Here is a 53,015-nt window from a genome sequence, read left to right as displayed (position 1 = left end):
ATTGGAGGCCACCCAGAAATATCACGAAGATTCGCAGTTTTCTGGGTTTAGCTGGATACTACCGTCGATTTGTGAAGGGATTCTCCATATTGGCATCTCCATTGACCAAGCTGCTTAGAAAAGATGTGAAATTTTAGTGGACAGATAAATACCAACAGAGTTTTGATGAATTGAATAAATGTTTGACTAAAGCTCTAGTCCTTACTTTACCTACTCCAGGTAAAGAATACACAGTTTATAGTGATACTTCTCACAATGGGTTAGGCTGTGTATTGATGCAAGATCGAAATGTCATTGCCTATGCGTCACGCCAGCTAAAACCGCATGAGAGGAATTATCTGACACATGATTTGGAGCTTGCAGCTATTGTGTTTGCTCTTAAGATCTGGAGGCACTATTTGTATGGGGAGAAATGCTACTTCTACATAGATCATAAGAGTTTGGAGTATTTGGGCACCCAGAAAGAGTTGAATTTGAGATAGAGGAGATGGTTAGAGTTGATAAAAGACTATGATTGTCTGATAGACTATCAGCCAGGGAAAGCTAATGTGGTGGCTGACGCCTTAAGTCGCAAGACTATGGCAAGTCTACGGGTTACTCCTTTGTCTATGGTACATGAGTTGAGATCATTACATGCCAGCTTAGAGATTAATAATGAGAGACAGACAATAGTTGCATGGCATGTACAGCCAGTATTGAGTGATCAGATCAAAATGGCTGCTCAGAATGATCAGAAGTATCAGAAGCTGTTGGAAGAAGTCAAGCAGAGCAAGAAATCAGAATTCTCAATCAGAAATGATGGTCTACTGCTACACTAGGGCATAATATATATTCCTAATGATGTTGATTTAAGGCGGATCATTTTGAAGGAAGCACATGAGTCTCCTTTTGCCATGCACCTTGGTGGCACAAAAATGTATAGAAGGCTAAAGGAGCATTACTGGTGGATGGGTATGAAAAGAGATGTGGCAGAGTTTGTTTCTGAATGCCTAACTTGTCAGCAAGTGAAGGCAGAGCATCAAGTATCCGCTGGGTTGTTACATCCACTACCAGTACTAGAATGGAAATGAGAGAGAATAACGATGGATTTTGTGATGGGACTTCCGAGGACACAGAAGAGTCATGATGCAGTATGGGTCATTGTTGACAGACTAACCAAGCTTGCTCATTTTCTGCTAGTCCGGATGGACTACAGTTTAGAAAGATTGTCCAAGTTTTACATTGATGAGATTGTGAGACTACATGGAGTGCCAGTATCCATCGTATCAGACAGAGATCTTAGGTTCACTTCTAGATTCTGGGGTAGTCTTCAGAGAGCCCTAGGGACTAGATTGAACTTCAGTACGGCATTCCACCCACAGGCAGATGGCCAGTCGGAGAGGGTAATTCAGATCTTGGAGGACATGCTACGGGCTTGTGTGATTGAGTTTGAGGGCAGTTGGGACACACACTTGCCTTTGATTGAGTTTGCTTACAACAACAGCTATCAATCAAGCATTGGGATGCCTCCATATGAAGCTTTGTATGGCAGAAAATGTAGAACCCCGTTGTGTTGGGATGACGTGGGTGAAAAAAAGATGATTGGACCCGAAATTGTTCAGCAAACTGAGGAGAAGATCAGGGTGATCAGAGATCGACTTAAGACTGCATCAGACCGTCAGAAGTCCTACCTTGATCTGAAGAGAAGGGTAATTGAGTATGCAGTGGGTGAGAAAGTATTCCTCAAGGTTTCCCCTTGGAAGAGAATTATGAGATTCGGCAGAAAGGGGAAACTACGTCCTCGTTTCATTGGGCCATATGAGGTTCTGGAAAGAGTGGGTCCTTTGGCATATCGTTTGGCGCTACCTCCAGAGTTGGAGAAGATACATAATATCTTCCATGTGTCTATGTTAAGGAGGTATCGATCAGACCCATCTCATGTACTACTAGTAGAAGAAATTGAAGTTAATCCAGACCTCACATATGAAAAAGAACCCATAGAGATTCTGGCTTATGAGGTGAAGCAGCTACGGAACAAGCAAATACCGTTAGTGAAAGTGCTGTGGAACCATCATTCGGCCCAGGAGGCTACTTGGGAACGAAAGGAGGACATGAGGAGACAGCACCCACAGCTGTTCAGAGATTAATACCAGATAAAATTTCGAGATGAAATTTATTTTAAGGGGGGGAGAATTGTAACACCCCTACTTGTATAGTCTGGTATATTTCACTGCTCCGGTGACCGGAGTCGATCCGGACAATTAAGGGGATTAGAACCACACTTGAGACAACTTGATAAGCCATAAACACAAATAATTAGTAATTGTCAATTAGTTAAGTATAAATAAGAAAAACGGAACATAAGAAGTTAAACGAGCCGAGAGTCACAGTGATGGGTGACCTTCTCAGGAACGACTGCGAAGTCGATTTAAACTCAAATTTTGAACAGTAAAATATGACCCCGTGGTCCTTAGGACCATTACAAACACAGCGGAAAAGAGAAAATCACAAAAAAGAATTGTTAAGCCAGTCAAATAATTAGGTCAGGGATCCGGAAGAAATATTGAATTATTTGCAAACCGGGTCGAACCGGCGAGGGACAATTTGGTCAATTGACCTCGAGATCGGACTCCTGACTTAACTGTCAAATAAAATAGGAGAAAAGAAAATTTTGGAGTCAGAAATTAAATTAAAGAATTAATGAAAAAATAAAAAAATAAGAAAAGAAAAAGAAAAGTTGAGTTGAAATGGGTAACATCATGCATGACATCATGCATGATGTCATAAACACTAATTAAAAAAAATTGATAATTTTGGTCTTCCAAGTGGATAAAACTTGATAAAAAGAAAAAGAAAAGAAAAGAAAAAAAAAAAAAAAGAGAAGAGTGGTCTTCAACCTTGCCGCCTCACTCCCTCTCTCACCCTCTCCCTCACTTAAACCACCATTAAAGCTCATTTTGAGCTTGAGGAAATCCTAAATCCCACCCTAGAAAACTTACTTACCAACCTTAAATCTTGTTGATTTCACTTGAAAAGAAGTTTGAGCAAGAAAAGGAAAGGAAAAAAAAAAAGAAGAGAATTGAGGAAGAGGAATTTCAAGTGAGGTAAGCAATCTAAATTGACAATTTTAGTTTATTGGTTATGTTTGTGGTTTGAGTAACCTAGAAATTTATTTACAATCAAAAGAAAACATTTGTGGAAAACCAAAGGGAATTTTGGCCAGCCTATGAAGGGGGATGAATTGCATGAGTTTGATTGCATTAAACTTGTTAGAATACTTGAATGAGATGTAAGAGTATGTTAAGATGTGTTGAATCAATCAAATGTAACAATTAGTGTGAATTAGGGTTTTGCACCTAGGGTTTAGGAGACAAAATTTGGAGAAATGGTGAAATGATGTGTTTGACCTAGTTTGAAGTGAGAAATGGTCATTTGTGACCAAATGAAGTGTGTTGGAAGTATTTGAATTGAGGTTAAATTCGGATTCAATGTGGTCATGCTGCATGCAGCAAGACCAAGGTTCTTTTGAGGGACCAAAACTAAAAATTTACAAGTCCAATTGGTATGAGACCAATTAGGAATGAAAATAAACACAAAATGACACAATTTTCATTTAGGAATCATGCCCAAAAAGTGATCAAAACCTAGTGAACAAATTGACCAAATCTAGAAATTCTTAGTCTGACCTGTACAAACGGACCAAATGAACATGTTTGTTCATTTGGCCATAACTTGAGCTAGGCAGGTCTAAATGACCTGAAATTTTACCAGTGGACAGATGAGATATAGAACTAAAACTTTCATGAAGAACACAAATCCAAATTATGTCATTAACCAAGTTATTTGGCCACCTAAATTTGGTGACCTAAAACTGCCAGAACTAGAATTTGCCCAGAAATCTAGGTTAAATCTAATCCGGTAGCCATGGTTCAAATGGATATAACTTGAGCTACAAAACTCCAATTAGAGTGATTCAAAAAGGAGAATAAACTTAAGACAATAGGGAACATTTTCTGTGAAGAAAGTTTTGCCAAATTCTAACAGTAAAATGACCAATGGAACAGTGCAACTTAAGACACTAAAACTGAAAATTTACAAATTTGCCTAAAAGACTTAGAATTTGAGTAAACAACCAAAACCAACAAATTTAGTGACCAAAATGTGGCATGTGGGTAAAGTTGTTGGAATTTCCATACCTATTAAGCCTTAGAAAGTCAATAAATTGACTTGAATAGTGTAGTGTATAGTAACTCCGAAACACAAAATTTAAAGAACGTCGAGTTTAGCACATTAGAGCTAGGTAAAAGTGAATTTAAATTTATTTTTGGAATTATGCTAAGTTATGATACTAAAACACTGTGAAACTGTGTGTTTCAGTGGAAAAGAACACCGAGAAAGAACCCGAGAAATCGAGTCAATGCCAAAAGGCGACTCGCTTAAAGTTTGTGCACAACGTATAATTTTTTTGTAAATTATCTTCTGCATATTGTTTTGAATAATTTGAAATATTGAATTGTGACATTACTATGATGAAGTATTTATGATGTTTTTTATTTAAATTGTTGAAAGTTATTTGTGTATATTTGAAATGGCAATATTTAGTAAATTGTTAAGATAAGTTTTAAAACCAGTGTCATGACCATATATTTGAACACCTCACTAGCATGATTAGTGGGAGTAATCAGTTTTGAATTTTAATTCCTTCTCTGGCTGAAGTGTTGAGGTGTGTGCCAGTAGAAGAAGAAATTGAATGGATGTCCATATATTTGAGCTAGCTAGCCTTGTGATGTGACTTTTCCTTAGCCTCTAGCTATTGAGATTATATTTATTTCAAATGGCATGATATAACTGTGGGTTTTATGAAATTAGTTTTTACACTTCAAAATGAAATTGTTTAGATTAAAATCGCATAATTCATGCTTCGTGTTTAACTCTCATGCTCAATCCAATTTTTGAATAAATGTGATTTAAATTCTACATAAAGATTATTTTAGTATTTTGTGCACCACTGAGTCCTAGTACTCAGCAATGGTTGTTATTGCTGTCGCAGATTTAGAGACTAGAGGAGCAGCAGAGTGAGCTGCTGAGGATTGTGGAGCGACTTACCTTGAAGTTATATCGGGTATAAGTTATACCCTCATTGTAAATATTTATTTTGATGTATATAATTCACGTAATTGTATGGATATGTAAAATTGATCTTGAGCAGCTTGTACAAAGTTTGTAATAAATTTTAGTTTGAATTTTCCTAATGTAAATTTTTAGTATGATATATATATAAATTATTTATCTTTAATGAAATATGAATGAATGAAATTGATTGACAATATCTTGATAATTACTAAATTTTTGGAAATTGAGAAATGAGGATTGTTGAATTTTGAAACTTGAGAAATTGGTTGAGATTGATTGTGAATTTGAAGAAGTGGTTGAAATAAATAATTGGAAGTGCTTTTTACAAGAATTTGAAGAACTGTTTTCTCAAAATACAGACGGCAATCTGCCAAAATTTTTATAAAATTTGCGAAAAAATAAAATGGGCCAAAAATTTTAACTAGTTTCTAACTTTAATTAAATATTTTAATATCTATTTAGAAATGCTCACCACTTATAAAAAGTAAGAAAATTGTTTTAAAATCCCTTGTAGGATACTTAATGAGTTATCGATAGGTGAAGTGCGGTAGTTTATTATGTATTCTACGAGATCATGTTATGCCTTACAGAGGGGTAAGGTGTGACATAAGTTGCAATTTATTCTATATTTTTTATTATTTTATCACTTTAATTAATAGAAAATTAGTTAACTTTTAATGATAGGACTTCATTGAAAAAATAAAAATTGAAGGATCGTTTATTTTAAATTAAAAATAGAGAAATTTATTTATTTTTATAAATATTTATATTTAATTGTAATTTATCTAATATCAAAACAAGAGAGAGTAATAATAATAATAATAATAATAGTAATAATAATAATAATAATAATAATAATAATAATAAGTTATTATTAGTGTACAATTTTTCAAGTCTACATTTGATTGTAGGTTATGATAAAATTATTGGATATTTTTATGATAAAAGTGAAAATTAAGTAATTTTTAAAGAAAATAATTTTTTAATTTTTAAATGGAAGTTTTTTTTTAATTTAACTAATTTTGTTATAATATATAAAAAATAATAAATTCATGACATCAACATATGTTTATTAGTTTATTTGTCCACTCATGGTATTGATTATCGACTACTATCGCTTGTCATCAAAGATCAGTGATGACTAACACAAATTATCATTTTTATATATTTTCTCATATTAAATAATAAAAAAATTAATTTTTTATAATTCAAATATTTTGTTAGTATTATAAATTAAAAAAAAAATTAACATCTTTCAATGCATTTTAAATAAAAAAATTATTTTAGTTTTCAATATTACAACCAAATAAAAAAAATTCTTAAAAAAATTTTGATAAATAAATCATTTTCTATAAAACAAATAATAAAATAAAAATAATTTTTCTCATACACATTTATACTTTAATTTTATCTCGTATTTTATTATTATTTATTAACTTTAATTTATTATTAAAAAAAATTTAAATTTTAATTTTATTATATAAAAAATTTGTTTAATATATAATAACAAGCTTTTAGATTAGAAGATTCTTTGAAATAGGTAAAAAGAAAGAATTTTTATGAAATAAAATTAAAATTAAAATTAAAATTTTTTTAATAATAAATTAATAATAAAAACGAATTATAATACAAAGACAGATTATAAAAATTATAAAAAAAAAAAGTCGGATAGTCCAAATTTCTTTAAATAAAAAATAAATAAAATAAAACCCAAAGCCGTTTTGACTGAGCCGTGTCGTCGGGGTTGGCGGTTTCTCGTCGCCCGCATATAAATGGAATGAACTCAAAAGTTTCAAATCTGCGTGCTGCTTATGCCATTCTTGGGAGAGAAATTCTTTGAGATTCAGATCTAAAAAATGGCGACAGTGTCTCCACTGGCTAAATACAAGCTGGTGTTCTTGGGTGATCAATCTGTAGGCAAAACGAGCATCATCACTCGCTTCATGTACGATAAATTCGACACCACTTACCAGGTCATTTCTTCTTTTATTTGTCAATTGTTTCTCAATTCTCTCTATGTTTTTCCTTTCCTTTTTTTTTTTGTTTGAATTCTTCTTGTTTGTTATTTGAGAACTTTGTTCTGATTTAATTTTGATTTGAGCAAATTGAGGAATGGAACTGATTTAGATGGATCTTGAATGAATAATAGTTTTTTTATTGGGGAGTTTTGCCTGTTTACTGGATCTTTAGATACGTGACACAGATCATCGAGCCCACTAAAATAGTATGGTTTAGATCTATTTTAGGGAGCTGTTTATTTGTTTTCTTTCTTTCTTTAATTTATTGAGAATTGCAGGCTACCATTGGGATTGATTTTTTGTCCAAAACAATGTACCTTGAAGATCGAACCGTTCGTTTGCAGCTTTGGTATGACCTTTTCTCATACCTTTTTAATTATATTTTGGAGAATCTCTTGTAGACTTTTATTTGTATCTTTATCAGGGCAATTCTCTTGATTTTATTGTGATTGCTAGTCTTATTAGTTGCCTGCCAACGCCCAGGATTGTGCATTCAGCACAAAAAAAAAAATGGGGAGAAAATGTCAAAGTGGTTAAAATCGTGTTTTGTATGGAAGAGGCCGAGGGTGATAGTAGTTATGCTCATGCAAATGTAGTTCACTTTAGTCTCTGTTTATTTTGTGGGAAATAACTTTTATATGAATAATATTTCCCAATTGACTTAAGTTTTTTTGATTTGGTTGCAATACTCAAAATAACAAGTGACCGGTGGCTGTCACCAAACATAATCAGTAAATTAATGGCTATAGGTCAGAAAATGACTGCTATTTTTGAAATCAGATTCTATTTTCATTTTGGCCAGAAAAACATTTTTTATTGACCAATGTTCTTAGACGTCCCAATAACAAAAAAATGTGTAAAATGTTTTTTTTTGAAAAATATTTTCTGCCAAACAAATGGAGTTGTTTTTTTTTTTCTTGCATTTTTCCTTTTTTACATTTTTTATCAAGAATATGCCGTTGCTTCTCTTTGCCTTGACAGCCTACGTCAAAATACTAATGTATACTTAGATCAACCAATTATTACAATCTAACAAGCCTGACATTGATCACAGAGCTGTACTGTTGTCTGTAGGGTATTTCATTTTTATTATAATACTTTTCCAAGATGAAACACCCTTGCGCCAAGGTAAATTGTTTTTCTGAAGTCAAGATCAATCATGTTTGTTGGCAATGAACATCTATTAAAGCTTTCTCATGCAGTTTCATAAATGAATGTTATGTTACCTTGGTTCTTATGATGTATGTCTTTCCATTTTGTTCCCGCAGTTCTGGTTTTTGAAATTTCTATCCTGTTTTCATAGGGATACTGCTGGGCAAGAGAGATTTAGGAGTCTCATACCAAGCTATATCAGAGATTCTTCTGTTGCTGTAATTGTCTTTGATGTGGCCAGTGAGTTGTCTTAGCTCAACACACGTTTCCTTCTTAGTTTCTTTTAATCATTTTGATCTTGTAATATAAGGGATAACAGAATGGTTTTACATACATGTGTTTTAACATCTATCAGAACAACAAAGCTATTGATTTGTCTTTAGCACTAAAACAGAAAGGAAACATTGTCTCTCAAAGGTGTTTTAACATAAAATTATAACTGATGCTTTAAAAAATAATTAAGAAAAATTATTGACAATCATGTGCATGGAGATTCCTCTCATGTATCCGTTTATGTCTATGGAGGTGTTTGTATAAATGTGTATTTTTATTTTGATTTATTATACTTTTGGGATGGTAGTAGTAACAACTTGTCAGAAAGGCTGAAATTTAGCATGTTCCATGCATTTAAACTTGTTAAATTTGTCACCGAACTGTAACCCTTGCAGATAGGCAATCATTTTTGAACACTTCTAAGTGGATTGAGGAGGTACGAACAGAACGAGGCAGTGATGTTATTATTGTCCTTGTTGGGAACAAAACTGATCTTGTTGATAAAAGGTAAGAATTAAACTGATGAAAATAAGATGCTGAATCATGATTTTAAAGAATGGCATTTGTGTGTGACAACGAAACCCAAGTGCCTGTGATAGCAATTCTACTTTCCTCTGCTTCATGAGTTTCCTTCTGTTTTATATATATAAACTCTTATTTAGGAGTGAGAGATGAATGGCTAGATATCCTCAAAATATCACTAGGACACTAACATGCTTTCTGATATTGTTGTTTTTCTTTTTCCAATCTCTGTTTTCTTTTTCTTTTTTTTTAATTGTTCAATGTTTCATTCTATTAGTACATTCTGGATTTACTTTGAAACAATCTGTTGTATTGTTTTTTATCATGTTATTTTATTGATTTAACAGGCAAGTATCTATAGAGGAAGGAGATAACAAGGCAAAAGAGTTTGGAGTGATGTTTATAGAAACTAGTGCAAAAGCAGGGTTCAATATTAAGGTAAAAATCTATTTTCCAAATTAATAATATGATTAAGTTGCTCTGATCTTTTAGGGGAAATAACATTGCAATAATAGTGATGGTCTTATGCAGTTTGCTTGGCCCCTCACTAGATGATGTAGCTATGGCATTTTCTTTTCCCTTTGTTTTGGTTCACATTTTATAGATTCTGGCTTGATTTGAGAATATGAATCGCAGCCTTTATTCCGGAAAATTGCGTCTGCCTTGCCGGGAATGGAAACACTTTCTTCAACCAAACAAGAAGACATGGTTGATGTGAACCTTAAGCCCACTGTGAATTCATCCCAGAGTGAGCAGCAAGGAGGAGGTTGCGCATGTTAAGAGATACTGTATAAGAAAAGATAGAAATTGAAGCACTTTCAATACTCAGTTATACCCCCAATTGGAATTAAAATACATGAGGAATGGTGATTTTGACAAGAACTGCTCTGAGATCAAGAACATATTTGCAACAGACTGATGCTATTTGTTCAATATGCCATCAGGTTTCCAGTTTCTGAGGGCAGAAATCCACAAGATGGTAAATCGACACTTGATGTGTTTCATTCGTTTTGTTTTTCATTTTATTTTATTTTATTTTCGCTGAAACTTCTTTCTTCTTTGTGATTTATTCTTGAACAATATTCTTTTTCTTTTTTTTAATTGCCATAGAAGGACAATTTTCAGTTATCCATTATGCAATTGGAAAATTTTTATTACTCTGTAATTGAAGAGCCTAAACCCCCTCTTTTAGGATCAGCCATGCGCTGATTCTCGGCCAGTTCCGTAGGGGAACGTGAACTTGAACCGTAGGACCTGGTTCCAAGATGGTTTCAGTCCCAGTGGGTTGTAATAAAAAAAAAAAAAAGAATTTAGAAAATGAAATAGAAAAAATATATAATGACTAAATTAAAAAAATGGCTTATTTTATTAAATGAATATTTTTCCCTTATGTGCCAAAAGTAGGATAAATTTTAGCAATCGGTCATGAATTTATATAGTTGGAACATTATAGTCTTTCAATATAAAATTTTAACAACTTTCAAATTTTATGTAGTAAAATTTCTCTAACCTCCAATTATCTGTTTTCGAATTAGAAGCTGGCCTGGACAGTTTCAGCTTAGTGTTTAGTTAGTGTTTCTTTTTTCTCTATCAAGTAATGTGTAAATTGAATATTTTTTCTCCCCGTAGAGAGAATAATTTTTAATTTGTAAAAAGAATAATTTTACACTTTGCATAAAAGAAGAGATATAAATGCTAATTAAGCGTTATGCTGGAGCTGCCACATCAACATTTAATTAAAAAATTAGTAATTAGAAATTATAGGAATTTTATTATGTAAAAGTTGAAATATTTTATATTATATTTTAAAGTTGAAGGATTGTAATGATATATCCATACAAGTTTAGAGATTTTTATTGAAATTTATTCGCCAAAAGTATGTTTGATTATAACCGTTGACACACTACTTTTTTTTTAATTGTAAAAATTTAGAGCTTTCCAAGTATGACGGTTAATCATTAGACAACACGTAATCGCCTTCTATTGCATTTTTAAATAGAAATAATATTTAATCATTATGCTAATGTGTGATGTCCAGTCGGGATAGGATAAAATCATCTTAACAAATTAACTACCAAACTACTACGCTCGGTAGTTAGTTGATGGTACGTTTTATAATTTTCTTTTATTTCATTAGCTTTTTGATTTTTATAATTTTAGAAATAATTTTTCTAATAATTTTTTATAGAATAAAAAAAATACAATTCATAAATTTTCACCGATTTAAAGATTGAAAAAAGAAGTGGAAGCTATCACCAAATTTAAAAAAGCAATTATTATATAAAGATCAAATTCAATCATATTACTTGATCCCCTTAGTTTTTTTTTTTTTTTTTTTTTAAAGTAGCATTTATTGCCCTATCCAAGTTTATAGAGTTAAGTGATCTTTCAATTGAGAAGACCATTGAGGAGCATGTTGTGGAAAAGTTGTACAATGGCATTGATAAACTCAAGGTAGGAAAACTGTAATACCTGAAATTTTCTTTTTATTGTATTTTCGGATATTTGGATTTAATATATTATTTTATGATTTTATTTTGGCATTTAAGAATTTTATGCAATTCAATTTTTAGTGTTCTCAAGTTCGGTCGGCCATTTTTAAATTATTTCGTTTGTTCGTCTAGCTTGTAATTTTTAGGGGGCTTTATTTAATTTTAAATAATAATTTTGGGGTATTTTTAGCTTCTCCCCAATGAGGAAGACTACAATCGACCCTTTTAGGCGATTTCAATCTGAATTGAACCAAGAACTATTAACAATTTTGATCCCAAATTTGACTGGTTGATTTCGATCTAATTTCAGATCCAATTCAGCCATGGCCGACCCTACTCTCTTCTACCCTTGCCCTTCTTTCTTGAGCACTCCTTGAAAAAATGCCACCATCAAATTCACAATTCGTGATATAAATGCTGAATCATAAGCATAACAATTTGAATTGATTCAAATCTAGAAAGGATTTGCTTTGACTTGTAGTTTACTCATTGAATGCTCATAAATCTTGAAAATGAGCACTTAATAATTTTTCACTTTTTTTATAAAAAAAATAATATATACTATATAATTTGACTTGATTCAATAATTTAAAAGTGATTCAGTAATTTAAAAATATATCATTCATTAAAAGTATATCATTCATCAGACAAACTTAAATTTAAAGTATATCACTCACCAAGTAAATTCAAATTTGAATCTCTATTATCTTATTCACCAGCTAAAAAAATATAAGATTATCTAATATACCCTATAAAAATTAAAAAAAAAAAAAAGGTTAAAAACAAAATAAAAGAGTCATGCTAGGACTTAGGACCATCTAACAGCATACTACAAAAGTAACGACAGCAGAAAAGAAATTAGTAGGAGAAAACACACAAGCACTAAGAAAGGACCGCATAATCTGAATTTTAGTGAAGCCAAGTGTACTTCAAAATAATAATAATAATAATGATAATAAAAAAAAAAGACGATTGCTAACCGAGACGGGTTAATTCCACCCATAGTTTAGGCGGTTATATTAACACCAAACTTCAACTTTAATTTCCATTATAAAAATTTTTAAATTTTAATTTAAATTTTTTATAATTTGTTAGTATAAATTTTTAAATTAATTTATGGTTAAGTTTTAATTGTTGTCCCTCAAATTAAATTTTTCTAATTTTATAATCAATTTAAAATTTAAAATTTTTATTTATTTAAAATAAAATTTTTACATATAAACAAATAAATTAAATCAAAATAAAAATTTTTACATATAAATAAAAATTAATTAGACATAAATATTTAAAATTTTATAGTCTAACATTTTTACAAATATTTATATCTAATTAATTATTTAATTTATCATATAAAATATTACTTTTACATATTATTTTTTTAATTCAATTTTAGGTTAATATCGAATAATATAAGTCTAATTTATCTTAATTCCTTTAATTTTCTTTTAATGTAAGAAAAAAAAAATTAATAACATATTATTATTTTAACAAAATAATATATCTTATCTTAATTATTATTTAGTATATTTTGTATTGAAATTATTTATATATTAGATTAAAGTTTAAATTTTTTTATAAAATAAATTAAAGTTGAAAAAAATCTATAATATATTTATCAAAATTGAGGAATAATAAATAAAATTTAGCCATTACTTAACTTAGAACCAATAATAGTATATCACAAAAATTTTATTAATACTCAAATTAAAATTCAGAAATTTTTATGATATAAATTATAGTTAATGGATATTGATACAATTACTTGAGGTGCTACGTGTGAAATTAACTCTAATGAGGACCCTTTCACATTTCTTAGAAAGGCAAATGCCCTGCATCCCATGTGGTCTATTACTTCTGCCATTGTTAGAATTTGTTGCGTCCCCAGAACACCTAAGCATCTTAAGGAAAAACCAAATTCAACAATTTGGAAGCCACAGAAACAATTAAAAAATAAAATAAAATTCATTTTAATTGTTACAAGCCCTAAAGCATCAGCTAGAATTGGGATCTACGACTTATATACAGAACGGGGGAAATTAATGTAACAAAGTGAAGGGCACCAAAGGGAACTTCTACAGCAGTTCTCAGGAACAACTTCAGATGAGTGAGTTCAAGCAAATCAAAAAGGCAGAGAAGGCAACAATTGTTAGACATTAACAAAACCATCAGCAGTCTGCCTAACTCTAAGAGTCAGATATATTAATATCAGTGTCCCCAAACTTGACCTGCATCAAAAAAGTAAAGACGGTAAGTTGATTTATGAAAGTGAAAAAATTCAGCGCCTTTTTGTGTCACAATTGCTTATTATTACTGCTCCCAGGCTTTATAGCCCGGTAGTTTCTATCCTACTTTGACATCTTAGCAGACACACCTTTGCTTCAACCATAGCAATCCTTGCTTCAGCCATAGAATGTGCAATAACCTATGATGGACTTAGTTTGGGATATAGCATATGCAAGTGTTAGGGTACCCTAACAGAAGTTTAGACGAATTAGAAAGAAGAGATTAGAGAGAGACAGAAATAGAGAAGATAGAGATAGAGATAGAGAAGAGAAAGATTATTTTCTTTCTAATGATTTCAGAATGACTTCTGAGCTTATACAATAGCTCAGTAACTACCTCAGCTACTGCAGGTAGTTATCCCTAACCTCCCAACAACTTTTATAACCACCTAATCCGTTTCCTGCCAATTACAACAACTCTACTAATTCTCTTAACAACCAAAACTACTACTGCCTTATCCTATACTTTGTCCTCTGATATGCAACAGCAAGTTGTAGAAGTGCTAGTGATGCCAGATGATATACATAACGTATAAACTCAGGATCATGCATAGTTAAAGCTTCATAACTGTTATTTTAGAAAATGAAGCAAGGTGCTCTAATCACGTGAAGCATGATTTGATTAAAACATAATGAAAATGAATCGATTCAACCGAGCCTCATATGAACTTTCATTAGCTGGCAAGTGAAATTGCAATTGATCTTCACAATCTTTTCTTTCCTTAATGATTCGTTAAATTACCGTTCCTTTTCCTCTAGTATTTTATAGGATTAAACAATACACATACAGACATTTGAAAAGTGATGTAGTCCTAATCCCTCATACAAACATCTCTCTAAATCGCTAATTAAATATTTCAACCATATGTTAAAATCCCGCCTTTCATAAACATATCTTCAACTGAAATCCATCTTAATCAATTGAGATTAAAGACAACTTGATATCAATTGCAGCACATGCACATTCAGCCAATTATAAAAAACGTTATAATTGCTAACCCTACAGTTTATCACTAGTAAATGCATGCTTTCATTTAAAGATAGTAGGCATAGAAAAGCCTAGTCAAATTAATGAAATATTGAACTGGAGCAAAACAGTAACAACAATAAGACATTTAGGCAGAACCAAAAATAAGGCAATTCAACTCTCTAATTTGCTTGTGATGCAAGTACTTACAAGATTGAGAAGAGAAGAACAACTTTTCTTGAATCAAATGATGCCGCACGCTTATACTTTCTCCATCTGTTATTTGGTGTATCATAAACTCTCTCATTGAATGACTTATCTGTTAAACAAAAACCATGAAAAAGCCTTTATTTAGTAGTTGTAAATACAATCTATCTATATAATAGCAATCAAAATTGTGGGAAACAGTAAATACTTCCAACATGATTTTTGATAAGAAGGCTTCCAATATGATGTCTTTGATACAGATAACAAGTTAATGCCAGGAGTAATGAGAAATTGTGAGGAATGCAAAAAAAAAAAAAGGCATCTCTTTGAAAACAGGGATTCAGCATAAGTGACATATTCCTTGGATTTGTTAAAAGAAGTTTCTCTGCCAAATTATTCCAACATATCCAGATTAGACACACAGCAGTATGCTAATAGAATATGCTTAATTGCTTATACACCTTTAGAAATCAACTTCAGTAAAGTTGAGCCATGATTTGTAAATAGTTGCATGAGTCTTCCACATGTTTTTAAGCTTGCTTGTCTCTGCAGTACCCCCTACAAATGATGCAATCCATTAAAAAATACTAGCACAAATACAGATAAAAACTGAAAACTGCAAGGAAAAATCACTGAGCACTATTATCAAACAAACCATTTCCAGACAATGTTTTGGTCTTCTGTTGCTTAAATTTGATGTATATCACATATGAAGAACTATTCAAGGCTGTAAATTACACAATAAGGAAGATGGACTTACAGTTAGCAAACCTTCGCTTTTTATACTTCCAACAGCTTCATTATTGGATTTTTTTTTTTCAAAATTTTTCATCTCAATATCTATATCCACAATGCATGGCGAATAAGCATCTGCATTTTCCATTTGTGAACCAATGAAGTTATCACAATTCAGTTGAGGATCCAAGCACATCTGCTTTTTTGGTGAAACAGGAAGTTCTACAAAGCTTAAAAGAGCTAGCTGGGATGTACATTTTGGATTGGTTTTGTCTTCCTCAGACAACATTGAAATACTATAGATATCTTGGCCCTGCAAAATAGAGAGGAAAACAAAAGGCATAAACATAAAAGTTTTGATTAACTCCTAAATGCCCATTCAATCTTTGTCTAGAGCAAATATGAAATAACAGAATGATAGAGGTAAGTTGAAAAGTGAGGATCAATGTCAAAGAAATCTTGTCTGTACGGTATTTAAACTAGGAATGACCAAGCCAAGTAACCATAAGTAAAAGGTTGGACAAATAATCAAAGTGTAATCCCATATCGGTTTTGATGTGGCCTTATATAGCATAGACATCTCCATCAACTAATTAAAATTTTAGAATTGATAACATTGTATCAGACCTGGTTGTGAACTTTATTTTTTTTATTCGCCGTTTCTGTTTGCCAATTTGTAGTGGCCACGGCCACTTGTTGCTATTATATGGTTGCAAGTGTATACTGTGTAAAGTGTGGTTCTATTAAGCATATAAGCAGGAGTGGCATTGAGTAATACCATATTGTTCAAAAATAAAGCTCATTACTTCCTTACACGCTAGTATGCACATCTCCGCCTACTAGCTTATAATTTTTTGTTAGATCACTCATCAATCAAAAAAACAAACCAATAAGATAGAACATTGGCAAAAGGAAACACATTGTTCATGTTTACCATACACTGCATTGCAAAGTGTAAGCAGAAGTGGCAAAATAAGTTCAATAGGGAGATAATGCATTGTCATGACCCAAAAAGATGCTTTGCTCAAGCTAACAACCATTTAAAGCAATTCTAGACGCAGGAGTGGCATTGATTAATACCATATTGTTCAAAAATAAAGCTCATTACTTCCTTACACACTAGTATGCACATCTCCACCTACTAGCTTATAATTTTTGGTTAGATCACTCATCAATCAAAAAAACAAACCGATAAGATAGAACATTGGCAAAAGGAAACACATTTTTCATGTTTACCATATACTGTGCATTGCAAAGTGTATGCAAAAGTGGCAAAATAAGTTAAATAGGGAGATAATGCATTGTCATGGCCCCAAAAGATGCTTTGCTCAAGCTAATAACCATTTAAAGCAATTCTAGAAGTGGAAAAGGAAAAAAAAAAAAAAAGGTTAGCTGTGGTCTTTTCTGGTGCACTTTTGTGTGTGCTTATGTTTTAGAGAGAGAGAGAGAGAGAGAGAGAGAGAGAGAGCAACTTAAAAAAAAGAAAAAAAAAAGATTTACCTGAACTATAAAATATGAAACTCACCCACAACCCCTAATGCAACCAGCATTTAAACAATGGCTTTCTTAAAACAAGAATATTAAGGCAGTTAATTTATGACAGTAGCAACAAAATCAAAACAGAAAAACCAGTCAAGTAAGAGAACTACAGACCATAAATAAGGTAAGGAAATGTCAAATCTACGTGTATTATTTTGCATATGTGAGTTGAAAACCTAATAATGCATTACAAATTTATACAGGATAAACCCTATCAGGGATTTTACACCCAAAGCCAAGGAGCAAAATGTTATAAATTACACAAGATTCCAAGAGCACAAACAGTGATTTATCCCAAAAATTAAAAACAAATGCACAAACATGAAGAAAATGATTCCAGTGACCCTTGTACCAGCTACTTGCCTTTGGAAACAGGGCTTTTCAAGGACATGAATGGATTGATTATCTCGCCATCTATAACAGTGAATGACCATTATGAAAGGATGTACAGGTTGGAGCATGTTCATGCAATGTTGTACCACTTGGTCTTATCATGGGACCACCAATTTGGTATCTTGCAAAAAACCTAAGAAACAGTTTGTAGGTGGATTTCATCCACCCATATATGATTGCTGAATATATGTAATAATGACTCAATAAATGATAACAAAACTGTATGGAGGGTTTCTGAAAGATTCATTTGTGTCTTTATGGCTCTATGACAATAGAAGGCTAAGTCAGTAGCCCAAAAATGACGGAAGATGAGGGGCATACTATTATTATTATTTGCAAAGACAGGAATTGGTTTTTATTTACTTCTTTTGGATGAATTAACAGCCAATAATGATTCACAAGAAGCATAGTAATATAATTAATGATGCTCCACAGGAAAATTACCAGCTTTTAAAGTGCAGTTTTAAAGATGAATGGAAAGAAATGAACAAATACAATGCTTTTGCATGATTGTGGTATTTCCTTCGGAAAATTAGTGTTGTGGGACCATTGGGGTTTAATTCATAAAATTTCTGTTCAGCTGCACAAAATAAATTTGAAATTATCAAGTTTTTTCTTGGGTGGGAGGGTACATCCACAAGAATAAAACAAAGATAAGAACAATGCCTAATGCCTTGACAAATTAACTCCTGAAGCGTCAGCAAGAAAAATAGATGAGACAGCAGAGGTGAAGGAACTCCAAAGCTTTAGCCTGCCTTCTTGCTTAGCTTCCGCAAGAATCCATTATCAAGTCTAACGAAACACCAAATTCCATTCAAACCAAGAAAATACAGTAACTTCTTTCCTTCCTAAAAAAAGTAATTAATAAATCAAATACCCGTAACAATGGAACTTACATGTGCAGTCTGGAAGGCACATTTTTCTTCCACTGGAAACGAAGCCTTCTCAAAAAGCAGAGGCAAAACATCTGAATTCCAAAACAGGAACTTTCATGAACCATAGATACTTGGTTCTAGGGAATTGAATCACTGTGAATGATCCGACTGAGTATCATTACCTAGAGAGCACGGCTGGTTGACCTCATCGAAACATGGCTTTACTAACTGAAAGCATGAACCATCAACAGATAGATCGCAATTTCCATCAACAATAGCTGGGATTTCCTGGATTCAAAATCAAATTCCCCTACATTACTACCAAATAGTACCAAAATAAGTAGATTAACAATCTTTGTGCGTATATTCATGGAAAATCCACCAGAAAAAAACAATGCATAGAATCTGCTTGCTTCCAGAGAAAAAAGTTACTAGAAAAAGAACTCAAAAGTTGAAATTATAGCATAATTGCACGAAATAGTTGAATTTTCAGAAGACATTAGCATAATTAGAAAGCAGAACTTGAAAAAAGAGGATTATCATAACTAATTTAAAGAGATTAAAAAGAGAGAATCAAAGAAAGAGATCTAACCTGGTCAAAGGAAATAGCACTAGCAGCCATTGCAGAGACAAAAGGCAGACTGGTAGTAGAAAGAGATGGACTCTCACATCACATACTAGAGATAATGCATGTGTGATTGCGAGTGTGAGTATTATACATACACACACACAAAGAGAGATATACAGTGGACACGAGAGAGAGAGAGAGAGAGAGAGATGGTGATGCGAAGGAGGCTTCAAGTCGGAGAGAATCGTTGATCTGGCACACTTCGTCAGAAAAGCTCCTGATGACAACATTGCCGATAACAACAATCTTTTTCCTTTTCGTGACAAAACTACCCTTCTGCCCTTTTTTCTTATTTTCTTTTTTTATATTATAAAATATTTAATTTAGCCTCTTATTTCTTGTAAAATTTTAATTTTATTTATTTTTAAATTTTTATTATTTAATTTGATTTTAAAGTTTAAATTTAAATTTAATTTAATTTAAAAATTAAAATTTATGAATTAAATTTTTTATTTTTTTATTTAAATAAAAAAATCAATAAATTTAATTTTTTTTATTTGTAGAGTAAATTTTTTTATTTAAATTCAAAAGTTAAAAAGCTTAAATTTTAAATTTTTTTGATTTTTGAGTTAAATTAAACTTAAATTCAAACTTTTGGGTTAAATTATGTCTTAATTATTATATAAAAAAATATTTAAAAATATTTTATTTATTGATTAAATATAAAAACATTCTTTATATCATAATTTATCATTTATTTAGTTTGATATTTGAGTTTACTGGTTAAAAAATATTTAAGTTTTATTATTTTGGAACTAAGTGAATAAAAAAATTGTAAATATAATTTTTCATGATTAAAGTTAAATTATAATCAAATCTGAATAATTGATGATAATATTTTATTAGGATAAATAAAATTTCATAACAATTTTAATTCTAATATGTAATTAGTTTAACTAACTCAATCATTTTTATGTAGCTAAATATAGATCAAAATTAGTATTTTAATTTATTAGTTTAAAATTTAAATTCAAATATTTTTCATTGAATCACAAAACTAAAGTTGGGTTATAATATTTAAATTAATTCCCAATTAAATGCAATTTAAAAATTAAAATCATTTTTAATTTTTTATTATTATAATTATGTCATATCAATGTTTTTTAATGATATTAATATATTTTTTAATTATTAGTGGGATAAAACATAAAGTAATCACTTGTCACAAAAAAAAATTACACTCTTATAAAAATTAAAAAAATATTAAGATTTCATTTATTTTATTAAAAATAATTTTTTAAAAAAATATATTTTTTTATATTTTTTAACGCTTGAAATATTCAGAAAAATGAATAAATGAAAACTATTTTTCAAATAAAAAATTAATTTGCTTTTAAGATAAATGACTTCTTATTTTCATGTATTATATAAACATATAATATTAATTTAACATGATAATTAAATGATGAAAAATATTTTCATTCTATTCTTTCATTCTTATAAAATATTTCATATATAAGTTATTTTTATGAAATAAATAAAATTTTTGCATTTTCTAACATTTATGACACTTAGCAAAATAGGTTAACAAAAAATATTTTTCTAATCACAAAAAAAATTAAATCATTTTCTACTTTTAAACTTTGATAATTTTATTATAATGTAAATATACTTATAAATATATGACATAAACACATATCATTAATCTAATATTGTAACTAAATAACGAATGAAAAATATAGGAAGCAATTTTCTAAGAAAAAAAATATTTTTTATAAAATAAACGAAAACTAAATCACAAAATATTCTTTTTTTTTAATTCAAAATAAAATCAAGGACTTCTTAATTTTCAAACTTTTTTGCCATTAAACCAATGCATAAAGCAATTTATATTTATAGAAGATAACAGAATAAGATGGGTATAGATTTGCATTGGCTAATTCATGCTTTAATGGACAAACCAATCTAGAATGTGGACAAAAATATCATATCTTCTTTTGATTACTAAGAAAAAAGATGATAAAAAGATGTGCTTTTCCATGAATATTTCAACGGTAGCAAATCTAAGCCAAAATATTGATGTAGGGCACAATTGAAGAAGAGTATGGGTGTGAATCACCCTGACCCCCCACTATAGGTGCCTAGGGGTCAACTTCCCACCCCCCCTCCACCCCTCACCCCCTTCATTTTTCATTTATCATGTAGCAAATATCAATACGTATAATAAATATTGAATGTGTAATACGCGCGCGCACACATACACACACATATATATATATATATGATGTTCCTGTGCCAACATCCTAAGAAATAAGTATATCAAACCCACCCAAGAAATAAAAATTGTTGGGTTGTGAGGTTGCAATGTGTGCTCCTTCTATTTCACTGCCAATTAACCTAAGCTTATTTTATTGGTACCATATTGGTTTAGTTTTGAGAAAAAAAAATTGAATGAACCGAACTGAATTAAATTATTTTATTGATTTTTAAATTACTTTATTTTTATAGGAAATTCATGTATTATATGTATTATTGTATGTATAAATTATTTAATTTCATTGATTAATGGTTATTGGGTTTAAATCAATGTCAAAATCAAACTAAATAACTAAAAAATTAAGTCTAAATAAAAAACTAACTAAAATCTAAAAACTAATCAGTTTTGGTTTGGTTCGGTTTTTAAAATATAATAATTCAGTTAATTCAATTTTATCGATTTAGTTTGATTCGGTTCGATTTAAACCGAATGCTAAGCCCTAAAGACAAATAATGCAATTGAACCTCTTACCAGATAAAAAAAAATGATTTTTTTTTTTTGTATTTTGAGAAGTGAATAGAAAATAGGAAGAATAATTAAAGGAGAATAAAATAAAATAGAAAAAAAATTAAAGGATAATAAAATAAATTATTCTTATAGGTCCATTAAAAATAAATTTTAAAAATTAAATTCTATGTGCAAATTTTCATTAAGGCAATGTTTGGATTGAAAGAATTTAGAATCCATGGAGTCTATCACAATCCATGGATTCCATGGATTCAAACATGAAAAAAAAAAATCCATGAATTTGTAATTGAATTTCCTTCAAAATCATGTTTGATTCAATAGTTAAATTCAGTAGACTTTAAAAATAAATTAAAAATATATCCCTTCGTTTATAGAATTTATAATTATAATTTTGATTTAATTAGAATGCATGTTGGAGTCATTCTTACCACTTAATCTGCTAAGCTATATTATTTCAGTGAAAATTATGACAATGGTAAAATTTAAGAAATTTAATTAATTATAGATGAAATGAAAATAATTAAAGAGTGAAATTATTTTAAATAAAATAGTAATGTAAATATTTGTCAAATAAAATAATAATAATAAGATAGTCAAAAAACTTAAATATTATAAATTTTGTTGATTATTTAATTATATCGATATATAGTGGTTTGGAGGAATATATTTTTAAAATATTAAATTATTGAGTTCCCTAATCCATTTAAAACAGTGGCTTTGACAAAATTCCACCAAAAAATGTGATTTTAAAACACTCATAAATTTTACCCTATGCAGTTTGTGTAAATTAAATAATAATAAAATAATAATATTTATGTAATTTATTCTCTCAAAATAAGATTATGATATGTCATCTTTCATTTATTTTTAAAATAATTAATAATTACAAATTTAAAATTATTTATGCATCAAATATATTACATATAATCTAATATATTTACTGCATTAACTATATTTATACCGTAATGAATATATTCAATTATAATTGATAATAGTCTTTTCATCTTAACTATAATGAGCATGAGCTCCTTTATCAATGAATAAAGTCACTCACTCTATGGGCTGAAAGGTAACTAATCACTTCATAATATTATTATCTATAGTGTTAATTACTCAAATTCTAATATAATTATAAAATCAACTCAATTTAAGGATAATACTCAAATAAAAGTTATATTTTATATATGAAATATTCATCCATTTATTCTATTGAGTAATATTTCTCTTTCTCTAATTAAAAAAAAGTATCATTCAAATATCGAGTCACAAATCTAACAAAAAATATATTTAAGTGAATTTCATGAATTTTATAAAACTTCTTATCTAAAAATTATTATTCCAAAATATAATTAATAGAAGTTAACTTTCATATAATTATTAACTCTTAAATTAAGTATTTATATTAAAAATACATAAAAAAATATAATTAAAATAATAAATATATAAATATTTAATCATATAATCCCAACTTATAATAAAAGTGACTCTATATTAGCAATAACTCCATTCAGCTAAATATTGTCTAAATAAATGCAGGGTATTTTGTAACTTAGCAAACCATATTGAATTGGGAGACCTTAAAATAGTGGTATTTAATAGGTTCCTGTCTGTGATGAGGGTGATAAAATAACATTATGCTTTAAGCTGCTTGCGTTGTGCTCTCTAACCCAGCGATGATAATCGGTAGAATATCTGTAAAAATTAATAATTATATCTGAATTTAAACTTAAATTCGAATTTAATTAATATTTTAAAAATTTGTATCTATCTCAAATTCAATTAAAATTTATTGTCAACTATTAGAACCTGTCCCAAGCCTGATTGTTATTACTTAAAAAATATTAAAATCTGTTTAATTTTATATATTTAATTAATAATTTATATAAAAAATTATTTATATTAATAATTTATATTTTAAAAATTTGATAATTTCATAAAATATTTCAATTTTATTTTATATAAAATAAAATATAAAAATTTTATAAATATTATTAAAAAAATATAAATTTTATATTTAATTAAATATTTATACAAATGGGATCGGATAACGGATATTTAACATATAAAATTCGAATCCGACACGAACTCATCACGGGTATTAAATTTTAAACTCAAATCCGTCCCAAACCCGATTATATACTACCCAAACTCGTCCTATTATGATTCGATAGTATTAGATACCCGTAAAAATCCGACCTGATGCCATCCCTACTCCAACCATCCTCTTTCTTGACTTATGTCCATTATATTTGGAACAAAATATCTCAATTTCTTAACTAAATTTTATAATAGATGCAAATGTAATTAATAATTAATAAATTATATAGTAGAATGTAATTTATTTTCTATTTCACTATAAAAGACATTAATTTCAAAATAGATAAATGATTGATAATTAAATCCCCAAATCCAACAATATTAAAAAAATACCACCTCTATGTATTTTTATTTGTATCGTTTGGATTTTGCATTATCTAAAAAAATAATTGAAAATCTCATTTTTTATAAAAACATAATAGTGATTGATTAAATTTTTTTTTATCTTATTTAATTATTTTTATATAAATATTTATTATATTTAATAGATATAAAGAATAAAATTAGATGTTAAATGTTATCCTATAAATTTTAATCATAATATATGGTAATTATTAATTTAGTCTACTAAAATTAATATTTAATTTTTAAAATATATAAATATTAAGAGAGTGAAAAATTAATTTAATTTTTTAAATATCTAAATAATATTAAAAAGAAATTAAAAATTATAAAATGATAATTATCCCTTATTTTTCTTGTGTCAAACGCCCATGAAATATAAAAAGGAGAAAATGATAAAAGTAAAGGGGCAAGATGGGGAAAAGGGGTGAAAAATTAAAATACAATGGAGACTGAGGAACAAAGATATGCATGTGAAGAGTTAGAAAGAGAGAAAAGAGCGTTCCATAACGGACAACCAAAATCACGGGTGGTTTCCTGTGCAAGTTTAAAGTCAGTCCTGCCCGCCTGCCTGCCTGCATTGCTAACCTAAGTTCTGCCCGTGAACGTTAGTGGGCCTTTCTTAACTGGAGCTTGAAATAGACAGACAGCGATCCCCCCAATTATGCCAGTTTCAATTTCAAGCCCTAACTTGCAACTAGCTTCTACTTTCCTTTCTAGCCATAATAAAATGAATTATGGCAGTGCTCCATATCGTAATAGAGAGGTAGAAAAAACTTTCAAAAAATAATTATTTTAAATATTATTAAAAAATAATTTTTATTATAATTAAAATATATTAAATTTATTTTTGAATTCATTTTATTATTCTTTGATTACTATATTTTAAAAATATTTTCTTAATTATAATTTAAAATAACAACAAATAGATTTTATAAAAATCAAAATTTAATATGAAACTACTTTAAAATTGTAAACTAATTGAAAACTATGAACATTGGACTTAGATATTTTTTATAAAAAACATATATTTAAGGTTGTTAAAAAGTAACAAAGTATATGAGAATTCATATATTGTAAGAAAAAACTGAAATAATAAGACAATGGATTGCCGTTGGAAGTATTAAAAGAAAAATAAATTTAAATTTGATTAACATTTTTAATATTTAAATTTATTTTAAATATAATTAAAATTTATTATAAATTATTCAAACCCGATTATTGCAATTACTTAAATAATTCACCAACATGTTTAATTTATATATTTAAATATTAATATTTTATATTTAAAAATTTAATAATTTTATAAAATATTTAAATATATGTTTTAAAATATAATATATAAAATTTAATTAATTATTTATATAAACATATTTAAATAACAGGTATTCAATACATAAAATTAAAAAAAATATATTTATTATCTTTTAAGTTCAATTTAGCTACATAAATCTATTATAATAAGACTCGATTAAATTGAATATTCAAAAGTATTCATTGATTCATTGTGATTCCTAATTATTGTTTGCATTTGAGTGCATGCACCAACCCAAAAAGTTATCGTAAGATCATAAAGAGAGAGGAGCAAGTTGAGAACAATTTTTTATAGAGCAATTTCTTTTGATTTAATTTGATTTTAAATTAACATTGAATTTATTATTTTACAAAAATAAAAATTTAAAAATTTTTTCTATTAATTTTAATCAAATCAAATTAAATAAATTAAATGTGATAAAAAAATCAAAATTAAAATTAAAAAAATCTTGTAATTAAATTTCAAATTCTCAATTTTTAATATAAAATCATCAATCCTACCGCGCCCATGCTTATGGTTAGGGTGAGCAGATTTTGGCTTGAATCGAAAAATTAAATTAAATTTAGTCAATTCGATTCAATCGGTTCGGTTCTAAAATTTAATCGGTTTGGTTCGGTTTTATATTATAAAAATTTCGGTTATTTCGGTTCGGTTCGGTTTTGAAGAGAAAAAAATCGGTTAAATTGAATCGAACTGAATAGTAATTTTATATATTCAAATCGAACTAAATAGAACCAAATTGATTTTTAAATTAATTTATTTTTATGGAAAATTTATGAATTATATTTAATTATACAACTCAACTCAACTCAACTCAACTAAGCCTTTATCCTAAAAATTTGGAGTCGGCTATATGGATTCGCTTTCTCCACTCTAAACGATTTTGGGTTAAATCCTCAGAAATATGTAATGCTTATAGGTCATGTTGAACCACTCTCCTCTAAGTCAATTTAGGTCTATCCCTTTTTTTCTTTCTATTCTCTAACCTAATGTACTTTATTTATCTAACTGGAGCCTCCGTATGTCTACTTTTCACATGACCAAACCACCTCAATCTTCCTTCTCTCAACTTATCTTCAATTGGCATCACTCCTACCTTTTATGTAATACTCTCATTACGGACTTTATCTAGTATAGTATGGCCACACATCCATCTTAACATTCTCATTTCTGCGACTCTTATCTTAGACGCATACGACTCTTTCAGTGCCCAACACTCACTACCATATAACATAGCCGGTCGTATGGCTGTATGGTAATTTTTCCTTTCAACTTATTGGGAATCTTACGATCACATAAAACTCCCGTGGTACGTCTCCACTTCAACCATCCGGCTTTAATCCTATGACTAACATCCTCCTCACATCTCCCATCTACTTGAAGGACTGAGCCTAGATATTTAAAGTGATTACTTTGGGACAGTACAACTCCATTCAAACTAACTCCTTCTCTATCATTCGTTTGGCCTTCACTGAATTTGCAATGCATGTATTATGTCTTCGTTGTACTTAACTTAAAACCTTTTGACTTTAGAGTACTTCTCCAAAGCTCTAACTTTCTACTGACTCCTTCTCGTGTCTCATCTATTAGAACAATATCATCCGCAAATATCATGCACCAAGGAATACTCTCTTGTATATGTTTCGTTAATTCATCTAAAACTAATGTAAAAAGGTAAGGGCTTATGGCTGATCCTTGGTGTAATCCAATTGAAATTGGAAAATCTCTTGTGTCCCCTCCCACTGTACGCACAATAGTAGTTGCTCATTCATACATATATTTCAACACTTATATGTACCTAATAGATACCCTCTTTTGTTTTAACACATTCTATAAGACATCTCTTGGAACACTATCATAAGCCTTCTCTAAATCAATAAAAACCATGTGTAGATCTTTCTTCACATCTCTATATTTCTCCATCAAGCTTCTAATGAGAAAGATCGCTTCCATAGTTGAACGAGCGGGAATAAAACCAAATTGATTGAGAGAGATAGAAGTATCATGACATAGTCGATGCTCCACAACTCTGTCCCACAAATTCATAGTATGACTCATGAGTTTAATTCCCCTATAGTTTAAGCAACTATGTATATCTCCCTTATTTTTAAAAATAGGTACTAAAATACTCCTCCTTCATTCATCAGGCATTTTCTTTGAGTTTAGAATCTTATTAAATAATTTAGTTAACCATGCCACTCCCATATCTCCCAAACACTTCCACACTTCAATTAGTATTTCATCGGGTCCACAGGCTTTACTCACTTTTATTCTCTTAAGTACTTCCTTTACTTCTAAAGATCTAATCCTTTTAGTATAATTCACATTCTTTTCTATTGTTCTATAGTCTATATTCACACTATTACCATTTTGACTACTATTAAAGAGATCATTAAAATAATTTCTCCATCTTTCTTTAATTTCCTCATCTTTCACCAACACTTTTCCTTTTTTATCCTTAATGCACCTAACTTGATTAAGATCTTGACATTTCATTTTTCTCCTCCTTGCTAATCTATAAATATCTTTCTCCCCTTCTTTAGTTCCAAGTTTTTCATATAACTTTTTAAAGGCTTGCGCTCTTACTTGACTAACTGCATTTTTTGCCTCTTTATTTGCTATCTTATACTGTTCATATACCTCATTATTATCACATTAAGGTAATTTCTTATACCATTCCCTTTTTCTCTTCACTGCCTTTTGTACTTCCTCATTCCACCACCATCTCTCTTTTGAGGGTGGTCCATGTCTTTTAGACTCTCCAAGTACTTTTCTAGCTACTTCGCTAATCTTTGATGCCATTTGTATCCACATATCATTGGCCTTCATATCTAGCTTCCATATTTCGGACTCAAGAAGCTCATTTTTGAACTTCACTTGCTTTACTGTTTTGAACTCCCACCACTTTGTTAGAGCTACACTATTTCTTCTGACCGTACTAAATTGTTCCTAAACTTGACATCCAAGACCACCAATCGATGTTGACTTGTTAAAGCCTCTCCTGTAATGACCTTGCAATCCTTGCATAGAGCTCTATTTATCTTCCTGGTTAAGAGAAAGTCGGTTTGGCTTCTATTTTGCCCACTTTTGAAAGTCACTAAATGTGACTCTCTTTTTATAAAGTAGGTATTTGCTAGTATTAGGTCGTATGCCATAGCAAAATCCAAGATGCTTTTTCTCTCCTCATTTCGACTACTAAAGCCAAAACCTCCATGAACATTCTCATAACCTTGTCTATCACTTCCTACATGTCTATTCAAATCTCCACCAATGAAAACATTCTCTTCATTCGGTATGCTTTACATTAAATCATCCATATCTTCCCAAAACTTTTGTTTACTCTCACTGTCTGGTCCTATTTGTGGGGCATAAGCACTAACTATATTTATTGTTTCTCCTTCTAGTACTAGCTTTACTAGTATAATTCTATCTCCTACTCTTTTCATAGCTATTACTGCGTCTTTCAATGTCCTGTCTATGATTATGCTCACTCCGTTCTTATTTATCTCTTTTCTGGTAAACCACAGTTTGTACCCTGAATTACCCACTTCCTTAATTTTCTCTCCTACCCATTTAGTCTCCTGAATGTAAGCAATATTCACCCTTCTCCTTTCTAAGGTATCCACAAGCTCCATTAATTTTCCTGTAAGTGATCCAACATTCCAAGTGCCGACCCTGATCCTCCTCCTATCCTGCTCTTTCCTAATTGGTCTCCTTCTATGATATCTTCTGTTGTTTTCTATGTCTATCTTATATTCTGTTCCACTATATGTCATATGGACTAAATTCTTTACCCACACTCGTCCATGATGTGGGAACCCTTGCTCACTTAACACCACACCCGGGTCCCGGCAAGGCGCATCGCTTTCGGTGAACGCCCTACACCCTTGCATATTTCTCACTACACTCGGGCTCCGATGTAACGCGTTGTTAGTAGAGGACGGCCCAACGTTTATATCATTTGAATCCATATCATGAGGTGTGACAAAATTTTTACGCTGATTGTCACCTGCCGTAACCCTTCTCCTTTATCCGGGCTTGGGACCGACTAAGCGTAAACTATTTAGGCGGAGTTAATTATATTTAATTATATGTGTATATATATATATATATATATATATATATATATATATATATATATTATTTAATTTCATTGATTAATGTTTATTATGTTCAAACCAAAGTTAAAATTAGATTAAATAACTTAAAAATCAAGTCTAAATTTAAAAATTAATCAAAAATCAAAACCGATCTGTAACACCCTCCTGTAGCAATTTCGTACATTCTACTGTTCCGGTGATCGGTGTCGGTCCGGACAGCTAGAATGTCTGGAAAAATATTTAAACTAAAGTGAGGAACTATAATTAACTCAAATATTAATAAGAAAAATTTAGGAAAAATTTTAGAAATAAAATACAACCAAGTTAAATGAGCCGGTGCCCTAGCGATGGGTAACCTAGTGAGAAGTTGTGGTTCTCGCAACTAGGAGCCCTAGATGTAACACCCCCGTTGTATAGCCTGGTATATTTCACTGTTCCGGTGACCGGTGTCGATCCGGACAAATAAAGAGATTAGAGTCACACCTAAGACAACTTGAGAAGCCATAAACATAAATAATTAGTAATGTTTAATTAGTTAACTACAAATAAGAAAAACAGAACATAAGAGGTTAAACGAGCCGAGAGTCACAGCGATGAGTGACCTCCTGAACGCAGCTGAAGTCGTTTTAAACTCAAATTTCTGTAAAAAGTGACGTGCGGTCCTTAGGACCCTTATGACACCTGATGGAAAAGAAAATCATGAAAAAGAACTGTTAAGTCAGTCAAATAATTAGGTCAGGGAGCCGGAAGAAATATTGGATTATTTGCAAACCGGGATGAACCGGCGAGGGGCAATTTGGTCAATTGACCCCGAGAGCTGACTCCTGACCTAACTGTCAAATAAAATCGGAGAAAAGAAAATTTCGGAATCGAGAATTAAATTAAAGAACTAATAGAAAAATAAAAAAAAAAAGAGAAAAGGAAAGAGGTTGGAAAAGTCAAAAGTTATGACATCATGCATGATGTCATAACTAAATTAATAAATTGAATTAATTAATTTGGATTTAGGGGTCTTCCATAAGCAAAAAAACGTGTAAAAGGAAAACAAAGGAAAAAATTTAGGGTTTTCTTCTTCTTCACCTCTCTCTTTGCCACCCCATTTTCCCCAAAATCCTCCATGAATGGTTCTTCATTTAAGCTTACTTTAAGCTTGAATTTCTTCATCCAATCAACATCACTCCCCTAGAAACTTCATTAGACCTTGCAATCTCAACCTAGGAACAAGAAAGAAAGAGGAAAGGAAGAGAGAAAGTGAAGAATTGGCATTTAAAGTTAAGGTTAGTATGTTAAACTTCTTATTTCTTCACTTAAATGCATGATTAATGGTTGAAATGAACTTAGGATTAAGGAAATGAAATAAAAATATGGGGGAAGGACAAACTAGAATTTCAGCCAGCCATGGATGTGGGAGAGTTTGATGTATTTTGAATGAATTAAATGTGTTAGTAAGCTTGCATGAGAATGGTAGTAAGTTGGAAATGCATAAATGGGAGTAAATGCAACATTTTAGTGTAGTTAGGGTTTGAATATTAGGGTTTGTAAACCAAAAATTTGGAGAAATGCATAAATGATATTTTTGACCAATTGTGGACTGAAAAATGGTCAATAATGACCAAATGAATTGTGTGGGAATGGTGGAAAATTTAGCTAAATTCGTAGGTCAATGGTCATCTGGCAGCATGACCAAACCTACTGAAGGACCAAAACTCAAATTTTACAAGCCTAATGGATATGCCACCAATTGGAGATGAAAATAGACATAAAAGAGCACAATTTTCATTAAGGAACCATTGCCAAAAACTGACCAAAACTTGGTGAAACAATTGACCAAAGTGAGTTGATAGCAGGCTGCCACTGCACTAAACTGACCAAATAAACAGTAACTGTTCATTTGGTCATAACTCGAGCTAGGTAGGTCAAATTGACCTGAAATTTTACCAGCAATTAGATATGATATAGACCTAAAACTTTCATGAAGAACACCAACCCAAATTAGGCCATTAACTCATTCAAATCATTGAGCAAAGTTAAAATTTCTGTACTGAAATTCTGCAGATTTTTAGTTGAGCAGCAAAGTTTGGATAGCTATAACTCTCTCTAGAAAACTCGGATTTAGGCGATTCTTGAACCGATGGAAACCTAAGACATAGTACAACATTTCATATGAAGAAAGTGAGACCAAATTATGAACTTAACTTGATCAAATAATTGACCAAAGTTGGACCAAAAACCTGCCAGCACCTAAATTGCGGTATGAGCGATTGCGTGAGCGATAAACTTATTTTGGCCATAACTTGAGCTACAAAACTCCGATTGAGGTGATCCAAAAATGAGAATACACTTAAGACAATAAGGAACATTTTCTATGAAGGAAGTTTTGTCAAATTCCAACAGTAGATCGACCAATGGAATAGTGCAACTTCGGAAAACCAAAACCGAAAATTGGCAATTTTGCCAAAATGACCTAAGCTTTAAACAAATGACCAAAACCAACAAGTTTGGTGACCAAAATGTGGTATGTGGGTGAAGTTGGAGTTCCCATACCTATTAAGCCTTATAAAGTCAATAATTTGACTTGAATAGTGCAGTGAATAGTAACCCGAAACACAAAATTTCGAGAATGTCGAATTTAACACGTTAGAGTTAGGTAAATGTGAAGCTAAGTTTATTTTGAATTTATTTTAAGTTCTAGTACTGAAACATTGTAAAATTGTGTGTTTCAGTTGAAAAGAATATCGAAGGAACCGAGGAACCGAGTCGAGGCTAAAGGGCGACTTCGTTTGAGGTTTGTGCACAATATTACTATGCTTTAAAAAATTCATTGATTAAATGAATGAAATATGCATTTTATTGTTGCTTTGAATTGTTGAAAGTATTGTGACCTTACTTATGATGTTTTGATTCAAATTGTGAAATTTATTGTGTATATTTGAAATGACAATGTTTAGCAAATTGTTAAGATAAGTTTTAAAATCACAGTATCATGACCATATGTTTGAACACCTCACTAGCACGACTTGTGGGGGTAATTAGTTTCGAATTTTGATTCCTTCTCTGGCGAAGTGTTGAGGTGTGCCGTAGAAGAGGATGTGAATGGATATCCATATATTTGAGCTAGCTAGCCTTGTGACATGATTTCTCTTTAGCCTCCGCTGCTCGAGATTCATGTGATTTCTCTTAGCCTCGGCTATTGAGATTCTATTTGTTTGAATGGCATGATTTAACTGTGTGTTTTATGAAATGTGTATTGATACTTTGAAATAAACTTGGTTTACATGTAAAATCTTACAATGCATGATTGTATTTAATTTTCATGTTTAGTCAAATTTTTGAATGAATGTGCTTTAAGTTTTGCATAAAGATTATTTTAGTATATTGTGCACCAGAGTCTTAGTACTCGTGATAGCTTTATTCTTTGTCGCAGATCTGAGAAATTAGAGGAGCATGAGGTGTGTGAAGTCATCACTTGAAGTCTTGGGTATAATTTATACCCTAATCGTAAATATTTCTTTTGATATATATATTGCACATAAATGTATGGACATGTACATGGGTCTTGAGCGGCTTGTACAAAGTTTGTATAAAAGTTGTAATAAATTTTAGTTTGGACTTCTGAATGTAAATTTTAGTATGATGAATATATAAATTGTTTATCTTGAATGGAATATGAATAAATGATATTGATGGATGATTTTGAAGAAATTATTGAACTTGTGAATTTGAGAAATTGTTTGAGATTGAGTTTGAAATTGAAGTAGTGGTTGAGAAAAACTTTTAGAAGTGCTTTTACAGTATTCAAGAACGGTTTTCAAAATACAGAGGAAACTCTGTCAAAATTTTTATAAAATTTGCGGAAAACTAAAATGGCCAAAAATATTAATTAGTTTTAATTTCAACTAAATGATTTAAATACTTATTTGAAATGCTCACCACTTGTCAAAGATAAGAAAATTGTTTTAAAATCCCTTGTAGGGTACTTAATGAGTTATCGGTAGGTGAAGTTCGGTAGTTCATTAGGTATTCTACGGGATCATGTTATGCCTTACAGAGGGGTAAGGTGTGACACTAGACCCAGGGGAAAAATTATAAAATAATTTCTAGGACTCCAGAGAAGGGTTATTGAGGTTCTTATGGCATTAGAATGCCAAGAAAATACTTAGAAAAAAATTTTCAATCGGTATAGACAATTTTGGCCCGTTAAGCCAAACGGAGGGCATTTTGGTCATTTCGCCTTCAGAGGTGATTTTTGGCCGACTTGTCCAGTTAAGTAAATAATTATTATGACATAAAATGTGAATAAATATTACTAAAAATTTAATTGAAAATGAGTAGAAAAGAAAAGAAAAAAAATGAATTAAATGGGAATTTATGACATCACATGATGTCATTAGTGTCCTTCACCCAACCCAATGTTGACACATGGCATAACTTATCTTAAAGAGACAAAATGGGCTGAAAATGAACAAAAAAACAGATCCCTCTCTCCCTTTCTTCTTCCTTGCCGTGAACCCTCTCCCATTCTCACCATTATCAAGCTTTTAAAGCTTGCTTTCTCTCACTTTTACTCAACAAAACCCTAATCTAGCAACACAAAAAAATCTTCTTACACCTTGGAGATTCTTTTGGGAGCAAAAAGAAGAAGAAAAGAAGAGTTTTAGCAAGTGGGAAAAATCTCACTCCATAGAGGTTAGTGACTTAAACTTAAATTTCACTTTAAATTCATGTTTAACAATTATGAATGAGTGCAAATGATAAGGAAATTGATGGAGTACCATTTGCATGTAAACCCTAAGTTTTGGTAGCCTTGGTTGGGCAATATTGTGATGATTTTAATGAAGTTAAAAAGGGTAGTATGGCTACCCACAATATGTCTCTTTTATGTGGATTGATGAAATGCAATCCTAGTGCATGGCTTGAAATGTTGAGTTAGGGTTTGGAGTGGAGAAATGGGACTTTGAACATGTGATGATGAAAATGAGTATTAATGGTCAATTAGTGACCATTTAGTTCTATTTAAACCAAAAATGAAGTGTGTTGAGGGATGGGATTTAGGTTTAGTGTGGCTGCCCTAGGTGACCTGCAGAATTAGACATGAGTCCAACAGGTTTGGGCAGCCATAACTTGAATTGTAGAGGTTCAATTGTTGTTTGGCCAATTGGACATGAAACTAGACACAAAATGGCACAAATTTGGTGAAGAAACCATGCCCACAAGACCAAACCAAGTAGACCAAAAGCTTGCTCCAATTCGGGTGACCTGCTGTCTGTTTCTGCAGAATTACCAAATGAACAGTGTTTGGTCATTTAGCCATAACTCAGTGTAGAATGGTCCAATTGACCTGAAATTTTACCCACAACAAGCTGAGATATATACCAACAACTTTCATGAAGAAACCTAACCCAAATTATGACCAGAACCTATCCAACAAGTGAGTTGAATTCACTGTTCACTGCACTGTAGATATGGTCAGTCCAGAAAAATTTCAATCTGGCCAGTTGTGGTTTTTGGACCATAACTTGAGCTACAAAACTCCAAATGGAGTGATTCAAAAAAGGAAATTCAACTAGACAAAATAAGGAACAACTTTTATGTTTATCATTTTTCCAAATTCCCACTACAACAGTAACTAATGAAACAGTAATCCCAAAGCTTGAAAACTAAAAATTCTGTCCAATACACATTAAGCTTAGAGATGGTATTGGCAACCAATACCAACAAATTTAAAATGCAAAATGTGGTATGTTGATGATATTTAAACTAAATTACCTATTGCCAATACAAAAGTCAACATTTTGGTTGACCAATGAAATGAATAGTAATCATAAAAATTCAATTTCAAAGAATTACATAAATAAAAAGTGTTAAATGCCCTAGTAGGCCTAATGTGATTGGTTTGGATAGGTTAGCATGCCAATAGGGTTACGTTAGCGAGATCGCATATGGCTTCATGCCATTCTGTATTTCATGGCTTTCCATGTCATTCAGTGACATAATAGCCTTTGGCTATAATATTGAGTTGTTATACTCGGGTTTAATCTCGATAATTATTACTGACTTATTAGGCATTATTTACTGCACACCGGGAGACACTATGTGACCGATGGTGTGATGGTCCGAGGTACTTAGTACCCAGTACCAGTTTACCCATTTATCCAGTCCAGTCAACTAGTATAGGTTACTCGGGCAATATTAATAAATCTTACCAAACTTTAATCGAATAATATTGCAATAAATATTTGAAATTAAGTCTACCAAAAATATAAACATACATTCTGCATACATGTTATTATTTTATTTTATTTTATATTATATTGTCACCACTAAGCAAAATTGCTTAGCGCGTCGCTTTTGCCACGCGCAGGTACTGGAGACATAGCTGGGGAGTCCAGCAGACCTCATACAGAGTGAGTTTTCAGATCTGCACTCAGAGTTCAAAGTCACCTCACAAATTGTAGTGCATTGGTAGGACATTGGGCTACCTAAGTCTTTTGTATTTGTAAACTTTTGTTATGTATATTATAAACTCATGTAATCATATTTTTGCTCTAATTACCTATGAGCTGTGTTCAAAAATAAATATGAGTATTTCTCATTGAATTGGGTGTGATATGAGATGAATGTGAATTTTGAGATACTGAATTGATTTGAGAAATTGTTGAAAAATGTTGGTAGTTGACTGAAATTGAGATTATAATTATATTGGAAGTGTTTTTAACAGGTTCCGAAGAACTGTTTTCTCTATTTTTAGCCGGTACTCTGCCGGATTTTCTATATGATTTTCGGAACCTCAAATAAATCATAATTTCAATAAATGACTTAAATGAATTATATTTCACAAATTATATTCAAAACTATGATAAAAATAAATTAAGGAAGAATAAAAATGATTGAGATAAAATAGAGTGTTTCGGTACACCGTGTGACATATCTTACTCGGATATACTGTAGACGAGCAAGGGGTGTCACATTTAGTGGTATCAGAGCACGGTTTAGGCATTTCTGGGCCTAGATTGAGTCCATACCATGCATTGCATTTGTAAGAGTTGAGGTGACACTAATGCAGATCTGTTTGTCTTTGTTATTTTGAATAGGATATGGACCCTACATCTCAGAGGGCAGTTGAGGAGGAAGTGGAGAGTCATGCTCCACCTGCAGTAGCTGAGACTGGGGGTAGGGGAGAACCTGCTCCACCAGCTCAAGCAGAGCCTGCTCAGCCTCCACAGGCCATGTTCCAGCAAATGGCCGAATTCTTCAGACAAATGGCTGGGGTAATGCCAGCACCACCACCACCACCACCTCCACAGCAGAAATCACACCTGGAAAGACTACGAAAATTTGGAGCAGTGGATTTCTTTGGCAAGAGAGAAGATGATTCTGTTGTAGCCGAAAATTGGTTGAACAGAACAGGCAGAGTTTTAAAACAACTCCACTGCACTCCTAAACAAAATCTAGAAGCTGTTGTATCTCTATTGCAAGAGATGCATATGAATGGTGGGATACGGTGTCCAGTGAAGTACAGCCATAAATAATAACTTGGGACTTCTTCCTCTCCGAATTCAAGAAGAAATATGTGGGTAGTGTATACCTTAAAGAGAGAAGAAGGAAATTCATTAACCTGAGGCAGAGACAGTTGACAGTGGCTGAGTATGAAAAGGAATTTGTCAGATTGAGCCGCTACAGAAGGGAGATAGTCCCTAATGAGGCCGAAAGGTGTAAGAGATTTGAAGAGGGATTAAATGACAACATAAAGATCATTATTACTGCCTTGGGAATCACAGACTTCACCAAGTTAGTGGAAGCTGCAATAAAAGTTGAAAAGGTTAGAATAAGTGAGCTGACCAGAAGAGAGAGACAGCAGAAGAGGGGCCCGGGTCAGTCTAGTTCATCTCTTATACCTGGGAAGAAGTTCAAAGGTCCACCTACACAGAGTTCAGGTCAACCACAAGGTCAGGGTCAGTTTCAGGGGCCCAGGCCACAGTTCACCCCTAGGAGAGGTCAGTCCACACCATCAGTGGGCAGCTCTCCAGGGATGGGGTTCAGGGGACCAGCCCCAGCATCTTCTGCATGTCCACATTGCCTAAAGTGGCATAAGGGGGAGTGTTGGAGAGTGCCTAGTGCCTGCTTAAGGTGTGGGTTGACAGAGCATCAGCTGAGGAACTGTCCACGCAGAACTACTACAGCTGCTCCAACACAAGCAGACAGACCTGCTCTTGCACCACAAAAGGGTAGGAAATCTGGCAAATCTGAGGCAGTGGGACCATCACAGAGGCCTGCATCTGAGCCAGCAGAGAGGCCTGAGGGTAGACCACCTGCCAGAGCTTATGCCATGAGAGCTCAGGAGGAGCAAGATGCCCCGGACGTCATCAGAGGTACGTTCTCCCTCTACAATACATCTGTGCATGCATTGGTAGATCCAGGATCCACTCATTCATACATCTGCATCAACCTACCCATAGAAAGGGGGATACTAGTAGGGGAGAGTGACCAAGACATTCTGGTCACTAATCCGTTGGGCCACAGTGTAGTGGTGAACAAAGTGTACAAGGGTTGCCCGTTAGGGATTCAGGGGTATGAATTCTCGGTAGATCTAATTGAGTTGCCCTTCCACGAGTTTGACGTGATTTTGGGAATGGACTGGTTGTCACGTCATCAGGTAATAGTTGATTGTAAATTGAAGAGAATTTCTCTGAAAACTTCTAAGGGTAATGAGATCACTGTAGGTGAAAGGATGATTTCTGTCCAATGTTATCTCAGCCACAGTTGCAAGAAGAATGATGAAAAAAGGCTGTGAAGCTTACCTAGCACACGTGGTTGATACTAGGCAAGTTAAGCCAAACCTGAGTGATATACCCACAGAAAGAGACTTCCCAGATCTATTTCCTGAAGAGTTGCCTGGTTTACCATCAGAAAGGGAAGTCGAGTTTGCTATTGAGGTAATGCCGGGTACAACACCCATTTCCATTGCTCCTTATAGGGTGGCACCCACTGAATTGACGGAGTTGAAAACTCAGTTGCAAGAGTTGCTTGATAAGGGGTTTATACGCCCCAGTGTGTCACCATGGGGAGCTCCAGTGCTATTTGTGAAAAAGAAGGATGGGACTTTGAGGCTATGCATCGATTACCAGCAGTTGAATAAAGTAACTGTGAAGAATAAATATCCGTTGCCTAGAATTGATGATCTGTTTGATCAATTGAAGGGAGCCGGAGTATTTTCTAAAATTGATCTCAGATCAGGGTATCATCAGTTGAGGGTGAAAGATGCAGATGTGCCAAAGACTGCATTCAGGACTCGGTATGGGCATTATGAGTTTTTGGTGATGCCCTTTGGCCTAACAAATGCACCAGCGGCATTCATGGACCTTATGAACCGTATCTTTCATCCATACCTAGATCGGTTCGTAGTGGTCTTTATTGATGATATTTTGGTGTATTCCAAGACCAGGGAAGAACATGATGAGCATTTGAGGATTGTTCTACAAACCCTGAGAGAAAAGAAGCTGTATGCTAAGTTGTCCAAGTGTGACTTCTGGTTGAATGAGATTGCATTCCTTGGACACATAGTGTCAGCTGATGGGATTAGGGTGGATCCTAAGAAAATAGAAGCAGTGATGGAATGGAAGCCTCCCAGAAATACAACTGAGGTCAGAAGCTTCTTGGGGCTAGCTGGGTATTACAGAAGATTTGTGAAGAGATTTTCCTTAATAGATGCTCCAATGACCAAGTTGTTACACAAGAATGTCAGATTTGACTGGAATGACAAGTGTCAGACCAGTTTTGAGAAGTTGAAGGCTATGTTGACAGAGGCACCAGTGTTAACACAGCCAGTGTCAGGAAAGGACTTTGTAGTCTACAGTGATGCCTCTCATAATGGGTTAGGGTGTGTATTGATGCAAGAGGGGAAGGTGGTCGCAATTACCCTACCCATGATCTAGAGCTTGTAGCAATTATCTTTGCACTGAAGATATGGAGGCACTACTTATATGGTGAAAAGTGCTACATTTACACAGACCACAAAAGCTTGAAATACTTGCTAACCCAAAAAGAGCTCAACCTTAGACAGAGGCGATGGATTGAGTTTCTGAAGGACTATGATTGTGTAATTGACTACCATCCTGGGAAGGCAAATGTAGTTGCTGATGATTTGAGCAGAAAATCCATCACAGCTTTGAGATCATTGAATGCCCGTCTATCTTTGGTTCGAGATGGAGCTATTTTGGCTGAGTTACAAGTGAGGCCAAACCTGCTACAATAGATTTTAGATGGGCAAAGGCAGATGAAAAGTTAATGGCTATTATGAGCAAAATCTCAGAGGGAAAAATAACTGACTATGAGGTGAAAGCAGATGGGTGTCTGTACTACAAAGGAAGAGTATGTGTACCAGATAATGGGGAATTGAAAGCCAGTATTCTGAAAGAGGCACATGCCAGTGTTTATGCTATGCACCCAGGAAGTATAAAAATGTATCATGATCTGAAGCTTCAGTATTGGTGGCCTGGTATGAAGAAAGACATAGCTGACTATGTGACTAAATGCTTGACATGTCAGCAAGTTAAGGCAGAACATCAAGTTCCATCAGGTTTGCTACAGCCTATACGCATACCTGAACGGAAATGGGATCGGGTTACCATGGATTTTGTGAGTGGTCTACCTCTCACCCAGAAGAAACATGATGCAGTATGGGTGATAGTAGATAGATTGACGAAGTCAGAACACTTTCTGCCAGTTAGGACTGACTACTCACTGGAGAAGTTAGCAGAATTGTATATCAGTGAGATAGTTAGATTGCATGGAATTCCACTTTCCATCATATCTGATCGAGACTCAAGGTTTACATCGAGATTCTGGAAGAAGTTGCATAAGTCCTTGGGTACACAACTCTACTTCAGCACAGCTTTCCATCCTCAGACGGATGGGCAATCAGAAAGAGTAATCCAGGTAAACAATTGAAACCAATTAAACTAATACACATATTGAACTAAAATGATAATAATAACATGAAATATATGTCAGGTCCTTGAGGATATGCTGAGGAGTTGTGTCATTGAGTTGGAAGGAAGTTGGGATAGATACCTTTCACTGGCAGAATTTGCATACAACAATAGCTACTAAGCTAGTATCCAAATGGCCCCGTATGAAGCACTGTATGGGAGGAAATGTAGAACTCCAGTGTGCTGGATTGAATTGGGCGAAGACAAACTGGTAGGGCCAGACTTGGTGAAACAGACTGAGGAGAAGGTAAAACTAATCAAAGCCAATCTGAAGGTTGCCTCAGACAGACAGAAATCCTATGCCAACTTAAAGAGAAAAGAAATAGAATATGCGGTTGGCGATAAAGTGTTTCTCAAAGTCTCACCGTGGAAGAAGGTACTAAGGTTTGGAAGAAAATGTAAGTTAAGCCCTAGGTTCATTGGCCCATATGAAGTCATTGAACGTGTGGGTTCAGTGGCCTATAGGCTAGCTTTACCACCAGAGCTGGATAAGATCCATAATGTGTTCCACGTGTCTATGTTAAAAAGATACTGCTCAGATCCTTCACATGTCATCTCCATGGAAGAAATTGAAGTACAACCGGATTTGACATATGAAGAAGAATCCATACGGATCCTGGCTCGGGAAGTGAAAGAGTTGAGAAATAAGCAGATCCCACTGGTGAAAGTGCTTTGGAGGCACCACAACACCGAGGAGGCAACTTGGGGAAGTGAAAAGATGATGAGGCAACAATTCCCTCAACTGTTTGCATCAGGTAAATTTCGAGGACGAAATTTAAATTAGAGGGGAAGAGTTGTAACACCCTCCCTGTAGCAATTTCGTACATTCTACTGTTCTGGTGATCGGTGTCGGTCCGGACAGCTAGAATGTCTGGAAAAATATTTAAACTAAAGTGAGGAACTATAATTAACTCAAATATTAATAAGAAAAATTTAGGAAAAATTTTAGAAATAAAATACAACCAAGTTAAATGAGCCGGTGCCCTAGCGATGGGTAACCTAGTGAGAAGTTGCGGTTCTCGCAACTAGGAGCCCTAGACTCGGGAGAAAAATTATAAAATAATTTTTGAGACTCCAGAGAAGGGTTATTGAGGTTCTTATGGCATTAGAATACCAAGAAAATATTTAGAAAAAATTTTCAATTGGTATAGACAATTTTGGCCCGTTAAGCCAGACGGAGGGCATTTTGGTCATTTCGCCTTCAAAGGTGATTTTTGGCCGACTTGTCCAGTTAAGTAAATAATTATTATGACATAAAATGTGAATAAATATTATTAAAAATTGAATTGAAAGTGAGTAGAAAAGAAAAGAAAAAAAATAAATTAAATGGGAATTTATGACATCACATGATGTCATTAGTGTGCCTTCATCCAACCCAATGCTGACACATGACAGAACTTATCTTAAAGAGATAAAATGGGCTGAAAATGAACAAAAAAACAGATCCCTCTCTCCCTTTCTTCTTCCTTGCCGTGAACCCTCTCCCATTCTCACCATTATCAAGCTTTTAAAGCTTGCTTTATCTCACTTTTACTCAACAAAACCCTAATCTAGCAACACAAAAAAATCTTCTTACACCTTGGAGATTCTTTTGGGAGCAAAAAGAAGAAGAAAAGAAGAGTTTTAGCAAGTGGAAAAAATCTCACTCCATAGAGGTTAGTGACTTAAACTTAAATTTCACTTTAAATTCATGTTTAACAATTATGAATGAGTGCAAATGATAAGGAAATTGATGGAGTACCATTTGCATGTAAACCCTAAGTTTTGGTAGCCTTGGTTGGGCAATATTGTGATGATTTTAATGAAGTTAAAAAGGGTAGTATGGCTGCCCACAATATGTCTCTTTTATGTGGATTGATGAAATGCAATCCTAATGCATGGCTTAAAATGTTGAGTTAGGGTTTGGAGTGGAGAAATGGGACTTTGACCATGTGATGATGAAAATGAGTATTAATGGTCAATTAGTGACCATTTAGTTCTGTTTAAACCAAAAATGAAGTGTGTTGAGGGATGGGATTTAGGTTTAGTGTGGCTGCCCTAGGTGACCTGCAGAATTAGACATGAGTCCAACAGGTTTGGGCAGCCATAACTTGAATTGTAGAGGTTCAATTGTTGTTTGGCCAATTGGACATGAAACTAGACACAAAATGGCAAAAATTTGGTGAAGAAACCATGCCCACAAGACCAAACCAAGTAGACCAAAAGCTTGCTCCAATCCGGGTGACCTGTTGTCTGTTTCTGCAGAATTACCAAATGAACAGTGTTTGGTCATTTAGCCATAACTTAGTGTAGAATGGTCCAATTAACCTGAAATTTTACCCACAACAAGCTGAGATATATACCAATAACTTTCATGAAGAAACCTAACCCAAATTATGACCAGAACCTATCCAACAAGTGAGTTGAAGTCACTGTTCACTACACTGTAGATATGGTCAGTCCAGAAAAATTTCAATCTGGCCAGTTGTGGTTTTTGGACCATAACTTGAGCTAAAAAACTCCAAATGGAGTGATTCAAAAAAGGAAATTCAACTAGACAAAATAAGGAACAACTTTCATGTTTATCATTTTTCCAAATTCCCACTGCAACAGTAACTAATGAAATAGAAAATCCCAAAGCTTGAAAACTGAAAATTCTGTCCAATTCACATTAAGCTTAGAGATGGTATTGGCAACCAATACCAACAAGTTTAAAATGAAAAATGTGGTATGTTGATGATATTTAAACTAATTTACCTATTGCCAATGCAAAAGTCAACATTTTGATTGACCAATGAAATGAATAGTAATCATAAAAATTCAATTTCAAAGAATTACATAAATAAAAAGTGTTAAATGCCCTAGTAGGCCTAATGTGATTGGTTTGGATAGGTTGGCATGCCAATAGGGTTCTGTTAGCAGTACTACATATGGCTTCATGCCATTCTGTATTTCATGGCTTTCCATGTCATTCTGTGACATAATAGCCTTTGGCTATAATATTGAGTTGTTATACTCGGGTTTAATCCCCGATAATTATTACAGCTTATTAGTACATTACATTACTGCCAGGAGACACTATGTGACCGATGGTGTGATGGTCCGAGGTACTTAGTACCCGATGCGGTTACCCATTTATCCAGTCCAGTCAACTAGTATAGGTTACTCGGGCAATATTAATAAATCTTACCAAACTTTAATCGAATAATATTGCAATAAATATTTGAAATTAAATCTACCAAAAATGTAAACATACATTCTGCATACATATTTTTATTTTATTTTATATTGTCACCACTAAGCAAAATTGCTTAGCGCGTCGCTTTTGCCACGCTGCAGTCTGAGAGACATAGTGGGCGATCCAATGAGACCTCATACAGGGTGAGTTTTTAGATCTGCACTCAGAGTTCAAAGTCACCTCACAAATTGCAGTGCATTGGTAGGACATTGGGCCACCTAAGTCTTTTGTATTGGTAAACTTTTGTTATGTATATTATAAACTCATGTAATCATATTTGTACTGTAATTACCTATGAGCTGTGTTCAGAAATAAATATGAGTATTTCTCATTGAATTGGGTGTGATATGAGATGAATGTGAATTTTGAGATACTGAATTGATTTGAGAAATTGTTGAAAAATGTTAGTGGTTGACTGAGATTGAGATTATAATTATATTGAAAGTGTTTTTAACAGGTTCCGAAAAACTGTTTTCTCCATTTTTAGCCGGTACTCTGCCGGATTTTCTATAAAATTTTCAAAACCTCAAATAAATCATAATTTCAATAAATGACTTAAATGAATTATATTTCACAAATTATATTCAAAACTATGATAAAAATAAATAAAGGAAGAATAAAAATGATTGAGATAAAATAGAGTGTTTCGGTACACCGTGTGACATATCTTACTCGGATATACTGTAGACGGGCAAGGGGTGTCACACGATCGGTTTAAATCGAGCCAAATCAAAATAGAGCGGTTCGATTTGATTCGATTTTTTATCCATTTCGGTTCGGTTTCTAAAATATGTAATTCGATTTTTATAATTTAATTCGATTCGATTCAGTTTGATTCAATTTGAGCTGAATGCTCACTCGTACTTATGGTGAACCGGAAGATGTGGTATTTGTGGGGCTATTTCCGTCTTTCTGCTTTGTTTTTTGTCGGTTTTGTTATTATTTTAAATCATTATTGAAATCATTAGCTCTTTAAGGTTAGTTATATTTTAAAATAAGATAGGATAATAAAAAAAAATCCAGAAAAATAATTTCCTGCTAATTTTTAAAATTTTAAAGTATCATGTGCAATTGCTAGGAGAGTTCATAATTAATGATATATATCGTACTTAAGTAAGGAAAATAAAGAATTTAAGAATTATTCTTAAAAAAAAAATTAAGAATTATCTTCTTCTTTCTCTTTTTACCAGAGATTACCTTAGCTCAATTTCCTTTTTCTTTAAGTTATTTTGTTATTTTTTTCTAATAATCTCTCAAATTTATATATATTTAGAACAGATTTGAGTTTATATTTTTAGATTTATGTCATTTATGAATAGATTTAAGATTCTCTCTCCAATATTGGGGTTTCTTTCTCCTCATTATTGAGGTTTCATTTTATTCTCTTAGTAGGATTTTATTTTTCTCCCCTTAGTGAGATTTTGTTTATTTTTATTAATATTTGAATGGACTATTTGACAATTCAAAATACAGCATGAAATATTAATTTATTTTGATTAATTAGAGACACGAGTATAAATAGTACTCTTCAATCAATAGAGCTTGGTAGTGCTGCTTGTTTCTCTATTGACGGTTAGTGGTTTAACATATTCTGTAGGTTATAGAGGTAATAAATTCCTGAAATGGCAGTATTACAAAAGCTTTGTTTGGTCATCCAAAATCAAAATATACCAGTTACTATCCGAAAGGCTATCTACTCTATCTAGATAATCTATGAGCAAAATATTTTAATTATTTATATTTATATTTTTTCTTTTATGAGAATATTGTATTGTACTTATATTATTATTTTGATTAACCAATTGCCAAATTTCTCTAAAAAAAAAAGAAAATAAAGAATTTAATAATTAATAATGTTAATGGACACATTCTATAAATATATTCATAACAAGTTAAATATTTAGAAGTATATTTAATATGTTTAATTTTATAAAAAAATAAATTAATTATTAAATTAAATATTTATATTAAAATACATGTAAAATTATTTAAAATGGATATAATGAGTGCACAAATTTAAATATAAATATATAATTTATTAATTATTAAATTCATTTTTATATAAAAATTAATTTATAATGGTTATGCTTTACATTTATATTTTTCTTTTTTTTTGAAATTACATTTATACTTTTTCATTATTCTCCGTCTTTCTTAACAAACAAAATAAAAAGAGATTAAGACTCTTTTTATTTTATAGAAAATATTTTTTATATTTTTAGAGTTGAGGCACTCAAGAAATGAGTTAATAAAAAATATTTTTTTAATTATAAAAAAATTAAACTATTTTTAAGAAAAATAACTTCAAATAATTTATTTTATAAATTTTAACACTCTCATTAAAATATAAAAAATATTTATATATACATTATATAAATATATAATATTAGTTTAACATATCAACTAAATAATATATTAGTTTTTCAAATTCAACTAAATCAAATCTACCTATGCTCACCCCATGCACAATACAGTTATGGAGGCAAGGGCTATCCTCTAGGCATCTCAAGAATTTGGCATTGGCATGTGACTTTGGTGCAAGGTGTAGTTGTACGGATTAATGGTGCTTTTTTGGGCCTAGGTAATGTTCAGGCCCATTTGATTTATTACTGAGGCCCAGTGCAATTTTTTTTATTTGTGTTCTGCGGCCTTGCAATGATATGGCTTTCAAACAATAAAATATTAATCAAAATTATTAAATTAAAAATAAATAAAAAGTAAAAAAAAAAATAAATCATATTTATTTCATTTAATTTTTGTTCACCCATTTGTATCTCAATTCTTAATGCCATGGTATTTGGGCATTTCTAGAGGAAGTGGGGAATATTGAGAATTGAGAAGAGCATATATTCCATGAGCAATTATATAGTTCAGTTGTCTTTTTTTTTTTTTTTTAATGATTAAAAATATTTTTAATTAATTTTTACACATTAAAATTAAGTTTTTTCTTAGAATAATTTTCAGCATACTCCTTCATATAAAATACTTTTCAAAATAAATAATTTAAAAATATTTTTCAATAAAAAATAAAAAATTTATTTTTATCAAATATACTTATTAATTAAAAAAATTATATGATAAAATTGATATAAAAATAATAATTTTATTATAATTATTAATTATAATAAAATTTATATAAATTTTATCATAATTAATAACTATAATTAAACTGTTAAAAACCAATAAAAATTCCACCAACTCCGAAATATTCGGGGGAACAAGGGTATAGGATTGTTTTCTTGGAGATTATAGTCAGCATCCAAACTTATCATGGGATGTACTGTCAGCTGATGCGCCATCAGCTATTTGTGACAACGACTTTTATCTGTTAATTTATTCATATTACAATTACTCAAAAATAATAATTAATTTTCTTTTTTTAAAAGAAAATTGATATTTTTTTTATATTCAAATAATTTAATTAAATAGGGTAAAAAAAAAAAAAAAGGAAACTAAAGCTAAATATTGATATAAATCTTCTGGAAAATTCTCCTTGAAATTGACTTTTGTCAATTCCTTGTTCTCATTGACAATATTCTTCTATTTCTCGTCTTTTTGCAAGTAGTATTATAACACACGACACAGACAAAAGCAAGAAAAGCCCAAAGGCCAAGTACCAACAACTACCTCCGACGAGAGCAATGTGACTGCGGCGGTGGAAGCCAAGCAGCCGCCGCAGCACCTCCGCCAGCATCTCCGAAATTCCTTTGTCACTTTCACATCTCCAACAACACCAACACTTCCCATGCTATTCTCTCTTCCTATTCAAGTCTCTCCCACTATTTTCCATTTCTTATAACTCTCTCGTGTTGTTTCTCTTCTTCTCCTCCTCCTCCTCCTCTTCCTTGTTTTCGCTGAAGTTTTACAGTTTCTTCCACTCTCATAAATGTACGGACACGATCTGCTATTCTCTGCTCTGATCAATCTCAATTCTGAACCGTTCGATCGGCCGTTCCACCTCGGTGGTCTTTTCCTTGGCGATGACGTTATATGTCCTTCCTTTGTTTCCTTAATCTCGTCCAAGATCAAAGTTCGTTCTTCTTCGTGTTTTTCGAGGAATGAGTTAAGCTTCCAGGATCGACGGCGAGGGAATAAGGTAAACAAGGGAGGGTTGTTTTTATCGGTGAGCTTGTCGATAAAAGGGAGCGATGATGAAGAAGATTACGTTGGGGAATCGCGAGAGGGTTTGGGGCAAAATGGACAGGAGAAGAATTTCGAGGAGGATAATGCGGTGGTTTTTTCGGAGGAGAAGAAGAAGGTTGAAGTGCGAACATCACGATCAGCTGCTTTGAATACCACCAAACATCTCTGGGCTGGCGCTGTTGCTGCTATGGTTTCAAGGTGCTTGCTCCTCAATGTTTGCTTGTTAATTCAATTGCTTATCCTCATTTTCTTTTCTTTTTGGTACATCTTCAAGTATTATGGTTTGTAAATGCATTGGATAATTGTATGCAAAGTAACCAATTCAATTCTGACGTTTTAAAGCGATTAGCTTTGTTATGATCTCTCGGGTGAAAATCGTTGGATAGTATATGAAGAACTTAAGATTACTAGAAGTGAGTGGTTCTGTTATGATTTTCGGCCTTAAACCTTTGTATGTTAACTAACGATCCCTTGTCTAGTTTGTGAGCTTTATTATGTGTCCAAGTTCATAATAGTGTCGTTTAATATTTATAAAATTGTCAAGCAAGAGTTTTTCTTCGAACCATTTATTGTATGATTTTGAGTTGGTATTAATGGTTTATAAGTAGCTTTCGAGTCTTTACTGGCTGATAAGTATTAACTTAGTACCTTATTTGATTGTAATTTAGAATTAATATTCTATTGCACTAAATTTTGTTGATGTTGAAACAGAACTTTTATAGCACCTCTGGAGAGATTGAAGCTTGAGTATGTAGTTCGTGGTGAACAGAGGGGTCTTTTTGAGCTCATGAAGACAATTGAGGCAGCTGAAGGACTGAAAGGTTTTTGGAAGGGAAACTTTGTTAATATTCTTCGCACTGCTCCATTTAAATCGATCAATTTCTATGCATATGATACATATAGAAACCAACTTCTGAAATGGTCTGGGAATGAGGAAACAACAAATTTTGAGAGGTTCCTTGCTGGCGCTGCAGCTGGAATTACTGCATCCTTGCTTTGCTTGCCAATGGACACTGTATGTAGCAACTTAAAAGTATTTTGGTCATATGACATGATCTTTTGCCATAAGCTCTTCCTTGTATTTTAACTCCATGTTTTTCTTGGAGAAATATAGAGATGTGAAGAAAGATCTACACATAGTTTTTATTGATTTGGAGAAGGCTTATGATAGTGTTCCAAGAGATGTCTTACGGAGTGTGTTAGAACAAAAGAGGATATCTATTAGGTACATACAAGTGTATGAAGGAGCAAGTACTATTGTGCGCACAGTGGGAGGGGACACAAGAGATTTTCCGATCTCAATTGGATTACACCAAGGATCAGCTATAAGCCCTTACCTTTTTACATTAGTTTTAGATGAATTGACAAAACATATATACAAGAGAGTATTCCTTAGTGCATGATGTTTGCGGATGATATTGTTCTGATAGATAGACGCGAGAATGAGTCAATAGAAAGCTAGAGCTTTGGAGAAGTACTCTAGAGTGAACGAATACAGAATACATGCATTGCAAGTTCAGTGAAGGCCAAACTGGCGATAGGGAAGGAGTTAGTTTGGATGGAGTGGTACTGTCCCAAAGTAATCACTTTAAATATCTCGACTCGGTCCTTCAAGTAGATGGGGGATGTGAGGAGGATTTAGTTATAGGATTAAAGATGGATGGTTGAAGTGGAGACGTGCCACGAGAGTTTTATGTGATCGCAAGATTCTCAATAAGTTGAAAGGAAAATTTTACCGTACAGCCATACGACCGGCTATGTTATATGATAGTGAGTGTTGGGCATTGAAGGAGTCATATGCGTCTAAGATAAGAGTTGCAGAGATGAGAGTGTTAAGGTGGATGAGTGGGCATACTAAACTAGATAAAGTCCGTAATGAGAGTATTAGAGAAAAGGTAGAAGTGATACCAATTGAGGATAAGTTGAGAGAAGGGAGATTGAGGTGATTTGATCATGTGAAGCGTAGACATACGGAGGCTCCAGTTAGACAAGTAGAGCACATTAGGTTAGAGGATAGAAAGAAAAAAAGGGGTAGACCTAAATTGACTTGGAGGAGAGTAGTACAATATGACCTAGAAGTATTACAAATTTCTGAGGATTTAATCCAAAATCGTTTAGAGTGGAGAAAGCGAATCCATATAGCCGACCTCAAATTTTTGGGAAAAAGGCTTAGTTGAGTTGAGTTGAGTATTTTTCTTGGGTTTGAAATAGTGTTGTTTGAATTTATATATTATAGCTTTTATATATGCTGCTAAAGATAATGACTTATCATACAAGTCATGGCAGAACTTAAAGTATCACGCTTGTACTATGCATTTGGTGCACTGGAAATGCAAATGATGCACTGTTTGATGGATCTTGACTGTCCAGTTAGGTGTGGAACTAGGTGTATGGTTAGAGGTCCAATTTTTAAAATTAAAATTTTACATATAAATCTTAGTATTTTTTTTTTCAAAAAATTACCGTTTCCCCAAATTTTTTAGAATTAAAATTTTATCTATAAATTTTAGTGTATTTTTTAATAAACTACTGTTTGCCTCTTCAAAATTTATATATATATTTTTTCGACCTCTGCACTTTTATGTTAATTTCATTAATATTTTTATATTATCTAATTTGATATCTTAATATTTTATATTTTTATCAAAATTTCATTTATTTTCTTTTTAATATTTGTTTTTGGCTCCCAAAAATGAATATCCTGTTCTGCCTCTGTGTCTAGCATTCATAACCTTAATGCCATTGGATCTGTTAACGTTTCCAAATTATTTTTCTGGTGAAGCAATATTTCTGTTGAGTTAGTTCGTTTTATCTTTTATAATAGGATTTTGCCTGTTACTCTGTTAGCTTTACCATTATATTTAGCTGTTGAAACAATTGCCCCTTCTGTATTTGTTTATTTGTTTAATGTTGACATATTTGTAAGTCCTACACATGTGCAGTATGCATTTGTGAATTTTGTTTTGTGGAGGGCCTTGGATGGGCTTAGACTTGAATCTATTGTATATTATCATTTTTCAACAAAACCTACTCATAGTAAATGGAAATAAGCCTGTTTTATTGCTCCATGCCACCTATTTCAATTGCCATACAAAGATGATTGTAGAATTTGTATTCATATAATATCTAAGTCCTTCCTTAACAATTTGAACAAGAAAATTTTGTTTCTATGTTAGTTGTAATTTTTAATGGATTATAGTTATATATTTCTTTTCATCATTTTTTTTACTAGCGTGATATGCATCCTAATCACCTAGAAAACATATGCATCAGTAGTGTGGACAAGTTGAACGGTTTGAATGTTAGACCTCTAGCTGCTAATCATGGGGGCTCAAACAACTGCTTATCTGTGCAGATCGACACTCCCTTTTTGTTGGTCAATATTGAAGAAAAGTTGGTACAAGGCAGTACTGGAAAATTTTTTCTTTCACTAAACTACATATTCTTCTAAATTGCTTCAGCTTTATTGTGATACTTTTGGACAGACTTTCCATTGAAAATAAGTAACAACATTGATGTAAATTGTTGCAGATAAGGACAAAGATGGTAGCACCGGGTGGGGAAGCATTGGGTGGTATAATTGGAACTTTCCGCCACATGATCCAGACTGAAGGCCTTTTTTCTTTATATAAGGGTTTAGTACCCTCATTAGTGAGCATGGCACCTTCAGGTGCAGTTTTCTATGGTGTTTATGATATATTAAAGTCAGCTTATCTCCATTCACCAGAAGGGAAGAAGAGAATTCAAAATTTGAAACAAGAAGGCCAGGAACTGAATGCATTGGAACAACTGGAATTGGGTCCCCTTAGAACATTGCTTTATGGGGCTATTGCTGGCTGTTGCTCTGAAGCTGCAACATATCCATTTGAAGTTGTGAGGAGACACCTTCAAATGCAAGTTCGAGCAACAAAGATGAATGCATTGGCAACTTGTGTCAAAATAGTTGAACAAGGAGGTTTTCCTGCTCTTTATGCAGGATTAATTCCCAGCTTATTGCAGGTATGGCATGCTGCATTCATTTTTCCACTGTTTGGAAACTAGAATTTTATGAGAATTCAATCCAATTTATTATTTTTTTTTTTGTCAATTTTCATATTTGGTATGAAAGAATTCAATCCTTTTTAATTTAAAAAAATATTTAAAAGAAATAAAAATCAATAATGATTGTGTGATTCAATTCTTTTCTTGTAAATGGTTTATTTTAAAGGAAGCATTTGAATACAAGAAAAATCTATTCCTTTATTTTATGAAAAGGTTTGTTTTTTCGCAAAACGATTACATGCCCCATAATTTCTGTATTTTCTATGCCTGCAGGTTTTACCATCAGCTGCCATAAGTTACTTCGTATACGAGTTCATGAAGATAGTCCTTAAAGTGGAGTCGACATAGAGATAGATTTATTCTGGTCATATAACACCTTGGAGGGATTTGTTGCCGATGTTCAGTGAGTGTGAGGTGCCATTAATGATGTTTAATTGGTGATTTGTTGTACTCCTTGAACAAGTCTAATTTACCTGTACATTTTCTTACACAACACAACTGAAGGAAAGCAGCCCTCCCTTCCATATTCCTTCAGCCTTTCCCTGGCCTTTTTGCAAGGAAAAGTAAGAAAAATCTTTTTGTTCTATTCTGAATGAATGATAGGGGAACATCAATTGGCCATTTGCTTTTTTACTATTTACAATCAGCAGTTATACTCTTCTGCGTGTAAGTTTTATGATCACCGTACCTTTCACCGAGTTCTATTTACGGTCACTAAAAATTTTTATTTTAATAAAAATTACTTAAATTTTAATTAAAAATTAATCAAAATTGGATCACTCTCATCTTCTGTAATCGCTTTTCTAGTTCCTAACCTAAACGACATTGTTATTTTATTAAAATAAAGAGAGA

General features: G+C 32.2%; 3 protein-coding genes across 4 annotated transcripts; 2 read left to right on the top strand and 1 right to left on the bottom strand.

Annotated features, from left to right (window-relative positions):
* Positions 1-6,826: 6,826 nt before the first annotated feature.
* LOC110639366 (ras-related protein RABH1e) lies at positions 6,827-10,242 on the top strand. Its single transcript, XM_021790283.2, has 6 exons — positions 6,827-7,085; positions 7,409-7,479; positions 8,434-8,522; positions 8,951-9,062; positions 9,425-9,515; positions 9,714-10,242. The coding sequence occupies exons 1-6, from the start codon at positions 6,969-6,971 to the stop codon at positions 9,855-9,857; spliced, it is 624 nt and encodes a 207-aa protein (XP_021645975.1). The 5' UTR covers positions 6,827-6,968; the 3' UTR covers positions 9,858-10,242.
* Positions 10,243-13,505: 3,263 nt separating this feature from the next.
* LOC110634672 (uncharacterized) lies at positions 13,506-19,427 on the bottom strand. 2 transcript variants are annotated; one of them, XM_058150324.1, is made up of 8 exons: positions 19,160-19,409; positions 18,750-18,855; positions 18,589-18,659; positions 16,016-16,073; positions 15,786-15,895; positions 15,487-15,583; positions 15,029-15,137; positions 13,506-13,794 (listed from the first exon to the last, which is right to left on the bottom strand). In XM_058150324.1, exons 1-8 carry the CDS (start codon positions 19,187-19,189, stop codon positions 13,716-13,718), a joined length of 660 nt encoding a protein of 219 aa, XP_058006307.1. In that variant the 5' UTR covers positions 19,190-19,409; the 3' UTR covers positions 13,506-13,715. The 2 variants fall into 2 exon arrangements, with proteins under 2 accessions (XP_058006307.1, XP_058006306.1); XM_058150323.1 differs by having other exon boundaries at positions 15,786-16,073; positions 19,160-19,427.
* A 28,072-nt stretch (positions 19,428-47,499) lies between these two features.
* LOC110670372 (probable mitochondrial adenine nucleotide transporter BTL3) lies at positions 47,500-52,756 on the top strand. Its single transcript, XM_021832402.2, has 4 exons — positions 47,500-48,320; positions 48,834-49,137; positions 51,654-52,121; positions 52,437-52,756. Exons 1-4 carry the CDS (start codon positions 47,866-47,868, stop codon positions 52,509-52,511), a joined length of 1,302 nt encoding a protein of 433 aa, XP_021688094.2. The 5' UTR covers positions 47,500-47,865; the 3' UTR covers positions 52,512-52,756.
* Positions 52,757-53,015: the final 259 nt, after the last annotated feature.

The sequence above is a fragment of the Hevea brasiliensis genome, chromosome 7 (genome assembly GCF_030052815.1).
Source record: "Hevea brasiliensis isolate MT/VB/25A 57/8 chromosome 7, ASM3005281v1, whole genome shotgun sequence".
In the NCBI taxonomy this organism is placed as follows: Eukaryota; Viridiplantae; Streptophyta; class Magnoliopsida; order Malpighiales; family Euphorbiaceae; genus Hevea; species Hevea brasiliensis.
This window is presented reverse-complemented; position numbering and strand designations above follow the sequence as displayed.

Bases quoted from the DNA above. Each gene is read 5' to 3' on its own strand.
- LOC110639366 (XM_021790283.2), top strand. From the start codon at position 6,969: ATGGCGACAGTGTCTCCACTGGCTAAATACAAGCTGGTGTTCTTGGGT. The intron at 7,086-7,408 runs GTCATTTCTTCT...TGAGAATTGCAG, and splicing joins AATTCGACACCACTTACCAG to GCTACCATTGGGATTGATTT. The intron at 9,516-9,713 runs GTAAAAATCTAT...TATGAATCGCAG, and splicing joins AAGCAGGGTTCAATATTAAG to CCTTTATTCCGGAAAATTGC.
- LOC110634672 (XM_058150323.1), bottom strand. From the start codon at position 19,189: ATGGCTGCTAGTGCTATTTCCTTTGACCAG. The intron at 15,584-15,785 runs GTAAGTCCATCT...CATCATTTGTAG, and splicing joins AAAGCGAAGGTTTGCTAACT to GGGGTACTGCAGAGACAAGC. The intron at 13,795-15,028 runs GTAAGTACTTGC...TTTTTGATGCAG, and splicing joins GTTCTTCTCTTCTCAATCTT to GTCAAGTTTGGGGACACTGA.
- LOC110670372 (XM_021832402.2), top strand. From the start codon at position 47,866: ATGTACGGACACGATCTGCTATTCTCTGCTCTGATCAATCTCAATTCT. The intron at 48,321-48,833 runs GTGCTTGCTCCT...ATGTTGAAACAG, and splicing joins GTTGCTGCTATGGTTTCAAG to AACTTTTATAGCACCTCTGG. The intron at 49,138-51,653 runs GTATGTAGCAAC...AAATTGTTGCAG, and splicing joins TTTGCTTGCCAATGGACACT to ATAAGGACAAAGATGGTAGC.